The 72,089-nt window shown below is 39.9% G+C and overlaps 2 long non-coding RNA genes across 2 annotated transcripts; both read right to left on the bottom strand.

The window, feature by feature from the left end:
• Nucleotides 1-8,191: 8,191 nt before the first annotated feature.
• LOC113961179 lies at nt 8,192-10,398 on the bottom strand. The gene is made up of 3 exons (XR_003532229.1): nt 10,266-10,398; nt 8,891-10,173; nt 8,192-8,779 (listed from the first exon to the last, which is right to left on the bottom strand). It is a non-coding gene; the product is annotated as an uncharacterized LOC113961179 (long non-coding RNA).
• Nucleotides 10,399-48,465: 38,067 nt separating this feature from the next.
• LOC113961180 lies at nt 48,466-58,128 on the bottom strand. Its single transcript, XR_003532230.1, has 3 exons — nt 56,794-58,128; nt 56,153-56,287; nt 48,466-52,039 (listed from the first exon to the last, which is right to left on the bottom strand). It is a non-coding gene; the product is annotated as an uncharacterized LOC113961180 (long non-coding RNA).
• Nucleotides 58,129-72,089: the final 13,961 nt, after the last annotated feature.

Raw genomic sequence — 72,089 nt, 5'->3', positions numbered from 1 at the left:
AGCTCAGGCTGATGGCTACAGGTGGGTCTGACTCCCCAGATATGGCTTCACTTCAGCCCCTGCTCAGCAAGCTGGTATTACACTACTGGCTTGCTGCTCATAGATATCTTCTTGTGGCATAATGGAGCTAAATATGGAATAATTTCTTTCTTCATTGGGTTAATTAATCTGTGTTGTCCTCATTGGTGTCAAAGCCTGAGCTGGCATCTCTAAGTTTATTCAGGTTATCTCTGTTCTGCACCCACTGCCCTCACTCGCATGAGTTACTGGTCTCTTCTCCCATGGCTTCATCAGTGCTATACAAAGTGCAATCTGAGAGCAAAAACATCTCATTCTGATTGCAAAGCAAGTGACATTTACTCTACATGGAGGTAACTGTCAAAGAGAAATTATTGTTTCAGTGCTAAATTGCAATTATAAATGCAGTTGATTTCCCCTACTTTCCATTTCTGCTTAGGGCTTTGGGAGAAGAGAAAGGAGAGTTGGAAGATGATGCTTCATCAAATTCAATTTTTTCACAAGAGAGCACATGAAATCTAATGGTGTCAAAATCTCAAAGGAAGCCTCAGTTGGGTTAACTCTGCTACACAAAGGTATAAAGAAAGTATAGGAGCTGGCACATGTCAGAGAAGTGCAAATTGACAAAACCCGAGAGAATGAAGGACCAGAAAGAGAAAACTGATAAATAGTAAGAATACATTGGATAGGTTCATGGACAGTAGGTTCAGCACAGACTGATGGAGATTATTTCTCACAGTCAGTACTTTGCTATGGAACTTCATACTGAGTAGGATTGTGTAAGTTAAAAATACCTTTCAATTATGGAGAAAATTCATTGGGGAGGAAAAAAAAATCTCCCCCGGCTCTATTATATGCAAAGATGTAACCTTTTGTTCAGGATGTTCCTCAACCACAAGATGCTGATAAACAATTAGTACACATTTGTCCATTTCTTATTCTGTTTTCTATATGCTGCCATTGACCTTGGTTGGAGATAAGATAAAAGGCCAGATAGACCTTTGATATGACACATAAGAAGCTCTTGTCATGTTCTTAAGGCACAAAGTGTATTCAGAAGTCACCAGGGACACCACATGTCTGGAAAGTCTTCTGTAAGTACAGTAGTAGTGAGGCAGAAAGAAAAGGGAAGGTTTGATTCACAGCTCAGGGAGTAAAAACATACCTTAATGACTCTCCAGCAAAAGAGTTTAGTTTATTTTTCAGTCATTAGTTGGCTGAAAGCAGTTGTCATGGTTATTCTAGCTACTGTGGGGAAAGAGCAGGTTAGGGAATATTTGAGTTAATTTACCTCTTGTATGAAAACAGTCTGAGAAGGCTGGGGTTGTTCAGCCTGGAGAAGAGAAGGCTTTGGCGAGACCTTAGAGCCCCTCCAGTATCTAAAGGGGCTACAAGAGAGCTGGAGAGGGACTTCTGACAAGGGTATGAAGTGATAGGACAAGAGGGAATGGAATCAAATTGATTTAGATTAGATATTGGGAAGAAATTCTTTACTGTCTTAACTGTTAGGGTTGTGAGGCACTTGCACAGATTGCCCAGAGAAGCTACGGATGTCCCATCTCTGGGAGTGTTCAAGGCCAGGTTGGATGGGGCTTTGAGCAACCTTGTCTAGTTGAATGTGTCTCTGCCCACAGCATGGAGGTAGTAAGTAGATGATCTTTTAGGTCCCTTCTAACCCAAACCATTCTATGACTCTAATTGTTTTTAAGTCACCAAGGTTGATGAATTTCACCTTTGAGATAGTAGACAGCTGGCTGAAACAATTTATCTGTGATCTTGGAGGAATCAAGGAGGACAGGCATTGGTGACTTCTATCCAGTTCAGATATCAACATTTGCCATTTCTCGTTAACAAAACCTTTAAAGTAGAGCAGATGCTGTGATCTCACCACAGAATCCAGCAGGAGATAAAACTGGGTTCCACAGAGAGAACTTAAGCTTTCAAAACCCAAACAGAAATGTGGGGGGAGGGGAAGTGGACATCACAGAGGCTGCTTTTTTTAATAGTCCTTTTTAAAGTTTGTTCATGTTTCTGATTTCTTCCCTCTAATGAATTTGCCTCCCTCCATTACTCATCCTTCTGACTTTCTATGTTGAGTTCAATGTATAGCATCCATGCAGCACCATGAGAGATGTAGAAAAAAGTTTATATTTTTATCAGAGTGGTGACAAATGTAGAAGAATGTCAAGAAACAATTAAAGGATTGTATAAAACTGAGAATAACAACAGCAACAACAATAATAATAGAAAGGACTAGCATTTGTTTTTTATTTAAGATGTCTGATTGATACCAATTAATGGCAATAAGATTGACACAAAACCAAACTCTTTCCAGCAGCATAGTCTATTCCAATGTGATTAGATATCTATGATTTCTTTCTCTTTCAATAATAATTGGGCCAAAGATTGAATTCTGTATGTTGCATGCTGCGATTTAGGAGCTGAAATGAACATTGAACAGTGTTAGGCACTGAGTCTACGCATTGACATGCAAAGCCACTTAGACAACTTGCTTCTTTTAAATAAAATCAATATTGACAGTTGGAGTATTGGCATATTGGCAGTTTATAAGTAAACTATTCTACAGTTGCTGTCAGCAGGCAAAAATGTAAAGATGCAACTGATGTGAGACATGGTTAAACTACAGCTCTGTGCTGTTTAAACAAAACTTTTTCATCAATCTTAAGACTGGCTGCAGTTGTTTTAATATTAATAAGCAGATTCAAGTCTTACATTCTTAATGTTTAGGCTGAAGGAAGCACCATTTTTCTGAGCATTTTGCTATGCAAATTGCATAGGAATATTTTCATGATATTAAGTAATTCAGTATTAGATTTATTTCCAATTCCAAGTGGAATGGTGACATTTGAGCTGAATGCAATTCTGAAAATCAACACTAATGCTCTGCTGGGTTTATAGTTTCCTACATACTCTAAGCAATCAAACAGTTCTGCAAATGTACTCTTTAACGAGTACATCCAGAATGCCACTTCATTAAACATCTTCTTGGCGTTTGTTAATTTCCCACTTCAAATTGCTACATTTAGTTGTGAAATGACCTCTTGTAGCAGTGAAAATTTATTAACTCTTCAGTCCAATGTCACACAGATGAAAATAAAAGTCAAAAGGGAAATACAAGAATGCATGTGGTTTTTTTCTTTGCACATTTTTGGATATTAGTGGCACTGCCTTCATCCTCCTAGGATGACGATTAGTGTTGTAGGTCCATTTCTCTTCTGGCTTTCTGTTAAGTAACGTGGGACTAATTTTGCCCTCAAATACTGTATGCATACACTTAAGGTCCAAATTTTGTGCTTTTTGCCTTTTTACGTTCTATTGTGCAATATGCATTACAAATCTGAAGCCAGATTTACCTATCCCATGAATTATTCCCAAGTAAGAAGGTTTAAATGAGTTCCCATGTAAGAAGCTCTGAAGAGACTTGATGTATTAGAGTAACAGTTCAGTCCTTATTCTTCTCAATTCTAAAGTGGAAGCAAGATTTAGCAGCCCTTTAGCCAGCACAGTTGATTCCTTGCTCAGCGCTGTGTTCCCATTAGCTCAAGTGCTTAGAGGTTAGAGAAAAGACTCGTAGTTAATGGGGAGTAGGATGGTTGTCCATGGGCAGATTTTCCTCTTTTCCAGATGGTCACCTGCATTTTGTCTGATATCAACACTTCATTGTATGGAAATGTAACTGCACCTGTAGCTAAATGCACCTTGCCCAGTGCACCAACAATTAGTTCCACTCTATTAATTTAGGGGAAGAAAGCAAAGCTGTCAGGATGATATCCACTGGAAGTCTAAGCTACTGTACTCCTCTCTGATGGTCACTGAGCAGAGTTTAGCTCTGCCCTATCTGTAAAGAAGCAATGCCCCGGGTACCTTGTTTCCACTATTGCCACTATGCAGGTTTGAGCATTCTCTCCAGAACAGTTCAGAACACTGAAATAAATTCACAGCTCTCAAAGCCATTTATTCTATAAACAGTGATGAACGTGTTATGGTCATATGTTGTGTGGCCCAAACGTTTAAAAAAATTTTATTTAAAATTAAGTACTGCGTGCTATTTTAATTCTACTATCACTATAGGATGATGGTGCACAGACCTTTAGACTTTAGCCATCACCATAATAAACAGATTAAAATAGATCAAGATCAAAAAAAGAAGCCTCTTTGTCAGCTTAACTTTCTGAAAGGCCTTGAAATGGCAATTTAAAATAATTGAAATATTTTTATTAAAAGTCCAACCAAAGAGATATGTTTAAGCAACACGAACTCTTCATTTTAAAAAGATATAGATATTAATTATATCAAATATTAAGTTGTACTGGTGGAAAAAGTGTTCTGAACAGATAGGAGAACATGGTATGAAAAATAATCAGGCGCTGTTACACACACAAAGAGAACTAATCTCACAACTCCATTTTATAATCTTTGTTTCAAGCAATATCAACAAAGATTTTGTCTGCAAAGGATCTACAGGATTTCTAAAAGACTAAATTCTATATTTATAATATGAATACAAAACAGCAATAAAAGTACAGGTAAAATGAAATTGGCTTAAGATTTTTTTCACTGAATTTTTTCTTCTCTAATATATTGGTCAGAATAAGAAAAAAGGGGTAAATATTTTGAGAAAGCAATAATTTGATAGCCAAGGTGAAGATAGTTCTCTAAGAAACCTTTAAAGAATTAAATATACATAACCACGTTTCATAGAAACAAACTGTTTTTTAGGTTTAGGATATAATTTATAAATATTACAAAATAGAAAAGTCATGTTTTGGGTACTGATCATAGCTTTTCCCCATTGCTTTTCATTGCAAAATTATGACTTACTATAAATTGGCCTGTTTCTGAAATTTATATGCTTAGAATGAAAAAATGTCATTAACTTATTTGTCTGTTGTAGTCCATGGTGGCGAAAGCAAGTACAAAAGTGAGTAGAAATTTAATAGAAAATCTGCATTTCCAGTATATGATGCAATAAGGAAATAATGAAAGGGACCAGATAAAAATTACTGAGAGTCAGATTTTGGTGGTGCCTCCTCTCAAAGATTGTTCTTATCCTATGTGCTGTGCAAAAGCAGAACTGTCCCTGTCCCTGTCCGCAAAGCAGTGAAAACTGCACATCTCACTATATAGTTTTCCCACAATTTCTGTTTTCAGAATATTCTACAATGCAGATAAAGACAGTTTTCTTTTTGTTGCTAACATATGTTGTTTCCAAAGCACCCAGAATTGTAGATTCCCAAAAATCAGTAATTAATCTTAAATGCTTTTATGGAATGCAGCTAAAATACATCATCTGCAAAACAAAACAAAACAAACAAACATAAAAACAAGTTAGCATTAACTCTTTATTACAAAATAAATAACATAAGCTGCTTCTCTCCACAGAAGTCAAACAAAATAATCCATGATGTAAGTGTTACCTTTCTGAACTCACTTTCCACTTCAGATACTAAGAGAAGCAAAAGAAAAAGGATTAGTTCTAAGATGTGGAAAATATTATCTAATGGTTCTGATGTATGTACTCACTTATACAGATGTGTATATCTTTCGTATGTACTCACTTATATAGATACTTTAAAAAAAGATGTACAAAAGAAGGTGGGTGGAAGTGAACTACGTTTTCATTCCTTTTTTTTTTTTTTTTTAAGAGCAAAAAGAGGAGAATCCAGAATGGCAGACTTTGACCCTGGTGCCATTTCACTGAATTCTCCACTTAATTTTTTATTCAGAAATGAATTTAATTGAAATATATTTCTGAATGAGAAGTGTCTACGTGAAATTATATAGTAGCTTTTGCAGAATTAATGGCCTCTTTCATTGCAATTGTGGAACATCGTGCAATTCTCAGCACAGACCAAGTACATCAATTTGGGCTTTCTTAGCAACTATGTAGCAGGAGATAGCCAGTGGTCAGACCTGCAGGCGGCACAACTCATAGACCTAGCAGAATGTTTCTCTCACAGGCTGCTCCATGGAGCAGAGATACCTCAGTATCCATGGAACCTTCTTAATGATGTATCTGACACAGCCTGCTGAAAGTTCAAGGGCATAATTATGGTGCTCTTCAAGTCCAGTCAAAATTGAGTTCTTCTTGGAACTACTCTGAGACTATTCCATCTTCCTAACATGGGGGTCAGTCTTTGCTAGCTACCCAACATTGTACATCACACCCATCAAATCCTCAGGAAAAGGAGGCAAGAAGAACTTCCCTCTAATCCAGACCGTGAAAGTGAAACCTGTTTTCTCTTTGGTATAGGTTATAAATCTAAGAATGGAATTTTTCTTCCCCCTGCTCTACTCTAAGAAAAACAGAGTGAGTGGGGGAAGGGAGTCAATTAGCTTTACAAACGATCTGGCCAGCAACGCCGAATTCCTAGCAAACGGCCCATTGAAGGCTGGAGTGGGGGAGTGATTAGCTTTGCAAAGGAATCTAGCTGGCTGAACCGCATTCCTAATAGATGGCCATCAGAGGCTAGGGGAAGAGGGGAGGAGTTTTGGGGGGGGTAGCTGGTTCTTCTGGGAGGGGAGAGAGGCGGACTGCAGAGCTCGCTCTCTGGGACTGAGACGGGGATCTGCATGCGGGCATTTGGAGAGAAGGCCTGGAAGTCTGTCTTTCTGGCTTTTTGTCCTGGTGAGGCTGGACCACCGGACTCGGTTGGCTCGCATGCTGCCTCGTGACTCCAGCCGGGACCTACTGGGTTTTCATCGGAGAGGTCTGTGCTTGCTGGGAGAGAAGGGAAAAGCCTTGGAACACCGTCATCTGAGAACAACAGTGAGTCCCATAGGGGTGAACTGCTTTTCCTTCTGTCTTTCTCCCAATGGGGGAAGGGTCTCCGTTTTCCTTTCGGCTTCTCCCGTGATCCGAGACCACCCCCCAGATCCCCTTCCCGCGTGGTGACCACCAGAGCCCAACAGCGCCCCCTGCAGGTCACCACAGAGAACTGCAGGCTCTGCACCTCCAGTGACCCAACAGCGCCCCCTGCCAACCACGATTAGAACTGCGCTAGAAGACAGAGAAGTATTCAGACTTTTTCTTTTGTTTGAAGGGAACTTCTGGGTACAGGACTATTGTTTGTTTTTATGTTCTGTTACTGCTCTTGCCAATATACATATATCTTTTAATAAAGGGTTGTTATTTCTTTTTTTTTCCCCACACTTCCTTGATTAAAGCCCCTAATTTTTCTGAATTTACAATTGCTGAGAGAGAGGAGTTTAGCCTGTCTCATAACTCATCCTCTTTAGCAAACATTTCAGTCTCTTCAGACTGAGACAGATGTATATAGTCACTGCCCACGGGGTCCAGCGATGGGACTTGGTAGTTGCAGCTTCCATGTCTGTCAGTTGAAGTGGAGGCCTTGATCCATTGGGGGTGAAGGAGGGAAGCCCCCACACTCCAAGAAGTTATGAGTTACTATATCCATGGTTAGTGTCACAGGCCATGCCACGAGCCTCCAATGTCTCCTAGGTCTGTGTTGAGTTTCCGTGAGGAGGTCTGGCAAAAGGGTTTTTCCCGCCTTTCGAGATTGGCAGAGGGGGGAATGGGCTTTGATGGGCCATCAAAGGTATAATGCAAAAGTCCTGCAGAAGTCTGCAAAAGTCCCTTGGCAATCCTAGAATGCACAAATCACCTGATTTGTGTCTCTGACACCTCCCTCTTTTTTTTTCCAGCAAGGTTTGAGAACAGGAGGTCCCTACGTTGGCCTTGCTTATTTGAAGTTGAGGCCTGTAGCGACTGCTGTTGTCTGCTGCTGCGGGAGGGGAGAGTGCTGGGCAGCGGTTGGCTGTCCTGCTTTTCTCATGGAAAGTGGTGAGATTTTGCTAGTTCTTTATTTCGCTGGCTACCGGGTTTTTAGATTGTGCATACCTGTTTTGTTTCTGTCCCTTTTTGTCCCTTTTTTTTTTTTTAATCCTTTTTCCCTTCTCCCTTCCCCTCTTCCCTTTTAGGGAGCTATTTGGGGTTTCTGGGGTTATATGTACATAGCATTCTCACTGTATATATCTGTTTTTATATGTAAAATATATTTTTTTGCTATAGCTTTGGCTGTTCAGGTTTTTTTCTTCCTTCTCTGGGGAGTAGGCTCTTTCGCTGAGTCTTTGGAGACTTGGCGGGAAGCCAACTCAAAACTTGCACATTAAGTTTATCTTGATTCCAGAAGCCACAACCTTTTTGTGATTCTCATCTGAAATAAGAAATAAACGTTGGGTATCTAAAAATGTCAGTGAGTCCAGCCTAGGCCCCTTGCTCATTACAGAACATAAAACCAGCTAAGGCCTTATTGGTTTTGAGCTTAATTCTATGGCAAACTGACAACAATTTTCACTTTCTAATACTTGTCTCCTGTAAAATAACAGTTCTCATCCTTACACAGTGTATACTTACTTGCAAACATCATTTATACCAGGTTATGGAAAGTAAGCATTTAATTCCCAGCAGTTGTTAGAATGCCATTACACATCGTATTTGAATTTATACATTACACAAAGAGTAATTATGTTTATGTAAAATAATGATGATGATGATGATGGTGATAAGATCAAGCGGCAGATGTGTGAACAAAAATGCTTGCTCCTTTATTTTTAAATATCAGATGAGCTAAATGGAAGCTCTAGTATCTTTTGTGGATCATTTTGTTAACTCAATATAAATAATGCTTTATGTTTTATTGTCCATTTGGAGATACAGTATATCACAGTCAGGTGTTCTTCACAGTGCTGCTATTATAGCAGCACCGATATCACATGTCTTTCTCATATTGGCCTTTTTAGCCACCAACGTGCTTGCAAGAAACGTGGGTAGAGCCCTTCCCAAATCTTCGTTTGCGAAGCCTAGCCATGATGATGATGATGATATCACCACTTTATTGGTAACTAATTAAGAAACACATTAGGTAAGATGTCTTTTAAATGCAAAAGCAAGAGAATGTTTAAAAGTCAGTGGGTCTCATCAAGCCTTGTAGGTACTTACCTTGTCTGTTCTCAAGTCTACTGCAGCACAGTAGACTTCAATCTTTTAATACTTAAAGAGGGTGTGTAATACAGGTGATGACAGACTTTCTAGTAGGCCCTGTAGTGATAGGATGGGGGAAATGGTTTTAAGCTACAAAAGGATGGGTTGCAAACTAGACATAAGGAAGACGCTTTTTTTATGATGAGGGTGGTGAGGCCCTGGCATAGGTTGCCCAGAGAGGTGGTGGGTGACCCATCCCTGAAAACATTCAAGGTCAGGTTAGATGGACCTCTGAGCAACCTGATCAAATGTCAAATGTCCCAGGTCATTGTGGGGTAGTTGGACTAGATGACCTTTAAAGATCCAAACCATTCTATGATCTGCAGCCTCTTGGGCTTTCTCACCTTTGCCCATCTCATGAAATCTTCAAGAAGGCATAGGCTGCACTGGACGTGGCATTCCACAGTGCATGGACATGACACAAAAGCCAGCAGAGGAGTCAGAGGTGCCTCCTATCTGTTCTTTGCTGTATTCTCTTCGGTAATTCAATGGGAGCATAGTAAACACAGGCTTACGTCACACCTTTACCTTACTGAGCTTTATCCCTTCCTGCAGCCACTCGGGACATGCCTTAACCACCTGATCCCCCAGGGTGGAGATGCCCTCAAGCCCACAGCGTCTATCCTCTGTATAAAGTACTTCAGATTTTCTGGGCTGGGAAGGGAGAGGCTGTGGGTTGGGCAGTAGATGAAGAAGGAGGAAAGGCTCAGCAGTGAAATATGTGTCAGAGGTGAGGTCAAATCTCAGCTACTGTGACTCCTGCATATAAAACACCCAAATGTTATGAGAGAAGAGGAGGGAAGAGGTAGGGCACTACCAGGGCCTTTCTATATGTGATGTAGGAAGAAAATTCACGTTATTTGGCACCAGCTGTGCTAGGCATAGCCCAAGGTCAAGCTTTGTGTGCTGAGACCCAAAACCACTTTGGAGGTGTGGATTGATGGGATGGCTACATCAGAGTATGTCAGAGTAAGATATGGTAGCTGTTGCTTTAATAAAAAAGAACAGAGGAAATTGTAGAAACAGCAGGAACAGGGTCAGTAGGTCTTCTGTCATGAACCTTCCTCAACAGTTTGGCTCCATGATATGGAGGAAAAGCAGTGTTTCAGTCCAGACTGTGATGAATAGACCTAGTTGGAAGGAGTTACAATGGTTATAATACATTATAAAATCATTTGTAATTTATAAGAAGAAGAAAAGATCAAGGATTCATTCCACTAACCTCAAACAATTTATTGATATTAAATCATATTAAGTCCCTGTTATTTTCTTGTATTTGGCATTTTCTTCTGGACGTTGATTCTGATCTGCTTTGGCCTCCTGCCAAATGTACATCAAGTCAGTTCCAAACTCCATCTCCCCTACAAAATATGAAGTGAAATAATTATATTTCTGAGCAGTGTATAGAAAAAAATATGGGCAGGTGTGGGGTAAACCCATAGCTTTAAACAGATATATCACATGAAGTGTTTGATTAGACCATGTATAAATAATATGTTCATCTATATGATTCACACACATGGGACATAAAGATAGCTCAGGGACCTCAGTAACCTGCATGTTGTGAGTCTGAGAGACAAATTCTTATATATCTGCTTAGCCTAATATTTATTTTCAGACTAATGCAAATAACGTCTTCATATCATGTAACTATGTCAGAGGGAGGTAAATCAAGAAAAGCTCCACTGAACTTAGACCTAGTCACAGCTGTAAGAACAGGAGCATGCTTGCATATTTAGGTATATGTTGCATTCCGGATTAAGCTATAAAATTCCCAGAGTGGTTACATTTTTTATTTAAGATTTTTTAAAAGTCTTTTGGTTCGTTATAACCTCCAATCAGTGTCTCGAGAAAGAGTCACACACTCTTCTCTAAGAAAAATTCTTTTTGATTTGGTGAGAAAAATAAGATATTTTGGCAAAAGGTTCTTACAGGAGTAAAATACAACCAAGAAAAAGCATTTCACTATGCTTCACATTCAGCACGAAGACCCATTCCACAGGAAACGCACTAAAACCATCCATATATCAGCTTTAGTAAAACACAATTCATTAGTTTTAAGTTACCCACAAGAGAAGGAAAAGAGTAAAAGAATAAAAGAGATTAAAAGGGATAAAGAAAGAAAGAAGAAAGAGAGAAAGAGAGACAAAAAAGGAAAAAAAAATGGCTACCGACAAGATTCGATGATTCACATGGTGCCAGCTGGAGAGGGAGAAGAGAAGAGGGAGACCGCATGGAGTCTTGTGTATTTATAGAGTTCAATTTTCCCTCCCAGGCAGGATATCACACAGCACCTACAGGATGGACAAAGGATTAGACCCAGCCAACATGAGTTTAGGAAGGGCAGGTCCTGTCTGACCAATCTGATCTCCTTTTATGAGCAGGTGACCTGCCTGGTGGATGAGGGGAAGGCTGTGGATGTGGTCTATCTGGACTTCAGCAAAGCCTTTGACACCGTCTCCCACAGCATTCTTCTGAAAAAGCTGGCAGCCCGTGGCTTGGACAGGGGCACTCTGTGCTGGGTTAAGAACTGGACCCAGAGACTGATGGTGAACGGTGCTGCATCCAGTTGGCAACTGGTCACTAGTGGTGTCCCCCGGGGATCAGTGTTGGGTGCAGTTCTGTTTAATATCTTTATAGATGATTTAGATGAAAGGATTGAGTGTACCATTAGCAAATTTGCAGATGACACCATCTTGGGGGAGAGCATTGGTCTGCTGGAAGGCAGGAGGGCTCTGCAGAGGGACCTGGACAGACTGGAGAGTTGGTCTGATTCCAACGGGATGAGGTTCAACAAGGCCAAGTGCCGGGTCCTGCACTTTGGCCACAACAACCCCATGCAGTGCAACAGGCCGGGCACAGAGTGGCTGGAGACCATCCAGGCAGAAAGGGATCTGGGAGTTTGGATTGACAGGAAGCTGAACATGAGCCAGCAGTGTGCCCAGGTGGCCAAGAAGGCCAGTGGCATCCTGGCCTGGATCAGGAACAATGCGGCCAACAGGTCCAGAGAAGTGATTCTTCCCCTGTACTCAGCGCTGGTGAGGCCACACCTCGAGTACTGTGTCCAGGTCTGGGCCCCTCAGTTCAGGAAGGATATTGAGGTGCTGGAGCAGGTCCAGAGAAGAGCAACGAGGCTGATGAAGGGACTGGAGCACAAGTCCTATGAGGAGAGGCTGAGGGAGCTGGTGTTGTTTAACCTGGAGAAGAGGAGGCTCAGGGGAGACCTCATCACTCTCTACAACTCCGTGAAAGGAGGTTGTAGCCAGGTGGGGGTTGGTCTCTTCTCCCAGGCAGCTATCAGGAAGACAAGAGGGCATGGTCCTAAGCTCTGCCAGGGGAGGTTCAGATTAGATATTAGGAAGAAATTCTTTACAGAGAGGGTAATCAGGCATTGGAATGGGCTGCCCAGGGAAGTGGTGGATTCTCTGTCCCTGGAGGTTTTTAAGAGGAGACTGGATGTGTCACTTAGTGCCATGGTCTAGTAACTGAGGTAGTCTTGGATCAAGGGTTGGACTTGATGATTTCAGAGGTCTTTTCCAACCCTCTTTATTCTATGATTCTATGATTCTGTATCCAGTTAGTGCTTTCCAGGCCAGAGTGAGTTGTGCTGTAGCCAGTCCCAGGCTCCAGGGGCATAATGTGGGCGGGCTACCAGGCTGCTCTGCCTTGACCGACAGTCAAATGACAAAAGATTTTGATTTAATGTATCAGATGTCCTCCAAATATATATTGTTTTCCAGAAACACCAGTATTTAGGCTAATATCTAAAGTACAAGACTAATACATTACCTATATTCTGATTACAGGATGAAGTAAGTTTCTGGTTTAATATTAAGAGTGTTACATGCATCTGTCAGTTGATTCACTAAAATTAGAGGTGAAGTCCTGAAAAAATTAGTAACCCTTAGCTGAGACCAGCCCATCACTGTATATTAAAAAAATGGGGATCAGGTTGTGGCAGCTCTGGAAATTATACAGAAAATACCCCAATATCCAGTAGCTGGCTTTTCAGAATAACAGCAAAATAAAATAAGTTTGGAGTCTTTTTTTAAAAAAAAGGTAATAAATATGATGTGTTTTTTCTCATTTTCTATCCCATACTGAACACATTGTAACTGAACATCTCTGCGTAAAAAAACCCATATCTGTATAAACAAAATGGCTTTGTTAAATAGCTGTTTTGGGAGGTATTTGCTCCTAGATGGAAGAAACATACAAGTTTTGGTCTTCTGTTGGGTGATTTTGATCCTCATACTTTAGGGTAACGGGATTTCTTACACACCTGTTGTTCATCTGTGTTCATTTATGTACACACATAAATGAAGTTGTTAATTTGGAGGGAAGGGAGGGGATAAAAATGTTCTTTTTGCTGTTTGAGTCAGCATTTACTCAGTCTGCGAGGTCAGAAAGAGCCTTGTGATAATGGCATCCATCTAAGTGAAAATAGTTTGAATTTTCAGCACAAAAAGGAGTGGAAGACTGGATAAGTCTATTTTCAGGCTAACTTTACAGTGTTACATCTTTGTTATTAGAAAAAACAATATTTTTCAGGATTCTATCTTTGATGTTCATGCCAAACTTCTATCCATCTAGTGCAGAGACTCCTCTTTGCAATATTCTTCTCTTTTTTCAGGTCAGACTTTGTAGATCATCACTGTTCTGCCATCTTCAAAATAATTCTAAGAAGCTGTTGTACAGAAATGTCAGAGAAAACTCCTAAAAAAAAAAAGGAAAAATAAAAAAATAAAGACCCGGCCAAAGGAGAGAGCTCTGTGTCCTGGTTAGAACGGCTGGGACCAATTCATCCCTGGATGGGTGTAACCCAAAACTGTGTATTCTATAGCCTCCATGCCATTTCCCAAAAACTGCTGTCAGTAGAGGCCTGCAAGGTGGGAAGATGTTCCTGTACCCTTTTATGGAATTCCCCGCTCTGATATCCTTATATGGAATTCCCCGCTCTGATAAGAGGGACTGAGCATCCACATGCCCTTTTATGGAATTCCCTACTCTGAGGGAGGGACTGAGCACTCCCGCCTGAACTGGAGAGTATATAACTGGGAGTTTCAGAGCCTTGGCTCTCTCTCTCGTGGGACCCAGAGGAAGACAGCAGACCACCGCTGCTCCCAACCAGGCTGAGACCACCACCCTCGACTGGACTGCAATCACCACTTCTGACCAGACTGCAGCAGCTCTCCCACCAGCAGGTTTATCCCCTCTCCCTTTGCTTTGGACTCGGGGGGTGGGCCAAGGTACACCACTTTTGTTCATACCCCAGGGTGCTGGGTTTGTACATTTGGGTTTTGTGGATTAAAACCAATTGTCTGTCTGTATAATTGTACTTATTGCATTATTTTAATAAATTGTTATTCTGACTTATAAATCTCTCTTTTGAATTGAGTTCATTTTGCCTTGCTGGTTAACTTTTAAACCAGCACACTCTGCAATCCCCATAACACAAGGAGATAAAAATGGGATTGATCCCCTTTGGACAGTGTTGCTCACCCTCGTACTAATACCTAAGTATTTATACAATAGCATAAATTTCCAAGGCAGGTATTTTCATTAATCATTCATTTCTGATGATCCAACCCACTTAGTTTAAGAGCAACCTGGTAATACTATGGGGATATTTCCCTCCTTTATGCTGATTGACCAGAATTCAGACAGATGGAAGAGACTCAGAGAGATTTATTTACAGTTTTAGAGAATAGTGTGCCTTTTGGGGGAGGGGGACTGTAGGGAATAACTGTGGGAGACAATTGAGCTGTGGATAGCTTGGGCCCTGTATTTGAGCCATTGCAGCTGCGAAGTTGTGAAAGAATAGAAACATTGAAGATAAGAGGGTGGACAGGGAGGACGGAGTTGCAGGGCACCTGTGATAGCCAGAGAGCCTGAACTGTTTGCTGAGTCACCCTGAGTTTGCAGAAGCTACAGAGCAGCCAATCTTGACATGCGTATGTAGTAGAGACACCAATAGTAATGAAACACGCTGGCTAGAAAAAGACTATAAATTGGACATGTTTGTATGAAATAAAGGCTTTTCTGCGTGAAATCCCAGTGTGGTGCCCGTGCCAACAACGACAAATAACACTATACCTGTTGCCACTTAGGGGCAGGTAAGGAATATTACAGCCTGCAAGGGATCTAGTTGAAGACCATAGCAATTTGTCTCACTTGACACTTTAGTAAGGTCCTCTACTGGAGTTTGTTCGGACTGTGTAAAATGTTGATTAATCCTCTGAGCACATGTGTCATGGTTTTCCTGGCTCTGCATGCAAAGATCCTTTAAAGCATTCAGGAATGGCCAAAATAGGTTGGCCATGGTGATCATCAACCCTTGGAGGGTTTGTTTCTAAGGGTAATAGAAAAATTAGATATTTTTATATCCAATCTGAGAAAACCTGTCTTTTGGGTGCATAGAGTTTTGGATTCTGGTTAAACAAAATTTTAAGATTATTTTTCAGGTTATAGTGAAGACAGATGAACAATGCAGAGCTTGTTAACAAAACCAGCAGCAGCTTTACAAAAAGTAGCTATGATGATATCTGCTTTCCTAGTTTTGTTTTCACTTTAATAGGCATGTATGTACCTTTTCTTATTTGGTACAGAGTGTGCAGCGCACCTGAAGTTCAAGGCCAGGTTGGACAGTGCCTAGTCTAGTGGAAAGTGTCCCCGCTCATGGCAGGAGGGTTGGAGCCAGATGATTTTTTGTGCCACTTCCAACACAAACCATTCCACGACTCTATGATTAGCATTTGGGGAAATTGTTTCTTTCCTATAGCTGAGCTATTTCAAAATCTGTCATATTATACATGAATTACCCAGAACTTTTTGGCACATGCTGCAGGTATATTTTCAGTGATTTTTTCTAAAAATACTTAATTTATTAGCAAGTTCAGCTGCAAGAATTGGTGATTTTATTAGCTATATTTATGCACCCAGAAGTCAGATATCTTTAGTGTAGTTGCACAATGACAGAAAATGATAGTTTGTAAATATTTTTATGCAACAGTAGATTAAAATGCAGGCAGTAAACCCACCAGAAAGCAGGCAGCAAATTAAGACAGGGTGAAATAAGTCACCAACTAAAATTTAAACTAGACATCTCAAAAATACTTGAAAATTATACATATTTTAAGAAAAAGTAAGTAAGAAGACATCTCTATTTGTAACTTATTTCCACATGTAGGCACACAGAAAGATAGAGTAGCTTCAGGAATTATAATCAAAATGCAGGAATAGGAAAAAGTTCAGCTCTTCTGTACATAGAATACTGTAAATTTTTTCTTTGTATTGTCTAAAAGTGAGGAAGGGCAGTGGGAGTGACAAAGATAGAGAATTGGGTGATAAACCTTAATTTTTGATTAGTAATGTGAACAAAGTTCAGAAAATAATAATTATGGAAAACCTGTAGCATGGCCTAGAGTTCTCGTCAAAATATTTTTACTGCTTGTTCCCTCAGGATGCCAGTCACCAGGGTGTTTCACAAACAAAAGTCACAAAATCATTGAATATGCTAAGTTAGAAGAGACCCACAAAGTTCATCAAAAGTCCAGCTCCTGGCCCTGAACAGGACATCCCAGGAATCACACCATGTGCCTGAGAGTGTTGTCCAAACACTTCTTGAACTCTGTCAGGCTTGGTGTTATGACCACTTCCCTGGGGAGCCTGTTCCAGTGCCCAACCACACCCTGGGTGAAAAACCTTTTCCTAATATCCAACCTAAACCTCCCTTGACTCAGCTTCATGCCGTTTCCTTGAGTCCTGTCACTGGTCATCAGAGAGAAGAGATCAGTACCTGCCTCTCATATTCTCCTGATGAGGAAGCTCAAGACCACAATGAGATCTCCCCTCAGTCTTTTCTTCTCCAGGCTGAAGAGACCAAATGATCTCAGCCACTCCTCATACAGCTTCCCCTCCAGTCCCTTCACCATCCTTGTGGCCCTGCTTTGGATGCTCTGTAATAGCTTAATGGCATTCTCATATTGTGGTGCCCAAAACTGCAAACAGCAGTTAAAGTGAGGCCACCCCAGTGCAGAGCAGGACAATCTCCTCCCTTGACCAGCTGGCAATGCTGTGCCTGATGCCCCCCAGGACACGGTTGGCCCTCCTGGCTGCCAGGGCACTGCTGACTCATATTCAACTGGCCATTGGCCAGGACTCTCAGGTCCTTTCCATGGCACTGCTTTCCAGCTTCTAATTTCCCAGTCCATATGTACATTTGGGGTTGCCCCGTCCCAGGTGTAGAATCCAGCACTTGCCCTTGTTGAAATTCATATGGTTGGTGATACATCAGTCCTCTAAATTGTCAAGGTCTCTCTGCAGGGCATCCCTCCCTTTGAGGGAGTTAACAGTTTTTTCTTATAACATTTTCCAAAATTTCTGCTCTGTTCATATTCTCTTTTTGATCATATTATACACAGAATTTCATCAAGAGGACAATTTTTAAATTTGTAACTAATTTTTTCCTTTTTTTAACAGATATTTTTGTTATACTAAGGTTACATTTTGTAGGGACAGATATAGAAAAAATTTCAAGGTGCTTCGCTATGTTTTTAATTTGTCTGATGGTATTTACAGAAGTTTTCAGTGCAAAAGGATAAGGATGTGACTCAGTCAATTAGGATATTGGAGATTTTAGTTAATTTGCACATATTAATCATATTACTTACAAGTGATAGGATAAAATGTTTTAATTTAGTTGCTTAAAATTAGGAAGCTAAAACCATCTCAGACCATTTTTCACCAGTCTAATTTTAAAATCATCAGATTCCTGCCTTCTGCCATTTCCTGTGCGTTTGTAGAACATATTAATCAATTGATATTGATAGTATTGATATTGCTGGATGATGTGACCTATTTTCTATGGTCTCATAAAAAAATTAAGTTGACTTGGCTCTCTTATGAGATTGCATGTGTTCTTAATTTGTTTAATTAGTAGTACTTTCACCAATAAGCCAACTCTAAAGCTTTAAATGCTGTAACACCTTTCAAGATAAAAATTACAGCATGATCCAATTTAATATCCTCTAAAACAGATATTCTTAACAATTGAGGCTTGACGCTGACAAACTCCAGGATGAACTGCAAAGTTTTCTCTTTCTGTGTAAGTTCCCCACTCAGCACTATTTACAATCAATGGAGGAAACTAATGAAAACATTGAAATAGCACAGATATATTACCATGAACAAATATCATAAACTCCATGTTTTATCTTTTGAAAAGCTTCTGCTATTTAATAAGATTTAGCCTCTTACTTTTAATCTCATATTGCAGGAGCAAGAAAAGACCCCGTCCTGCTCTTGCATGTTGAAGTGTTGTCAGGGATACACAAGGGTGGTCCATCACTTCCACCACTAAATAAACAAGATTCTCAGAGTGCATGACAGGATTTACTAGCTCTGTCACATTGTTAGCTGCACAGGGCTTCACATAAGCAAATGGCTTGTAGATTTAGAATAATATCCAGGGCAGCATGGGGCATACACACGATATCACAGAATATTTAGAGTTGGAAGGGACATATCTTCCTTTAGAAAAATCAAAGGGCAAATATTATGCTGCATAACTTTACTCCCCTCACTTTTTAAATCAGTTAATCTTTTCCTTTTCTTTTTCAGAAGACATTTGTAGATTAGACAAAGGATCATTCTCTAATGGGATAGGCAACTTGGGATAGTCACCTGCTAAATGCTTAAACAAATGAGTGACATCTTTACATATATGAATAAAATACTGTTTGTTCCTCTTTTAGAAGAAAGGTCGTTTTAATGTGTCACCTTGCTGTTTGGTGGTATTGCCATAGTCTTTACTGTAACAAAGTCCTCTCTCAAACCAGAGAATGCAAAAATGAGTTCAGTCTTACCAGTAAACCTGTCAACAGTTACAACAGGCTTGACTTGATTCTAACAAATCAGCATCTTATGTTGATGAAGAAATGTAGATTAAATGCCCTAATCTTCTGTTTCAAGAAGTAAAAGCACAGATAGTTAAGAATGCTATCTTTAGCATGTTTGGTTTTTTTCCCTGCTCTGTGACTTCTTTACTTACAAAACTTAAACTGAACTCATCAGTTGCCTTAGCTGGAGAAAGTGCTCTATCTGTTCTTTTATTTTTGGCTCAAAGGTGGTTGGTTTCAGGGTTAGGGAATAATCCTCGTGGATCTGAGCCAAATCGCTTTACCTTCAAGCACACATATGTTTCTGCTGAGCTCAGGAGTGTCCAACATCTCCACCAAGAGTGGGTACCAAGTTTCTAGGAAACAGAATTCTTCACAGCATATGAAATTTACTTTCAACAAATATTTTGCCATTGGCATTCAACTGCTACAGTACTTACTGAAAGAAACCACGGGGAAGAAAAGAGCCCAGGGAAAACAGATTGATATGGTGAATGGACATTTGTGGTTCTGGCTCTTTGCTTGTATGAGTTGCCCTTTGCTACTTAAGAGACGGCATTGCAAATTCCATGTGTCTTGTGTTTAACAGCCACATGGGCTCCTTGGGGCACAGATATCTCTCCTCTGCTTGGCAAGCACATGGCACACTGGGACACTCAAGGAAATAAACAAAAAATCATAACAATTAGTGCAATCTTTTATCTCTTACCACTCCAAGTACAGGCTAGGGGATCACATTCAGCTCTTTCAGTCCACGTGGATCTGGAAAATACAAGTATCTTGGGTTGCTAATCTATGTGTTTAAACACTCAAAGCCCCATCTAAAGCAAAAGAAAAAAAAAACAAACTGGTTAAGGCAGCCACAGTGCTTCCAGGAGAAACATCAGCAAATATTGATTTGTTAATTTATTCCAAAATTAAAGCTGAAATCATTACCTTTTTTTCTTTTTTTTTTTTCTTTTTTTCTTTTTTTTTTTTCAGCGAAAAAAAAGAACAGGAGAAAACAGACCAGTGTGTCTTCCAAGAGAGAAAAAAGCATAAAGATATCCCTTAGAAATCTACCTTCTTAGATTACTGCTTTTCAGGTCCAAATACAGAAAATATTTCCATTCTTTGCAAAAGAACACTACAGTCAGTGAGCAGGCACCACTCCTCCTCTCTCAGACAGCACATACAATCTACAAAGCTGCATTTCAAACTACATACTCAGTGTTAAGAGAGTTAATTTAAATTTGATAACAAATGGCTCTGCTTTTGAAATGAATGTAGCCTGGCAACTTCAACTGAGAACCCTTCATAGGGCCTCAATTATGTATGCAGCTTCTTTGAGAAATAGTTTCACACATCTGACCCAAGGCCCACGATACTGTTGCCATGAAATAAGACTCTATATAGGAAATGGTTCATTTCTGTACAATCTCCTCATTTCTCTACTCCCCCCATCCCAGGTGCACACATTAAAAGACCAAACAAAAGTACTTATTTTGGACTGGTTTTTTGCATTTCTTTTATTGTCTCATCCACTACCATCTGAATACAAATTTAACACAGTTTTGTATCAGCATTTAACCTGCATGCTTGGTTTTGGTTTTTTTAGGAATTTCCAGTCACTCTGCCTGGCTACGCTGATTAAAACTCCCATGTGAAACTGAGAGACAAACAATGGGTTAAATACCCACACCATTTTATTTTATTTTTTCCCTCTCCCCCCTCAAAATGGCTGCTTTGTCTGTGTGCACACAGCAATAGCAAATGTTCCTCTGTTATTGTACAACCAATTTGATGTGTCAAGTATTCATATGCTAATGGAGGTACAATTTCTCATTTTTTAACAGATAAATTGCAAGGATTGTTACACACAATGAAACACAAGAATAAACAGCTTTTATTTCAGATGTGATAAGTTACTTTCCATTCAAAAAACATGCAACACATGCAACTGACCATTATTGGTTTTATTCATTGCCAGTTTGTCTTCTGTTTTTCTCTTTTAGAATGGTTAGAAAATATTTAGCAGATACAGCCAAACTTGATAAAAATAATTTAATTTATTTTGCTTTGCACTTTCATGATGTGAAGTTAATTTTTTCTCAGTTATCACCAGTAATGCAAGTCGTGCAATGGGCACAGTCATTGTTCCCTCTGGAGCATTTGTAATTTTTTAAAGCTTGCAATAGATGAGATTTGGAGATTGGGATATTTCTGTTCATGTGTTAACAAAATATGCCATCATATGCATGCCCAGAACCCATCGTTTAGGAATATTACTGGTAAAAGATTCCCTACATATCACACAAAGCATGAACAGAAGAAAATAATAGCCAATACCTTTTTGCTCTGTTGAAAGATCAATATCTATTCAAAACCCAAAAATATTAGGAGTTAAGGATGATAATTTGTGGTTTGTACCTGAAGTAAAATAGGACTGTTTTCAGAGGCCATATTTTATAAATATCGAAAAAATATTTGGCACAGGTAAAATAAACTCATTTATTAAGCAAAAACTGTTTTTTAAAAGCATGAAAGTGGGTTTACATTTCTAGTAACTGAAGATGTGTGGGTTTATGTAACATAGTCAAGGATATATCTGTGTCCTTAATTTAGATATGACGACAGATAGAGCCCTTAATTTAATTAGCCATTGGCAGATATCTGTGCCACCCCATTGAAGTCCATTTTACGTCAGTGCAGCCAGCCCAGGGAGGAGAGTGATATAAGCTGCAAATAATTGCCGTGTCTGGGAGCTGTGTATGTTGGGACTTTTCCTTGCCTTTGTGGAGGTAGAAGGTAAAATACTGATGCCAGCTAAATGCTCACAACATCAGGTCACTGCAGACATACAGTAAGAAATTAGACAGTGCAGAAAATAAGATTCTCCCACTGTAGTATCAGCTCATCTGCAACATGTCATCCTGCATATTTATGGCATACATTTAGCCAAAGACTGATTCTACATTAGATAATTTATTTGAAATACAAAACAGTTTAAATGCTATCCATACATAACATGTACAAGCAACCACTTGCTGTGAGTTTGTGCTGTAAAGCTTAAACTATAAAATACATGAGCTTTCTTGTTTTAAATGTACCCCATTAGGATTGCACTGATCTTGGGGATCAGGTACTTCATGAAGGAAGTTGGAGGTTGGGGGTGTAGTTGGTTGGTATGGTAATTGAGAAAGGATGTTGTATGTAATACTTCAGGAGAAAATATTATATTCACAATCTTGAAAGCTAAAAAGTTGCAAGAGAAATTAGGATGAAAGCCTTTGCTGACCAGTTGACAGGTAAGGCACTCCTCTTCTGCTTCATAGCTAAGTGAGCATCTTCCTAACAAAAGATCAGTGCCCAGTTAGCATCCTCAAAAATAAAATGTATGCCTGTGGAAAGATGCACAGGCACATTCAGTTCTCCAAAAGTACAGACTATCGGAGTTAGCTCTCCTGCTCTGTGTGCCCACACTGTCCATTTTATAAAGGCTCTGATGTTGCTGATGTCCTCCAGGTGTTATCCAAAAAGAGCCATTTTTTGAGACTTCCTTTTACAAAGCAATTGTGTTGATGCACCAGGATGTCAAACAGAAAAACTAATTAACCAGACCACACATAATCTCCTCTGAGAAATTCTACAGATGTCTGAAAACACAATGATCAGAGAACAAAAGAAATGTCGCAGTGTCAGGGCCCCACTTCTTCTGAGAGGAAGAGGGAGGAAACTGAAGAGAAAAGGACGTGCAATTTTGGTGTCTGGCCATGTTCCACAGTAGCAGCCATGGAGCTGATCTACACTGCCCTCAGAGGGCTGATGACTCATTATTCATCCCATGCTCTTGCAGTCAAGTGTATAGCTGCTTATTAAAGAGCCTGATTCTGCAAACACTTCTGCACTTGCTTGACTTTAAGTGTGCAAGTAATCCTATTGGGGTGAACTGTCAGCAGCTAATTCTGGGAGCAATGACATTGACAATATCTGAAGACTAATGTGAAAACAAGAATCAAAATCCCAAAGCCTTGAAAACCAGTTTTCACCATATTTTTATCTAGTTTGTTCCCAGAAGTCTTCTTTCACAAATTAATTTATTTTTTTATGCAACTGATTTTGCAGCAAGAGCCAGGGTGGGCAGGATGGGTAACAAAAATTCATGTTAAAAAAAAGAGCAAAATGTAAAAATGTTCAACAAAAAAAGTTGATCTATTAAAAAAAAAAGAAAATTCTCAGAATACAGGATAGTCAAGAGTTTTTCCTCAAGTGTGGCATAGAAAAATTCAATTAAAATTACAAAATTACACAAACACGACAATTTTCATCTAAACCATGAGAAAAATACATTTTCTTTTTAATATCATACCTTCTTTCATACGTCAGCTAAAAAATAATGCTTGCAAAGGCAAGTAAATGTGCACAGTGAGAGTTGATCAGTCCTTTAAAAGGCAGATACAGCTAATAAGAATATGCATTTGGAAATGACAAAATCTACATTGCTGTGTTACAGCTGTGCAATGAGTTTCTATTGTTAGAATAGTTACAAAACAATCAGCAAAATATGCAACTCAGTTCTTCTAAAATGAGCAGAGAATTGGATGATACTGTAGTTCTAAGCATGTTGGAGGATGTTTTGGGGTTTCTGCACCCTTGTTAGGAAGGTAAGAAAAATGCAGTAGGGATAACAAGGGTGCAGACCTTCTCCTGCACCCCAGAGAAGATGCTTCAAGGAAGCAGAGGAATAAAATTGTGAATAACTCCACTGTGATTCAGTATCCTCTGCACAGCTTTGGCATAACTTCTCCCTAGAAAAGCCCCATTGAAGACTTTTTCTGTGTGTCTTGAAGCTACACGAGAAGTGCACTCAATTTCATAACAATGGTAATTATAAAAGGTTAATCTCCTCACAGTTGTTTTCAGGATACATGGAATCAAATTTACTTAGAAATGTTGAAGCTGATAGGTAGATAGATAGATAGGTAGAGAGAGAGAGAGAGACAGAGAGAGAGAGAGAAGATGCTAATAAGAAAAAAGGCAGCAAGCAGGTCAAGGAGAAGACGTACACAAGCTTACAAGGTTACTATAATTTACGTATTTGAGAAATTTTCATCTTGAACCTTACCACTTATGTTTACCACTGCTTATGTTTTATAAGCAGCCTTTTTTTTTTTTTTAGATGAAATACCATAGTCAATTAAGTTGCAGACAAAGGACAGAAAGTCATGGACTCATATCTGCCCACTCGTTGAAGGATGCAGAAAGGTTGCACCTGCAGGTGCAAGTTCTGAGACTCCATGGAAATGGCATATTTGAGAGAAAACCAGCATAAGAGGCTCAATTCCAGGGACTATGGGAGAAGCACCACGCCATAAGATGTCAGGGAATCTTATGTGACAAAGTTACTTCTGAGCAACTGTCTCCTAAGCTGATACAGAAGCCATATCTCTCAAGGACCTTAGAAGAATATGTGGATAACTTTTGTGACCCAAAATCTTGTTTCTTTTTCCCATAGAATAACCCACTTTACTAGGCTCTGTCTCTCCATTAAATTTCACACATAACATAAAAGTAAAAATGCATATTACTATCTCAATTGCAATTGCAAATGTGTTTACAATTATGATTACTACTATTGACCCACAAATTCCCACAGCTTAAGTTTGGCTTGGCTCATCAGATCATGCCACTACAACTTTCCAAGAATCACAGGCCATACATTTCAATTGCTCTCTCCTGTGTGGAGCTCAAGGACCTCTGCTCTTTGCCTAAACACTTAGTTATGTTTAGCTGAAGCATATCTCCCAAAAGACACCTAGTCTTCATCTGAGAGATGGAGATCCTGCAGCCTACCTTTGTAATTTGTCTGATGATTGATCAGCCTCCCTGGCCAAAGATAGTGTCTAATTTCTCATATTAGTCTATTGTTTTCAGTTCGCAACAGGGTTCTTTTCTACTCCCATTTTGGCTTTGCAACTCTTTGAACGAACCCCACAACTAAACTAATATGGTGGTGGTTTAACTCTATATACTGCTATAGCTGCATGGACAACACGACCCTTTCCTTGCCACAGAAACACTGGAGTTCAGTATGACACTGAGATCTTTTTCTCAGTCCCTATTGGCTAGGCTCGAGTCCCATATTTTGCAGTCACTGCAACTTTCATATATCTGTATTAAAACATCAGAACAGACCCCTCTTGTTAAGTGTTATACTGAACACTTTATTTGATTGTCCTCATCAGTGTTTATTATGTCACCAGCAATTTTTGAGCTAGATTAAGCTCAATGAAAATGTTGACAAGCACACTTTCTCTTCTCTGCATGTCCCAGCAGAAAATCCTTATTTTCATAATCCTTTTTGTTTTAGAACCACCCATTAGCCATTTACCATTTATTCATTTGGGGTTGTTAGAGGAGAGGAGAAAAGATTTTTTACATGACATGATAGTAGTATTTTTATTCAGAAGTTAGGTCTGTTTGTCAAAATTCATTTCCCTAATCACCTGTGAGATGTCCTTCAAATCCCTATCAGCTGGTTCCCAAAGGATTTATTTTTCTTACTTACTCAAGTTACTTGGGTAGAATCACTTGCCCTTTCTGAATATCGGCGCAGCAGTGTTCTCCCAGTCTTCTGCTATTTCAAGGTTTATTAAAAGTTAACATCAGTGATAGAGTGCTCTCTCCTGTCAGGTCTTTTAGGACTCTTGGGTCAAAATTATTCAGACCCACTGAATTTTTGTGTACATAGCTGAAAAGTTTAAGACACTGGAAAGAGATTGATGGTTTCTTTACAGAAGTAAAGGGAGAGATAAAAGGATTTGAAAGACTGACGCAGATCCTACAAACTCTGGAATTCTATTAGCCAAGAGTTGTATTAAGCCTATTAGTAGACAGGCATCCCAGCAGCAGCCAAAATAATTTCTATTCTCCATTTGGAAACAATAAGGAAGTTCTTATTACATAAGAATATTCTTTAATAAGGTTAATGAGTACTTTCCAGTCAATTAATAGATGTTAAACTACATAAAAATATGGTGAAAACTGGTTTTCAAGGCTTTGGGATTTTGATTCTTGTTTTCACATTAGTCTTCAGATGTTGTCTTCTTATTGCAATTAATTTTCTTTGCTATCCCATTTTTAAATTCTTTTTTTGGGGGGGTATGGTGCTGTCACTTCTCTGCTTAGCATCCAAAACAAAGTGTTGCCTGTTTTTCTTGTGTAATCACATTTTTTTTTCTGTTTTACAGATTCTATGTACATGTAGAACCCTTAATTTTCATTCACATCTTTAATTCTAAACATTCCTCTCAAACATATCCTTACAGTTCTCTCTGACCATGAGAGTTTCAATTTGAAAGCATGATGTATATGCTGTATTTTTACTTGAACTTTTCCTCCTTTTACTCACACTGAATGCAAACAAGTCTAAATCACTGATTCTTTGGCAGCAACCAACTTTAAATCTTTCTTTCGCTTATCACACTGAGATCTAAAGTAGGGCTATTTCTGCCTTATCTTTGGAGACTGGCCCATGGCAAGTAGTAAAGGCATCTACGTACTTTCACTTTTACAAGTGATTTTTAAACTCTCAATGAAACTTTTAATTTTTTTATTAAGACAAAAGCATTAACAGTAATGCTTTCTGTAAAAGTAGTAACTAGTGACTGGAATGCCATGGATAATAATTGTTTTCTGCAGCTGCTCAGGAATCAGCTCTAATTGTTAGATAACAATTAAATAAGGTAGAACATGCAAGAAAATATTTTAAAATAATTAAATTTTAGCTCTAACTTCTAATAGCCAGTACATAAAAACATAGAATGACATAAATTCTTTTTTTTTCCTTTAATCGAGTAAGATGGAATTAATAGCTTCCATTTTTCTTCACTTTTTTTTTTTCCTTTTAGTTTCATGTTATCTATTGAAATACAATTACACACTGTCCATAGTTCTGAGCTTTCAATTCTGGGCTTTCAAATTCCTACTGCATTACAATTAGCACCTTATTTAAAAATATGCAAGTTATCTGCCTGAGTATGCACTTTATTTGCAAATACAGTAGTTAATCTCTATCTGAAATCTTTTTGTTACTTAACATTCAAGCACATTTTTGTTGCCTGTTGGGACTGCCTTTGAAAACAAGTTTAATATGCTATATTGAACCTGAATAGGTGTCTGAGGTTTCTTCAGGATCAATTCCCTATGTGTTAGCTCGGTGAGCTATTTATCTCCCACAATATGCTAATGTATAAGAAAACCAGGCAAACTGATCTATGTTCACGTACCAAGACTCTGTCCTCCGTGACAATACTTCCATTATATTTAAGGTCTCAACTAGAAGGAAATAAGTTGTGAGCAAAGTATATTGAGAAACTGTTAATGGACTGCAGCCATTGGGCCTATACTCTTCTTTCAGAAAAGTGCAGGTTCTGAGTGTTAATTACAAAACATGAGAAACTTACCTTTCTACTCAATGCAAAATACAAAAAAGTAAAAAGACAAGAAAGAGAGACACAGGTGTTGATGACCTGAGAGATTCTTTCGGCTGAATACAGATTTTATAACACAAACACCTCATTGAAAAAAAAATCAATGTTTTAGACTAACTAGTGTGAATGCCAAGTGTGACAGAAATGAAAAGAGGATGTTAGAATGAGAAATAAGAAATGGTTAATCTCTTTGTCTCCCCAGGAGAAATCATTCTCCTTGAAATGGGACCACTGTTAACATCTTCCCCATTGCCTTGTAGCATCTAAAGATGCTACCTGAACGATAGCTAAGCTCTGTTAGGTTACTTGTGTTTGCCTTTAATTTTGTAAGCTAAGATTTTTGTCATACTTTCAAATTAAAAAAAAAAAAGGACAAATTGCATTGCATTCATGAAGGTCAGATAAGAAAGGAGCAAACACATGATCCTAGACACCTAATACTATTTTTTCCCTCGCTAAACTCTCCTTGTCAGTATTTCACTAGCAGAATATGAAACCATCCATTTAATATTTACAAATTACTGGCAAAATGAGTGGCTTGGTGTTTCCTAGTGAAAATATAAACAATCTTAAGTCACTTCCCTTCATTTCTTCTCAAGAATATTCATACATTTTTGGCTTTAGGCATTTAATTTAGATGCTTTAAATCAACTCCAAAGACATCTAACTCTTTCCATTGGCTGCAGAACCAAGATACTGTCATGGTAGATGTGCTGATTTACATCTGAACCTCACGCTGAATATGGCTTTTTCTCCAGAATCTACCAGCAATGGACCCCAAAAGTTCTTTTTTTTTTTTTTCACCCAATACCTGGATTTCCCTTACAGTCTTATTATTCTGTGTGTATGTGTGTGCTGCCTGGGTTTGGTACCCGTGACTCAGTCTTCATTATCAACTCCTGATTTTATTGCAATCGCTGCACTAAGGGGATATAGAGAAGGATTAATTCCTCCTGGTCTGGGAAAAAATCCCAGTTAGATCTAATCAGATTACAATTGAGTTCAACTGCCAGGGCTGAAACCAGAAAGAAAAGAATGCAGTTAAGGATGTTTCCTTTCTTTTTTTTATTTTAAATTTAGATCTACAGTTCAGATGAGGATGGCAACCAGGACACATGGCACCTAGCTGAGATACAGAGCTCAAGGAGGATCTGGGCCCTAATCCTAAGAGGTGGATCTAGTCTGCTATAACTATTCAGGTCGATTTGGGACCTATCACAGGCCACAGGCCACTGTGGTTTTTTTGTACTCTAGGCTTCTCAAGCTTGGGTCTGCTGGAAGGGCTTGTGGTCTGCAGATGCTGTAGCCCACCATGATGATGTTGTCTCCAAGGGAACCATTTCGTGACACTCAAAATATTTAGAGTTTCTTCATCTGTTTGCACTTGCACTGCAGCTTCTGGAGTAATGATAGCACAGACTTAGTTACCAAAGATTGAGAGTGGCTATTGGCTCCTTCTTGGAAAGTGCTCTTACTATAAATATTGATAGATGCTTTTCAACCAATTATTAGAGTTTTTGTTAGTAGTGATGAACTAATAAAAATGTGTAGGTAGCATATTCATATGGGAAGCTTAATATTCTTTTTTTTAGTTACTACAGGTGAAACAGTACTATATTTTGAAATTTGCTTAACTTAGCTCATTGATTATTCTTATAATGTGCTTTACTGTGTTACTTCTTAAAAAAGAAAAACAACCTCCCCCTTGATGACTTCCAATTTTATCTTCTTTTGCTTAGCAGCTGTTGCTGCTGTTGAAGAACACATCTGTCTCAGGAAGAGACTGTTTGAGATCATCCTCAAATAAATGGAACATGGAACTCTGCAAAACGCATCTTGCAACAGCAGATGTATCTGCCAGGTCACTGCTCAGCAAAGTCCTTACTTATTTGTATTTACTCAATCCAGATAACATTTTTGTATAAGATGTCTCAATATTTGCTGTTTATAACATGAAAAGCTTTTGACAAACACATCTGTCCTGTCACATCATCAAGTTGCTCTCCCCATAGCCAAAAACAGTTATGATATTTCTAGTTTAAATGTCACATAGCTGATAGTTTCATTCTGGGAGGAAGCAGACACTGCAACATGCAATTAATACTGTTGACATGAAAAGGGCCATAATAAAGCAAAAAAGTCAGCATTCCTTTGAAGTAATTTTAGAACCTCATTCTTTTTATAGTGGTGTTGCAAGAACTCTGGTATAGAAAATACATCCAAGATAACATGACTATGTCATTTTACATTGTAAAATTTAAAATGTAAAATTTTGAGGAAGAAAAACAAAGCATTTTTTCCCCAAGTCTTCTCTTTATGAAGCCTAAGCTTATTTCCTGCATTCTATTCATAACTGATTTTTATCGTTTCTGTGTTTAGATCCATTTCTCTGTTCTTGTTCATGTTTACAAGCAGAGTCAATGTACAACAGGCTGCAAAAAACCCATGTAAGAATAGTTAGTATAATGTAATCTCTGAGTGTGATACCATAACTATGGGTATTAAAACATTTATGAAGTGGAGGTCATTGTTTATCTGTCTATAATTTTCTGACCCAAATGGTTTGCAGGCACTAGAGTGCTGTAGAGGAAGGGGAAGGAAGGGAAGAAGGAAAATAATGTAATTTTGCTATATTTGTCTTGATCTGCTCTTATTTTTCTTATAGGTACAGTATGCATGCTTTCCTAATTATAGAATATACAACTCAGCTCAAATTCTGGATGGAAAAATAATTTCTTATTTTTGTATAGTTGTATTTCCTAGTGCTCATATAATGGCATTTAATATAACAGGTCTGGAGCCGAGACCAAAACGTTAAGGAACTGTGGAGGGACCAGAATAATAATAATGGCCCATCTTCGCGAACGAAGATTTGGGGAAAGGTCTTTTACCTTTCCAGCCTGCGCAATGGATTTTTTAGGTGAGACACAGCCTGCGCTGAACTGAGCCCACCCTTTAATCCTAAGGTTCATCTGCCGGGGCCAAGCAAGCTTGGACAATGGCAGTGAGGTCCTCAGGACGTAGGTTTGTTTAGAGTGTCCTTCTCATAGATGGATGGCCTCACAGGGCTAACGACCTCCATCAGGCCAGGAGACCGGGATTTGAACCCGTGGTCACAGCAGTGAAAGTCCTGCACGCTAACCACTAGGCCACCAGGGGTCTCAGAGGGACCAGAAAGGTAGATGGAAAAAAAAAAAAAAAAAAATCCTTTCCAAGTACATGCCTCATTCCCACTATGAATAGTTTTCAGCCTCTGAAAAAGGAAAATGATCACATACAGTGCAAGGAAATCACACTGGACACATGGAGAAAAAATAAAGAGGAGACTTCAAGCACTTTCATCCTTATTAAGACCCACTTCCATGATAAAGGAATCAGGACAACGAGCAAAAAAGGGAATTAAGAAGTTTCACAGAGGGTGTATATATCTTTTCAGTCTTATTTCTTCAACATTTAAAGTGTTTTTGGAAAACCATATAATTTTAGTTCCTCATGTATCTGTAAAATTACATGTTTTTCTTTAAAAAAATCCTTGCGAAGTTGAATCTTCCTTTTCATTGGAAATCTCAGTTCTGCTGGTCACTATGCAATTGTCATGATTAACTGACAGAAGGAATTATCTGGAAAAACTGAGTGATTCCTTCTGCTGGCAGCACACCTGTGCTATAGGCAATCTAGATTTTATCTTTCTGAAAAATATCACATTTTCCCACTACAGACAATCTAGAAATGAAGCTGCTGTGTCTGCCCTGGCCATATGCCTGTATCATACAGACACAGGTCAGATCTGATGTGCTAAACTTCTCTGCAGTTACATTTTATTTGCCTTTTAAACCCTTCCTTATCCACCTGGTAGATGTATGATATCAAATTAATATGGAAACTTAAGTTGCTATCTCTGCTATTTAGTATATCTATGCCCCCCCCCCCCAAAAAAGTAATTCATCACAAGTCTAACGAGAGACCTGTCCCCAAAAAAGCTGCTTCTCCAGTAAAGCTCTGCTGATCCCTGGCGTTTTGTGGGAATGCACTACTCCTTTCAGTTGGTATTGGACAAAGGTATTAAAAGTACATTTTATACTTTTGTGGGGCAAAAGAGATAATTATTTCCTTCCAAGAAAATTCATAATTACTGCAGATTTCCTCTGTTTCATACTTCACTTTATTCTCTGGCCAATATACCCCTCATCTTGCTGGATTGCGTTTCAGAGATTTCTTTCCTTCCCTGTGTAGCAATATCACTTTGCTCTGTGAGTTCAGTGGTAATGGAAAAGCTGCTTCCTGAAGTGAGAGGAGAGATGCAGGCATGCTGGGGATGAGGATGACACACATTCCCCAGAAATTCTGGACTGCATCTGGAGCTAAATGGACCTTATTGTTTTCTTCAGCATGGCCAGCTGTTATTAACAGTCTCCAGCAACCTGACACTACTGTAAGTGCGATTATCCCATGGGAGTAGGATTTATCCCCTGGTCTATGTGTGGCCAGGGAACGCAAGGTGATCTCTGTGCAGCACTTGATCTGTGGTTTAGCCAGAGTTTAAAATATGTAATCTGTCCATATTGATCATATCCATACAGATTTTAACTAAGAGCCTAATTTGTGTTGTATCTGACTTCATGATTTGGCTGATGTTGGACAATATTTCAGGGACTATTAAGAAAAGTTCAGTTATGGAAACCAATCTATTATGTGAAAAGAAGAAATTTGGAAAAGACCAGAAAAGACATTTCTGTTTTCATCAATAAAAAAAATATTGAGAGTTTCTAATCTTTATGGTTGCAAGGAAAAGTTAGATAGTGTGATCTGGATACAGTCTAATGACTGAATTTTGGACAAATCAAATTACTTTTTTAGTTGTAAAGTAATCTTTAAAATAAGATCTGATATCAAGAATTTAGGAGGGAGACAATTTCTGAATTTCAAGGTGTCCACTAGCATTACGCTTTCTGCACTCCCCACTTTCTCAGAGACTACTGGAGGATTTTCAGAATCTGCTGTAAACTTTGAAGAAAAACTTCTCCAGTCAGTGGGGAAAGATGACATAGTTTTAAAAGTGTGTCCTTGTTTTGAGGAACCTTCCACCTCCAGGGGACAACAGACATCACAAAAACTCACCAAACCAGAACAAAAAACGCCCTCAGCAAACAAAAAATCAAAACACACAAGTCCCCCACCCCCGAAGTTGCCAGTCTGAAACCTTCATTCTAATTCCTTCAGGAACCCTTCAAAATTAAGTTTAGAGACAAAGGAGGGGGAAACCCCAACACTTCAAACTGGATTTACTTGTTTTAAAGCAGTTTTATGCACACACCGCCATGGATAAAGCAGCTGAAGACAAAAACATCTTTATGGCCTCCAGGGACAGCATGAGTGTTAAGAATTCAGCATTAAGTCTCATAGGACTGAACCCTCTCTGCCTGATGGCCTGGTCTGACCCACAGATTTGCAGCAGGCTTACCATGGTCATGCTGTTGGTGAAGAGAGCTAGCCAGGACTGACCATGAGCAGACTCCACGACACAAAATTAGGTCTAGGTTTCTCAGTCTTTAAGGCAAAACTGAACTTCATCACCCAGTGACAGTCCCAGATCAAAGGAAAGTCATGGCTTAGCTCATCAGAGAGCTGAGATGACGCTTCACAGAAGGTAAGATGGATCATGTTTTTTCTCTCCTTGGTCTCAATACCGATAGTCCTCAGAGACCAGATCAGAGTAGCGAACATCCTGGCTAAAGCAAAGCAAGAAGAGGCTGACTGCTATTTACTGCTCCATCAGCCTCCTGCCCCATTTCTCCTGTAGTTAGTGCTGGCTGATTACATCGGTGGTGTTCTCAAGAGATCTTCAGGATATTTTCAGACACTTCAGAGCAGCAGACAATCTTTGGTAGGCAACCAGAAACTTCTCAGATTTTCATGTTTAGAAACAACTCAGCCTTCTAGGAAATTAGTATCTCCTGTCTCCAGACAGCATTCTGCCTGGATATTGCATAAGTATAAATGCTTTTATGAATATTTTCCTTTCCTCTGCTGATGGTAGATCTGATCTGAAGGCTGAGATTGACAGTGTGTAGATCAAAGGAGTCTGACCATTCATTCCGCTGCACAATCTGTGAAGCTTATGAAAGCAGAGCTACAAAGACTTTAAGCTAACAAGAAGGGACAATGAAAAAGAAACTAAAAAATTAAATGTACTGGTTGTGAAGGAAAACATGGTCCTTATGGTGCCCTAGAGAGGCTGTCTACCGAACAGGTTTGAAACTTAATGAAATCAAGTGAAAATAGTTTCATTGATTCTGGTGGGATTGGGTTCATTGCAAAATGGTTTAAGGTAGCTTGAAGAGAAGATGGAATAATGTATGTACATAACACATATAACTGACTAACATAGTTGCAGCACATAAGATACATACAATATAGAATGCATACATACACTGGAATTTTATCACTATCTGGGAGCACAATTATAATAATGTGACCTTATCTTGCTTGAAAAACTGTTGAAGAAAAACATCTTGATTTAACAATGTTTATGACACTCTGTAACAGAAAGGAATAAAAGAAAACACACAACAAAACCACACTTGTACCTTGAGAGTAGCATGTGAACACAAGTGTTGCTACATCATTAGTATCATTTACCTTCAGATTTCTTGCTATAATACAACAAAAAAAGACACTCTAATTCCTTCTTGACTGATATAATTCAGACTGAGTGCCACAAAGCCAATTTTTACATACATAAGTCTATATAAAACCATGTTCAAGTTTTCATAAAATTCTGCTCATTGACTACAGCAATACTGTACAAAGTAATGGAGGGTAAAGCGATATGTAAGGGCTTAGGACTGAACTGACTGATTGTATTGGGTTTGCGTGGCTGGATTTTGGTAGCAGAGGAGACTACAGGGGTGGTTTCTGTGAGAAGCTGCCGGAAACTTTCTCCTTATCTGATGGAGCCAATGCCAGCCAGCTCCAGGATGGACCCACTGCTGGCCAAGGCCAAGCCAATCAGAGATGGTAGTAGTGCCTCTTTGATAACATATTTAAGAAGGAAAAACAAAAAAGAAAAAATTATTGTGCAGGTATAATTGCGCTCAGAGAACAGTAGAGTGAAAATATCTGAGAGGAACAATGCTGCAGACACCAAGATCAGTGAAGGAGGAGGGGAAGGAGGTGCTCCAGGCACCAGAGGTGAGGTTCTCTTACAGCCCATGGTGCAGCCCATGGTGAGGGAGCTGTGCCTCTGCAGCCCATTGAGGTCAACAGGGACGCAGAGATCCACTTGCATCCTCATGGGGAAGACCATCAGTGGAGCAGGTGGATGCCTGAAAGAAGTCTGTGAAAGCCTGGGAAGCATGGGCTGGAACAGGGTCCTGGCAGGGACTTGCAGACCTGTGGAGAGAGGAGCTCACACTGGAGCAGGTTTGCTGGCAGGACTTGTGACCCTATGGTGGGCCCACATTGGAGCAGCCTGTTCTTTAAGAACTGCATGCCATGGAAAGGCACCCACCCTGGAGCAGTTCATGAACTGTAGCCTGTGGGAAAGACTCACAGTGGAGAAATTTGTGGAGCAATGTCTCCCATAGAAGGTACCCCACACTGGAGCAGGAGGACTCCTCTCTGTGAGCAGCAGCAGAAACAACCTGTGATGAACTGACTGTAACCCCCATTCCCATCTCTTTGTGCTGCTGAGTGGGAGGAGGTAGAGCCTGAGAAGGAAGGAAGGGTGGGGTGAAGCTGGTTTTAAGATTTGTTTTACTTCTCATTATCCTGTTCTGATTTTTATTAGTAATAAATTTAATTAACATCACCAAGTCAAGTTTGTTTTACTCATGATGGTAATCTGTGATCTTTCCCTGTTCTTATCTCAACCCATGAACCCTTCGTTATGTTTTCTGTCCTCTGTCCAGTTGTGGAGAGGAGTGATAGAATGGCTTTGGCAAGTAACTGGCATCTGGCCAGGGAACACCGACTACACCAATGCAATTATACCCTCACAAAATAAAATCCCCACTTTTGATTTCTACCTCGCATTGGATTTCAGAAGGTCCAAATTTCAGTGAAAGATATTAAACCTGAAACTAGCTCCAGATTTAGCTAAATTCCTTTGTGGGGAGTTAGATATCTCAAAAACATGCACCCAGATTACTTTCTCAGTTCATAATTCAAGGTGATGCCTTTCCTTTGACCTTGCTTTATCTGTGCTTTAAAAAGGAGCTTTTCACTGAAACACCGAGTATCAAATATTTTAGTTAAGCATCTGGTTACATTCTTAACAATAAAGAGTATTGAAGCTAGTTCTCAACACAGACATGGTCTAATCACCTTCCCCTCCTTCCCTTTATAAAAATCTAAAGAACAGTACACATTTGGAAAAATGAAGAACAGTAGACAAAATGAGGAGAAGGAGAGGAAGCAACAAAAGAAATATATTTCATGCAATTAACAAAGTTACCCTCCTGAGAGGCTTTTAACTAGCTAAATTTTTTCTCTGTTGAATATCACTACATTTTTGACAGAATAGTAATTCTCTTTCAGTTCAAAAGAAAATTGTACTGAATCTCAGTCACTTGAAAATGTTATCTGACCAGAAAGTTTAGAAAATAAGTTGCTTTTTCATGTGCATGATCACTCATAACACCCCTAAGCGAAATACTTTTTCAATTCATATGAACTGTGACAAGTGGAAAAAAACATAAAGTACTTATAAAGTTATAAGAATCACAAAGACTAGGCCATTCACATGAACTTTGATTTAAAGCTGATTTGAATAGAAAGGAAAATTGTAGTTTCAGTGTATTTTACATCATGGAGAACTGCTATTATATCAAGAAACAAAAGTTGCATTTCATATCAAATAAACAGTTAACTTTATTTTTCAAAGTTTAACACTCCAGCAAAAGAGAAACAAATCTTTCAATTTTGAAACTAAAAACTTCACACTGAAGCAATTCTGTTATACAAGCTACAGACCTCTTACTTGTATGCCCTGGCATGTATAGATTAGCTTGCAGCAAAACAGCAAAATGTGTTGTCTATGATTTAGGTGATACTTCAACTGCTTTCTCTTTATTTTAACAACTACTTCGATGATGGAGAAGAAAAAGTTAAAAATACTCTGTTCTACATGGCTCAAAGATTATTGCAAGTTAAATATTATTTGAAGAAGGTATCTTACCAAAAGCACGAAAAAGATTTCAAGATTTTTCTGGTTTTCACTTTGCTGTACTTCCGTGGGGTAACACAAACCAATGGAGGAAATGTCAAAATGTAGGCAATTTTATGAGATTTAAGAATAGCATCAGGTACAGTTTTATTGCATTCATTGGTGTAAGTTTACCAGGACTTCTGATGAAAGTTCGTCTTTTCAAAGATTCTTGGTTCAGAAAAAACTAGTGGGTTTATAACATACTGTCTTGGGCATGATGCATTAGACCACCTTCATAGCTTGTAGTAATATTACCTACATATTGAAAGTTTGATTTCTTTTTGATAGCTTGACACTGATACTCTGTTTTTATATTATTCTCAGTGTTTCACAGAATTTGTTTCCTGGAGCCGCCAAACAATAAGCGACTAGAATCACTGCATCAGAGCACAAGCTTTTCACACCAAACAGCTAAGATGGCTCAGGCGTGTCTTCAAGATTTATTTTCCAATTAAAAATGCACACAAAATAAGCACAGAAACTCTGCAGGAAACGTTTCAATTTCATAACCCTTTGTCCAATCCCATCCCAATTTAGATTGCTGTGTTGGTTCATGTCTTGAATCTTATCCACAAACTAACACTTAACAGATTTGAGCAAGTTTTGTTTGTCATTCTTAAAAGATTTATGCTCTGCTTTCTACAGGTTTGTTTCATCTCCCTATCACACCATTCTGTGTATTTCAAGTTCATACCTTGCTCACTGAGACAAATGGTAGAGGTCAGTTACATGGTGGCTGTTGCACAGTAGTTCCCTTATTTCTCTCACTGTTCGATCTAGGCTGGCTCAAAGAGAGGCTCACCTCAGCTTTTCAGAAAAAGGGAAGTTGCAGTTCGTCTGAATTTTTTAATATAACCAGACCCCCTCCTTGCTTTTCACTTTAGTCCATCTTAAAAAAGGCACTAACTGTGCAATTTCCACAAGAGAAGATGAAAATAATCATCTTCCCTCATGCCAAATTTATTCCTATTTTTGTGTTATTTTCCATGACAGTATGCTATGATTTTATTGTTATTGGTACCAGTTAATAGAAAGGATTTTTTTGTGTGCATTGTAAATCAATAAGCATGCTGTCAGTTCTAAGTGAGCGAAAAAAATTACATAAGTCTTCATGGACCTCTTGTTCCCTAAACTAAATTCCCCCTTGAGGCAAAGCACTCCTCATCCAAGTGACTGGTAGTTTTTCATTGAACGAGATCTTGTAAAACATCCTGTACAAATAAGGAGCACTTACATCCTCCTTATTTTCTTCAGTGACACATTTATTTATGTTTTATATTTGTCATGATGTAAGTTTCTTTAATCACTTTTCCAGGTGAGATTCTTTGTGGTATTTTGTGGCTGGATCACTGAAACCTTTTGAGTCAAGGACTGCTCCAGTCCAATCTGAACTGTGAATGAGTGTTGTTATCCTCAAGAGTCTGGATAAATACAACCATTTTTTTACCTACTTTTTTCCTTACATTTCACAATTTCTTTTTCCCTTCTCAAAGAGAAAGATACCTGATAGGCCAGCATCTTCTGTTCTTTCTCCTCTTCCTTGTGTGAAAAAGCCTTAATTCCCAGGTGATTCCTGAACTGGATCTATGATTTTTTGACAGGTATACTTTCTGTCCTCAGCACCTGCCAGAGTTGACTGATGTGAAAAAGCTGAGGCTCCTCCAGAAAACCCGAGTTACACATGCATCTTTGTTCTGGTGGGATACTGAAAGTGTGAGGACATGTTCTTGTTAATTGCATTTATGGCAATGTGGTCATAACTGAGCAAAAATATTACTCAACGAGTCTTGTCCACAAATCTGGCTACAGTGCTTTTGTGTGCCACACCACCATTTGCCGTTTCTTGTTCGTGGGAGTGGTTGGCTAGGGAGGGATCATGACCAGACAGGTAAGGCAGGGCAAAATATGTAGTTATTGCCCTCATCTTAACCCAGTGCACTGGTTCCTATGGGACAGATAGAGGTCATTGAGATCATTTTCAGGCTGATCTAAGTTATATCAAAAGCTATTGGAGCCCCCAGACAGTTTGTAACTGAAGGTGTGCCAGATTGCCTCATCTTTCATTCTAAATTTGCACTTGCTCTAGTTGTGGAGATCAGACACAATTGTTTTGTTTGAAGAAAAGCTGAAATAGGAAGTGCCATTCAAAAGGATGCATTTGAAAGAATCACTGTGCTGGTGGTAAACCAGCACTACTCAATGAATTAGGAAAAGGGGTTGGAGGCATTAAAGCCTACTCCAGGACAGGGAGAGCCAGACCATTAGCATTTGGATGTCTTTTAAGTCTTCTTTCTTTTCTTCTTCATTTTTTCTTGAGCTTGCCAGAGATGTTCATCCTAGAGAGAGTCAAGGGGATTAGGTGTTGAAGTGCTCTGTACTAAAGTGAGAATCCTGTCCAGGAAAGGAGCATGAGAAGTTGTCCCCAACAGCTCAGACAGTCCTCCAGAAGCTCCATGCATCTTCTCCAATGACTGCTGCCCAGCCTCTTCTCCATTGAGGGTACATCATGTGCCTGAAGATGAGAGAAGGAATAGGGCGCAAAACCATGAGGTTTTAATACAGCAAAGAGTTTACTAAAGGAGACAAGAGCATAGAAATAGGGAAGAACATGACTGGACATGATGGAAAAAGAAGGGAGAATCTCCAAGGCGGTGGAGTTGGAACTAGGTCTTTAAGGTCCTTTCATATCCATACCATTCTATGATTCTATGATTTTATGATTCTAATAGTGTTGAGTACTCCAGTGAAGTCAAACAACAGAAAGAAACAAAGCTACAGAACAATCAAGAAAGACTGTAAAATCAGCACTTGAACAGAGAACAGAAGCACAGTTATTCCACTAATACAAGAAACACAACATTTGAAGATATGCAGAAGAGGGAAATCACTTGGTATTTGGCCTTCTTAAGTCCATGGCAAAAAGAACAGAAGAACATGAGACTTCAGAGATGGAGGATACTGTTTGTGGTCTTATAGGAGGCAAATACTAATGATGAAAAGAAAGATCAAGAGTCTACATTATATAAAAAACCTATAACTGTAGACAAGAATCCCGATAGTAGTAACATTGTCAGAATTAAAGAGCAGATGCACTACAGAATTGAGTGACACTGTCAAATTGTATGTCTTGGAAAGGGCACAAGCTAGGGGTAGAGGTCAACAGAGAAAAGGGATTTGGTGTGCAAGATCTTAGAGAAAGATTAGTTCCAAGTAGAGGCAAGGTTGAAAGCACATCACTTCATTAACATGTGAGAACTGATGCACTATTTTAGGACAAATGATAATATAAGGACTAGGAAATAAGAGGCAGCAAAATGGAAATGCTATCTGATTTGACTATTAAAACTAACAAGGAGAGATTACAATTAAAGGGGTGTGAGAGGGGGGGAGTTAGAATCAGTGTCGAGGTACAGTAAAAGACATGTAGTGACACCAGTCACAGTGGAATACAATCAGAACAATTAAAATTCAGTTTTTACAAAATTATATTTTCTGATTGCTTCTGCAATAAACATTTTAATCAAAGTCACTTATTTATGTTAGCTGAAGTTCACAGTATCTTGTTCTTGATGGACAGATAGACAGTTGAGACAACCAAATTGTCAGAGCTACTTAGAAGGCAGAGAGATCTTGGGGTGAGAGTGGAGAATGGCTGGCTGAAGAACCAAGCACACTGTCCTGGAACCCTCATTTTTTTTTAAAAAATGCCAAACAGGTTACCCTTGTTAAATGAAGATAATTTAAAAATATATGGGTTTGTTTTGAAATTTAAAATATATGTTAATTTTTAACATAGCCTTTAAAATTAGCCTAATTCTAAGATTTTAACCCTATACTACACTAGGATCTAGTATGAGATGCAGAATAATAGAGAAGTCTAGGTTGGAAGAGACCTCTAGTCATCTGGTCCAACCTCCTAGGCTTTCTACTGGATTATCCAGGGCCTTGTTAAGTCAAGACATGAATATTTCCAGCAAAGTAGATTCTATCACTTCTCTGGGCACACTGCTCCAATATTTAAGAGTACTGTTAGTGAAGTTTTTCTTCTATCTAGACAGTATTTCCCTTGTAGCATCTTGTCCCCTTTACCTCTTGTCTGTCACCTGGAATCACTGTGAAGCAAGAACAGCTTCTACTCTATAAAAACTTTTTAGATACAAGATCCTTTGATCCTCTGAGCAGAGCAAACCCAGTTCCTTCAACCTTTCTCCACATGTCAAGTTCCCCAGCACTGTGATCACTTTGTTGCTCCCAAACTGGACCTGCTCCAATTTTCCAGTGCCTCTAAAAACTTTTAAAAATTCTTTTGAATGTGAAAACCTACTGTGAGTTGATGAAGGAAGGATGCCTTTGTATCCTAATCCTCCTAATTCTTTTTGATATATCCCGTAGCCATCTGCTTTATCTTTCTTTTTACCATCAGCTGTGACAATCCATAACTTCTCCATGTCCTTTCTGAGTCTTTTCCACCAGCACAATACACAGAGGTTTCCTGACATAGTAGGTCCCCTCAGTGTTTACTTACATCATCATACCCCATTCTTTAGTGAGCTTTATTTTGTATGATGTTCAGGCAAGAGGCAACATGTGCTGAGTCTAATGGGCAACGTGTTTGCTTTCCTATTTCCTAAAGGGTACAAAGCACTTCTTTTCTTTGCAGAAGACTGTTTGCTTTAGGAGTTTGGAGAAATACAATGTACTACACTTGAAAGCAGTTTCCTTTCTGAGAAGGACCTTTATTGGATAAGCATACAAAGGCTGGTGACCCATAAGAGTCAGAAAATAAAAGGTTAGAGGTGAAAGTTAAGGAAAACAGGAATAGCAGAATTCTAGGCATAAAGCAGCCTTGTGGCATACTTGGGCACAGATCCCAAGGAGTGTGGTATAATGGGATCATGGAATCATTTATTACAGTTTTTTCATGGTTTGTATACCTCATTATATCAGCAGTAAATTCTTGTTAGTAACTTTTCTCTATATCTACTTTTTAGTTAAGCATTCACTGTCCATGAGAAAATTACTCCCAATTAGTTTCCCACACACAAGCAGACATCTCACCACATCTGCATTTATCTTGCCAAACTCCCCTTCTAGGTTTCTCCCAGGGTCATATAATCTCAGTTTCTTACACACCCTTAAGAGCAACAAAGAGAAATTGTCAGCAATTTTCAGGGACCAAAAGAATAATTCAAGAAACATGATGTCACAGGATATCAGTGTCTATGATCTTAATGATACCTATGATTTATTGCTCTCCTTGACGACCTAAAGAATATGCAGAAACCAGGGCAAAAATAAAAATTGGAAAAATGGAAGATGAGGGCTTATCCTAGGGTAACCTTTAGCAAGACTTTTTTATCTTTCATGATTTTCAGAGCTGAGATTTAGAAGTAAACAAACTGTACTCTGGATACCTGATTAGACTTAGAACTGAAATAGGTTTTCTTTGCAGCTTTTGGGCTTCTTGGTTCAACAGAGGCTGTTGCAGCTGAAACCAAGCAAAAATGTAATGAAATGTAATGAAAATGCATTCACAGTGCTGTTTCCCAAGACAATTAAATGTATTTGTTCACCGGTTTTGGCAAAATTTTAATCCAGATATGTAATCTAGGTTCATCACAAGGTTAACAACCCACAGAGGAAACAAGTAGTGATCTGGAACTGGATAATAAAACAGACTAAGTTGGAAATGTGCAACTGCGTAGACTTGGAATGAGAAAATTTAACTTAAGATAGAAAGATCTGATCTATACAAAGTTCCTTCTTTCTTATAAATGTGTGTCCTTACAAGGAGAATTACAACACCTTAGTAGGCACATCAGGTCAGAAATCTTCAATGCACAGAGAGTATGACACTGTTACATAACACTACGATCTTATAAAAGTTGACTAAAGGCTGCTGAAATTGGCCAAGCTCATATACTGTCATCAAACTCAAAAAGAGACAATGAGCTGGAGTTCTGCTCCAAAGCCAAAGAGGGACTAAGATATGGACCTCTGATGTCCCTGAGGTCAGAACAAGAGAGTTTCCAAAGAGTGACAAATAAGGCAATGAAAGAGTCAAGGTGTCTGCCCAGGGAACTAGAATGAGGGGGGGTTTCTTCTGAATCTTAGGAAAAAAACATGAGGAAAGAGAAGAATCATGTGAGAGAAGATGTTCTCAGGGAGAACAACTCCCACAGCTTCTTTCAGCCTTGTGATGAACCTAGACAACATATCTGTATTAAAATTTTGCCAAAGCAGAAAAATTTAATAAGGCTGAATGTAGGAGTCGGGTTTTAGGAAGGATGCCAGAGGGGCATCCTGGGATGTGAAGTCCAAATGTACTCCAGCAGACATGGGCACTTGAGTACCTCTTGGTGATTGGTCAAGGGAGTCACATGTTGCTTTGAGGTGCATATAAAAGATGTTGTCTCATTTGAATAAAGGGATTTGGTTGCTGAACCCCCAACCAGCTGGGTCCGTGTGGGTTTATTTATTTATTATATTAATAAGCCATAGCTGAAGGTAGAAAGGGAGAAGAAATTAACCTAGTGTAAATGAGAGCGAAAAAAACCCCATAAAATTGTCTCTTTTTTGCCTTTCAAAAATCACAAAGTGGATTCTGATGGTTGCTTACTTACAGCAGGTTTTCCATTTAAGTGTAAAGTTACCATGCAATGTGAGTGAAGATGGCAAAATTAGACTTTTTTTGTCCCACTAAATGCAAGTATATGCACTTCAGTATTTTACTAGATTTATCCTGCAAACCTGCAACTGCTCTACTGGTCGTTTGAGTATTAATAGGACTGTGCTGGGGAAACCATGGAAAGATTTGGTGGATGTGAAAATATCTCAGAATTGTTGGTGGAAGGGGAATGACATTTTTCAAAGTGAGGGAAGATAGCTGAAGTCTGTGGCTTAGAAGTTCACAGTGTAGGAGAAAACAGAGTGTAATATTCACTGAGTATACAAGTCTGAGATTCAGAACTAGACTTCTGCAAGGACCAAGAATATTTGACTGTGCCCTTGAGTTAAATCCATCAAATATTTTCAGCAAACTATATCCTATGCCTACAAACCTGCTTGTGAAAGGGGTTTTCCCATCTAACACTGCAGTTACCTAAAGCTGGTCTTTGTGAAACTCCTACATAGGCAGCCCCAAAAAGTAGAACAAATGCTGTGAAACCCTAGTTGTGCTGGGACCCTGCTCTCCTCCAAAATATACTTTAGTATGCATGGACATGTTGACATGTTGAATATGCTCATGCTGACACATCCTGAAAAGGGTAGGTCATCTGAGATTTTAGCCTCCCATGCCAGTTTTTTGCATACCATTGTCTGAGGCTGTTGGGAGTGTGTATGATTCTACATATTTGCTGAAATAAACAACACATGTAGGGCTTCTCAGAAGCATAGTCAATGGGGAGTGTACAGACTACAAAAGGTTTTACGTTTTTTGCAGAAAATTCAGAGTTTCAAAGACAAAACACTGCTCAAAGGGACACTGGGCCAATTTGTGACATCATCTGAGGAACTTAGGACCCATAAACTAGTGAACGGACTGCCCTCATTCATATGCAGCTTTGGATTTCCAGGTACCTGGGAATATTTCCAGTGATAGTCCCTCTTAAATATCTGCAAAACAAGTGTTATTCAATACAATTCACTAATAGCTATTAGAACTTAAATTATTCTTAACTCTTTCAATTAAATGCCAAGTAATTACAATTAAATGTCAAAAGTGAAATTGTTTGCAGAAAACAATGCAAGTTTTTCTTCAAAGCAGTATATCATTTAGTTAAGGGGAGAGAATCTCACACACTGATAGAGCAAAAGAATCCAAGTTTTGAAATGCAACCTTTACTTCCCCGAGCATTAATAACACCTGACAAAAATCCTATGAGCCTGAATCAAGTTCTGGGTCATGTGTATTAAATCATGCAAAATTCTGCTAACTTACACCAGGGTAAAAATCTGTGAAACATACAGAAGGAGCAAACATGACAGGCTTGCAAAGGGCTGCAACATAAAGAAATTGAGTAGAAATTTGATCTCTTGAGAGACTTTGATAAGCAGTGTTATTTCCTAAGTAATCTTAAGAAAATTTTGATGAAAATCATAAACCCAATCTGCCATGCCATTCATCTCACTAATGACTTTCATCCCTGACACAAAACAAATAAAAAATTTCTGTGAATAAAAAACAATTGAAAATATTCACAGATATTTTTCATTCTTTCAAAATAATATATTGTGAGCAAAGTTAAGATGAACATTTTAAATTCTTCTGGACAATAAACTCACCAAATTTATGGACAACTTGACCACAGTGGTCTCTTAAAGTGAAAGTAAAAGAAAATTGGAGATGGATATATTTACTTCTCCATCTCACATGTTATATGAAAGGATTTTAGCAAACACTACTTATTCCTAGACAACATGCTACTTTCAAAGTCAGTTCTTGTCTACATTATATCTAATATGCAAATGGAGGGAAAGGAATACTTTTCTGGATTGGACAGATCAAATCATCAGTTCAGGAGTGGAACACTAATAATGTGCAAAGTCTGATATTAACAGTGTATTTGTTACATATGTAGAGATATAGAATTTTAATTTCCTCCAGAGAGGCAACAAAACTAACCTTCTATGTAAATTTCAGCTTTCTAATACTGGTACAAATTTTTTCTTTCTCTTTAAAACTGTTTTTCCTAATAAAAATTGAAATTGCATCTTGTCAATCTGCCCTATGCTTATTCTGGTGTAAATCAAGCATTACTGCCTCCAAATGTAGGTGTATCACACTAGAAGTGATGAAAGGAACACTGAAACAGTCCTAAAAATATTTTTTCTCTCTCAACATGGAAAAGATATTTGTGTAAAAAAGAATAAATTCACATCAGTGAATAAACATTTAAATAAAAATAAACTATTTCTAGGTATTTCTAAATAAATCTCATAAAATGCTTCTATTTAAAGTTGTCTTATCATTGAAATAATTTTACAAGGAAAAATGAATTTATTCCAGTTTCAGCTGTAAGTTTCTCATGGGAATGGGAATTGATACAAAAAATTGAGACAGCTTATTGTTTTTGCTCTCCAGTCTTTGACTTATGCAACTAGAGCTCTTTCTCTGAGCTCATCCCTCAGTGCATGTGGTTAATAAGCTTTCAATGAAGAGAAAGTTAAGGCTTCCTATTCAGTTCTGTGTGTCTTTTTAATGTGCATTATCTCAACTAACTGAGAAATGTCTCAAAATATATTTTGGAGAGAAAAACAAAGCAAAGCCAGTTATTACTGAAATTATTTCCTCTCTCCACCCAGCAAAAAGAAAAGTCTCAGACTCAGTGAAAGACTAAAAAATGCACATGAATCAATTATGAAAAAGAGAAAGTTTCCTTGAATGAGAAAAGCTGATTGGAATTAAGGTAGGCTTTGTTCATATCTGCAACGTACAAGGAGACTACTTTTCAGTGGAACAGAAAAGGGGGATTTGGGAGTGTTTTGCTTAACGCTACAGTGCTTCAGAGCCCATGTGAAAATTTGCTGCTAGCTATTAATCATCATTGTGTCTCTGCAAAGAAGCTGTTACAATGATGACTATATATCATTATATTCCCACTGTAAGTAATGAATCAGAGAGCTGGGAAAGTTGGATAAGAGCGGCTGGCAAACTTTTAAGCTGTGGAATTTATTTAAATAAATTTACATCACATTTGGTACTTTTGATAGTATGGGAATCATACTTTAAAATGAAACAATATGCTGTGTTCATGGGTCCTGGTCTTTGATTCTTCTGTCTCTGAGCTTACTTTCCAGGTCAGCTTTTGCCTGTGCTGACAGCATGCTTTTCTCATAGCCTCTCCTTCTCATAGCCTTTGGTTGCTTTCAAGTTCAATTTAGCACAATGAAGTTGTTATGCATGACAGTTTGGAGAGCAGAATAGGTGGTGTCTGAGCCTGCTGTGTTGCTACAAAGTGGCCTCATTCTCCGCAAGCCAGCTCAGTTACTGAAGCCTTGCTGGTGGGACACTGCTGTGGACTTCCAGACATTCCCATCCTGACGAAAACAATTAGCTTCAAACTGCAAGAAGCTGCAGGGTTGCCCTTTCTCTCAGAGAGACCTCGCAATTTAATATGCTGCAGTGGATTTCAAATTTGTGTTGATTTATCCTGTTGTGTTCTTCTTTTATGGTCTTTATTTACAGATGTGTAAAGGAACTGGGAAAGTTTGAGTCTCATATGGTTCAAGAGTTTTACTAGAAATCTAAACCATTGTTTTATATTTATTTTACAAAATAGTAGAGTTGAAACATGTCAGGCTTAATTCTGTTAGGCTTAACTGCCTAAAAGAGAGCCTGAGGTTCCTCAAACAGAACCTGAAAGTGTCTCTTCTGCTAACCATCAGCAACAAGCCAACAATAAACAACCCCAAAACCTTCAAGATGCCAGCACAGTTTTCTGCTACAGTTTTCAGGAATACTGAAAAGAACTAAAACCCATTTACAAATGGCAAATTATGCAACTGTTAAAAATAAGTTCATTTTGAGCCTGTGTTGAGGTACTGCAAGCTGCCTGTTCTTACCAGGCTGAGCTGGTTGTGTTCATTGCTAAGAACATCATAGGCCACTTAATTTGTTACTTCTAGAGGATAAATATTACTTTATTTTTACATCAACTTAGCTATTAACACAAGCTTTCTTATTTTTCCTTATTAGGCACTTCTAAAAATGTTAAGACAAAGCAAGTCAGTTGCACACTACTTGACTATATACTGTTAAGAGATGCTCTTGGATTCCTAGATTTCACAATAAATAAGAATCTGTTGTCTTGATTATATATTTTGCTAATTTCTAGGTAAATCCATCAGCTAATTCTCATTCTAGATTAAAAATTACATCAAAGAGTATTTAGAATAGCAAGTTGCTCCTCCCCCCTTCGTCTCTTCCCTCTCTCTTCCTTCACCTCCCAGTTTCTTTCTTTTTATTTCTTTTTTAATCTGCAAGAACAAAACATTATCAAAATTTCTCCTTTGTAAACTGCTTGGTTAGGCTCTATGTTTTTGAAAGGTAAAATTAAATTATTCCAGCAAGCCTTTTATGTCTTAAAATTATTTCTATTTATCTAAAGAATCAGATAATGTAATTAAAATGTCTCCTTTTGAACAAAAAATGCATTTACTACAACTGCAAAATATGTTATAACCTGGACTAATTGCAGTTTGAGTTTCAGAAGGTTGATTTTTATTACTGTTAATTAATTAACCTTCCTCCAAGAATGCATAAGTATGATTTGGTGTACTTAGCAGGCTATAACAAAAATTAAAATAATCAGTACTACATTTAAGGTGAGTTGTAGAGTTTTTGGTAAAAAAATGGAAAGGGAATTAGAATACTTGACTTCTGATATAACTTATACCACTGTGTCAGACCACCAGAACTGTACTTAACTACTGGATAAAGAAATTTTCCCTGTCATTCATTCACAGAAGGCTAAACATTATTTTTATGATAATGCCACAGTTAAACACTTCCTTTATTCATGAGTGACCTCATGTGAAGAATTTGTGATACATTATGGTGTTTATTCCTTATTTAAGAAGTACAGGAGTGCAAACGAGTTGCATTGTGAGGAGGCAAGTCAATCTGTTAAAGCAAATGATGCATCAACCAGCCTTTAAAACCAGCCTCTTCACAAGAAGAACCTTTGCTTGGTGTATTTTATCCAAGAAATATGGCTTTGTTGTACTTCTTCAACCACCGGTGGTGTAGGTCTTGCTGATTTTATCAGTAGAAGATTTAGGTCTACAAAATGGAAAAAAGCCATTGAAATTCAAGGTTTTTCAGGACAAAATGGCATACAAAAAGAATAGAAAATAGGAAGAAACAGAAGAGCAACACAGCCTTGAAACCAGTTTAATCCCAATACACAACCACTATAAATCCTAAATGCCCTAAACAAAAATGTACATGGTCACGTTGATCAAGTCAGTCAAGAAATGCAGAGCCTAATTTTAAGCCCATAAAAATAAAGTGGTGAAATTCTCCAAGTCAGTTTTATAATAATTTTGTTGTGGCCATCATTCTCTCAGTACAACAGACAAAGTTTACAGGAAGAGTTCATATGACTTATGAGGCTGGAATGTCAAGAAATGTTCACAAACTTGAAAACTTCTCTTTTTTTAATCATCTCAATTGAGTCAATAAAAGATTTTACTTCTCCCATAAAGCTGTTCAGGGGTTTCAGAAAATTTTACTCCTAACTAAACTGATTTTATAAAAATTGATTATTGCAACTCCTGGTGATGCCAATAGGGTTTGCTGGTTTCACAACACATCCAAATCAGCAAAATCAGACTCAGAAGTCTACTTGTAGGGTTTTGTTTTTTAGTAGCATGGCCTTGTAATTCGTTCAGAAATACAGATGCTGACACTAGAATAACATCTACACCTACTCTAGTTAAGTAAGGTTTCAATGTCTTTATTATATTTGTATTTGTACACACATGCATACAAAGTGGTGGAAAATTTGTTATGCAAATAACCTCACAGTACTACACTAAAATGCTGTTTGCTGTTGTGCTGCTATTTCATAGCCATTTAGCATTGCTTTCTTTTGTCTTAATTTCCCAGCAAACACAGCACAAAGAGTAGTGGGACCAGATTTATCTGGGTCCACTCCCTTTGCTCTCTGCAGAGTTTCTTGGACAGAGTCACAGTCCTGCCTAAACCTTCTCTTGCAGGCAAAACCAAATGCACAACGCAGCTGGTGTTTCCATCTTCTTGGGACTCAGAGGGATGTTCCTTGTGATGAAATTGCTATTTTTTTCCTGTTGGCTATTTCAGAGTGAATTTGGGAGTGGATGAAGGATGAAACATCACTTCAGCAATGTATTAGCATCCTACAAGAATATGCTATTTTTTAATGATCCATGTTGTACTGCAACTCATAAAGCTGGGACCTACCCAGAAAACACACATCAGATTAAACTCAAATGTCTGACAAGGCTGAGTTGAAAAAGTTGACTAACTAATTCTGGAGGGATGAGAACTCAGTCAGTGCCTAAATTCAAACATTGACTTTCTTCCAAGCTCCAGGACATCATTGGTTTCACCTGTACACCAAGATGCTCTGGTTTAAAAAGAACTGGAAGAAGTGGAGAAAAGCTTCAGTTAAATCTTTCCAGCTGCACTGGTGTAGTGTAATGTGAAGTCAAGTGCTTATGCACTTGTAAGTACGTGGTAATGAACTTGGGAGCCTTTGGATGTATGTTTATGATTGATTACAATAACTGCTTCACTGCCTTGGATGTACAGGGGAAGAATCATGCAAACTCAGTGGGATTAAATAAACTCAATTTTGTTTATAAGCGTCGCAGAGGAGCCATCTACTACCAGATGCTGTACCCCTAAGGAACAGCTGTTTTATCTTTCAACTGTAAATTTTTTTGATAAGTTAAAGCTGGATCTCCATCTAAGCCATAACACTTACAAGAGTTAAGCCTCTGGTTACCAGGTCTGTCCTGTGATGGCTGTGAAGGAGACAAAAAGCCTGTCAGACAAAGCCAGATCTTTCTGGCCACCCCTCGAGTCTCTCCTGACCTGCTGCTAAAGCAGTTTATCAGGTGTTCAATCGGTGATTTTAAAACCTGCTAATTGACTCAGTGATAATGGAGAGATTGGGATTGTAGCTTTCCACTGGAGACCCAGATAAAATTATTAAAAACTGTATGAGATCTGGCTGATAAAGCGTAAAGCCAACTGGAGGTAGATGGGACTCTCACTGTAGGGTAGGTCAGTGGTGCCTCACCTGGAGACAACCATTGACCTCCAGAGCTCCCTCATATCATCACTTGATCATCTGTTGTTACCCCCATTACAATAAATACGTTTTCATGTGTGCTTCACCATTGCAAACGAGGCCTAATACACGTCCTTGTCAGGCTGGTTCAGATAGCTAGTAAGTAACTAAAGACCGTTGTTAGCTGGTGCCTATTCATTGGTTTCTGTCAAATTAGTTTGGCAGTTTCAGGCTGGTTCCCAATGGACAAGTGAGATGAACGATGGCAGAGAACGATTGCAACAATTGACACTAACTTGGCACCCCTGTCAACTGCTTCAGCAACTTGCAGCCTCTAGAGGTGGTCCCTCTCCATCAGATAAGCCGTGCTGGTGGTAAGTTTACACTGCTGCAACCTCTCCTGCACCAGCCCTGGGACAAAGCAGCTCAAGCTGGCAGGAAAAAAAACATAAGGAGATAGTTTTGTGTGGTAAACTCTGTGTTTCTGAGTAGAACATCTACCAACCAATAGCTTCTGATATATAACTTATGCAATGGCAAAGTTTACCGTGGTGTTGAGGTCTGGCTGTACACACTTCAAGTCCTTGACCAAGCATCAAGACAAATATCAAAATAAATATATCCAAAGCAAGTTCAAAAAAACCAAACTTTCTTCTGGCTTAATTATTAAAAGAGCATTAAAATGAGTTTTAAAATTTCCTGTAGCACATAACACCAGGATTCCCAAAAATTGAAGTTTTGAATCAAAGAACTGCTCTTACAGGTAAAGTATATTTTTCGAGTAAGCTATCATCAGTAATCTCAGTAGGGCTTGTGTAGGAAAGCAGTTAATAAAGAAGCACTTTTGCTGTTTTCTGTATAAACACACTTTGCTACCACGAGTCAGATGAGCACCACAACATAAGTTGTCTTCCAAAGTTTAGCAAGCTTCAGTATACTCATTAGTGGGTTTTTCTCTGGACCAATGAAGCTCAAAGAGTCCAAAACAATGGAGCTAATCACTGTCTCTTTCCCTGACCCAAGCTTACATTTTCCCCTTTTTTTCATTGCAGACTCTATTTCTTAGTAATTGGATTTCAAAGCAAATAAATATCTGGGTTTTTTTCCCTTCGTTACATCTCTTATGTATATTTTTATTCTCTGCAGATGGCTATATTTAAACCAATGTGGTAAATGATAGGGTTCTTCACATAATCTTTTATTGGACACAAATGACATGGCATTAAAATGTAGATAACATAACCTCAATTAAGGAATAACGTGCAAAACTTTAAACAAATATAGTTAAATATTTGGACCAAATAAGCAAACTCGCACTGTTAGGAGAAGAGTTGGCAAGCCACAATTTCAATGGCTCAGCTAATGAATAAACCTGAGACTGTATCAACAGTCCTGAACAAGTACCTGAGGAGAGTGCAATTATATCAGTTGACTAGCTCTTTGTGGTGCAGATAAAGTACCCTTGAATGTGTCAAAGAAGGGAAGGCATGCGGACAATGAAGCCGTGACAGCTGAATGTCAGTAGCGAACTTGAACTTCCCTCCATCCTGGTAACTCCAGTTGCAGCATGGACATGGCCGGACAGGCACACGGACTTTCAGCACCACCTGTCACTTCCTCTGCTCCAGTTCCCTGAGCTGAAATGACAATTTCACCATGAGGAGAGACTGCTAGTAATCGTTGGGAATTGTTCTTTTACTAGCAATATTGCTAATGATATGTTCAGCATCCTAATCAGACCCTCGTTGGCATTTTCACAGCAGAAAACAAGGCCAAAACAAAACCAGTCACCACTGATCAAATGTTGCCCATCAGCATCTGCAGATTAAGGAGGCACAAGATGCTCTGCTGCAAAACGAGGGTTTTTCTTCTTGATTTGAGTGTTGCATTTTGGAGAGCACTTGTTTATTGATGTTAACAACACATGATTGGTTCAAATACTGCAAAGAAGGAACAATTGGCATCTGGCATGCAGTATTTTCCAACAGAAAACAACAGAATTCTCCTGAAGATCAGCCTTGTGGATTACAGTCAGTAGCATGCTGTTTTTAAGACACACACAAGGACACAGTAAAGACCTGCAAATCTCTTTGTGACAAAGTACATCAGCACAGACCAGCAATGGCATCCCTTTGCTATAGGCAAAGTGGCCTCCTCTATGGAGAATATTGCTTGGACCATTCCTATCTTTCTCTCTTTTCCAGGAGACATGTCAGAACAAATGTCCACACTGAGGAAGGCAAAGTCCTCAAATGGCTTCTCATTCCCATCTCATGTAGTTATGCTGACGACATGGCAAGCTATTTTTTAGGCTGGGTTAACATACAAACAATAAGGCGTTTCTGTTTGAGCTGTTAGTTTGTTGATAAAAAACTGTTATCAAGAAGAAATGTTCATGGCATAGAACAAAGACATTTCCCCTTTCTCAAGCACCTGGCCCGCCATATTAAGTCCACTGAGCATACTCACAGCATGTTTGTAAGTTTCTCATTTAAGATTACTTGAAAACTTAGTCTGGTTTTGGCTGTCAATGCTGTACCAATTTGATCTCATCCTTTACATATGGCAGGCAGCAAAGTGAGATAGTCTTTAGATATAAATAAACACAGCCCAAGGTAAAACACAGGTCATAAACAACTTCTGGCTGAGACCAGGTCCTCCAGAAAGTAGGAACTAGTGGGGGAATTTTTGTTGACCCTATGGGGAATAATCCAATCTCCTTTTTGGCTCTGGATGTGGAGGGGGAAAAAAATAGAGAAAATATACTACCTAAAAATTTCAGACTTGTTTGAAAAAAAGGCCTTTTCAGCATTTGTACATTTTCCCTTTGTTTCCAACCTTAGTTTCCCATGGAATTTTTTATTCTTCCAATGAAGCATCAAAACAAAAACGAAAGATCTATGTAGTTAGTTTGTTGGTTTTTTCCTGTGTCCTGGTTAGAACGGCTGGGACCAATTCATCACTGGATGGGTGTAACACAAAACTGTGTATTCTATGGCCCTCCATGCCATTTCCCAAAAACTTTTGTCAGTAGAGGCCTATGTTCCTGTCCTCATACCCTTTTATGGAATTCCCCGCTCTGATATCCTTTTATGGAATTCCCCTCTCTGAGGGAGGGACTGAGCATGCTCATGCCCTTTTATGGAATTCTCTGCTCTGAGGGAGGGTCTGGGCACTCCCACCTGAACTAGAGAATATATAAACTGGGATCTTTGGAACCTTGCCACCTCTCGTGGGATCCAGAGGAAGACTCCAGACCACTGCCTTCAAGTAGACTGCAGACCACCGCCTTCAACCAGACTGAGACCACCACCCTCAACTGGACTGCAATCACCACTTCTGACCAGACTGCAGCAGCTCTCCCACCAGCAGGTTTATCCCCTCTCCCTTTGCTTTGGACTCGGGGGTGGGCCAAGGTACACCATTTTGTTCATACCCCAGGGTGCTGGGTTATACATTTGGGTTTTGCGGGTTAAAACCAATTATCTGTCTGTATAATTGTACTTATTGTACTATTTTAATAAATTGTTATTCTGACTTATAAATCTCTCTTTTGAATTGAGTTCATTTTCCCCTGCTGGTTAACTTTCAAACCAGCACATCCTGGCAACAGTTTTTGCATTAAAAATGAAAAAACTGACTCTGTTGACAAGGATTGTTGATCTTCATTCTCAGTGACGCACTCTGGGAAAATGGAATAATAAGTTTCTAAGGATTTTTATTTTAAAAATACATAGAGTGTTTACAAAAAGTATTTTAATGTAACGTTATAATAAATCTTAAAGCTGGCCTACGAGAAATCTGAAGAGGAACTACTTTCAAGAGTATGTAGCAATAGGACATAGGGAGAATGGCTTCAAACTAAAGAAAGTAGGTTTAGATTGGATACTAGGAAGAAATTATTTCCTGTGAGGGTGATGAGGCATTGGACCAGACTGTCCAGAGATGTTGTGGTGGACGTCTCATGCAACCAGGTCTAGTGAGAAGTGTCCCTGCACATGGCAGGGCATTGAAACAAGATGATCTTTAATGATCCCTCCAACTCAAACCATTCTATGATTCTATAATCATATAATATTTGTGAATTGACAGAAATGTTTGTGAGAAGATAAAAAAATTAAATTCTGATCTTCCTTTCCTGATCATAAACAACACAAGTTTGCTGCTATTTGTCTGCAATGTCACACTGCAATCAGAACAGACATTTAGGTGTAATGAAATCAAAGTATAATGAGCTATTGCATTTCTAAGTACATGAATCAGATCAGTACAGATCAGTCTGGTGCTTTTCTCCCTTCCATAAACACCAAAACCTATGATGGTAGTGAATATGATCAGAAGAATTCCCCCTAAAAGGCATTAGAGCAGCATGGAAACAAGGAAGGCCTTGAACTGGGAAATGACACAAGCCTCCACAGCACACTTTCCTTGAGGTTGTCCAGTGAATTCTGCAAGGAATTGCCAATTCATCAGTACTAGCTTCCATCCTCAGCTTCTGTGCTGCTTTTCAGAGGACCCTGTGTGCTGCTCATCACAATACCTGGAGAAGCTTCACCAGCATGGCTTCTAAGTCACCTGTGCTGCTGTTCATCTGCAGAACTCTTATCCAGAGCACTTTTTACCTGTCACTTACTTGAAGGATCTCCTGGATCCATAGCCCTGATCCCCTTCCTTTGGCATGGGCTAGTTTGCTCCCTTAGAGAGGAAAATGGAGAACTTTATGGCATTCTCAAGGTTTTTCTTCCTTCTACATAAATTTCTTTATGAACACAATCTTGTAGCTTCATACTTTTACCTGATAATAATTGCAGGTGCAGTTTTGGCACAAAAGTAAAATCTGAAAATTGTTTTATCATCTAGTGAGAAATATAAGATTTCACTTGGCTTTATCTACCAACAGAAAGTCTGGAAAATATTAATAATAAACATTGGTTGTGGTTTACTGCATATCATCTAGAGTAGTTTTCAACTGCCATGTGCAATCATCTTGCACCCCTTTAGCAGATACAGCATGAGCCAAACACAGGGGATGAATGACATCTCCAAGCTCTCAGCAGGCACAGGGACGCAGAGATTAAGGAATAATTTATTACTGGAAGAGGTCACCTACAGGTTAATATTCTCAGGGGAAAGAGGTGAGCAAAATAAGAAATACTGATTTTCTGAAAGTCTCTCTGACATGAATCATTGCAGACTACTTACTGCTCAGTCAAGCAGTTGAGCCCAAAAAGAAGTGGATACCACTGTAAAAGAAATGCTCGTTTGCATTCCCCTATGAAATTAGTAACTTGGTGAGCTAGTCAGTGGCTTTTCCTGAACCGATACTGTAGCAGGATCTTTATTCTTTTCAAGGGGTGCTAGTGTTTTTAATAAAAAGAGGCGACGTTATTAGAACACAATAATGAGAACACTTAGGAGTACAGGTAACTTTCTTCAGTCCCACAGAAGTCAACAAAGCTTTGTGTGCTTCACTATTTGCATTTCTGGGCACTTGGTGCTATCTCTTTTTATTTTGAATCATTGAGTTTTATGTGAAATATGTTCACTCTAGAAATATATTACCTAAAGAATTTTTTTGTATTTATATTGACACCTACAATATAGAGTTATGGTGTAAATTTTACGCCAGAGATGAAAACATCTTTTACAAATACATTGACATTTATCATGAACTAACATCTCTATAAACTTCTTGTTTCTCACATTCACACTTATTGTGTCTGGGCTTAGTCCTGCAAACAATTATTTACCTCACTAACTTTTTCTACAGAAGATTTCCACAGCAGTCTGAGGGCCTATCCTTGCCAAAACTTGTATGTTTGATCACTTCCTTGAGCTTTCTGAGTAATAATTTCCACTTGTCGTGGGTTGACCTTGGCTGGAATCTAACCATCCACGAAAATCGCTAAGAGCTGGGAGAGGTCACACAGGCAAGATGGACTCAACATGGGGATAATACTAAAATTTATTACTAACAGGATAGGAGCTAAAGAATGAGAGATAAAACAATTTTAAACACACTTTTCAACCATCCCTCCTCCCTCTGCATCAGTGCAGGAAGAGAAGTTCACCTATAAAGCAACAGGACTTCCATATCTGCTGCACTTCTGAGTCACCCTTCCATGGGCTGCAGAGGACAGTCTGTTCCAGCATGGTCCCTCACCACAGGCTACAGGGGGGCCAAAGCTCTGAGTCCTTCCCCTGTCTTGTGGGTCCCTCCAATGGGAAACTGTCCTTGGCGGACCCTTCTAACATGGGTCCACCCCTCCCCCAGGCCGCAGGTCCCGGGGTGCAGGGGGTCTCTGTACCCTGATGGTTTTTCATAGAATGCAGTCCTTGACGGAGGGTCTTGTCCCAGTGTGGGTTCCCCACAGGGGCCACAGAGTCCTACCCAGAAAAAATTGCTCCAGCATGGGCTTCCCTCTCCACAAGCCACAGATCTTCCGAAGGACCCCACTAACTCCTGGGACTCCCACGAGGGTAGCAGTCCTCCTTCATTTTCATGCATCCATTTGTTCCATCATGGGCTCAGCTGCAATGTGGCGGGACTGCCCCCAGACCGTCCCGGCTCGGTTGGGATGAGCAGGGGTGAGGGGGGCAGTGCCCACCGGTGGGGCTGGCCTGACTCGGCTTCAGTGCTGTGCCTGCCTCCGGCCAGCTGCCACGCAGCCCCGGGCCATGGCCGCCACCCCCACCGCAGCAGGGGATGCAGCAGGGGACCGCCCCAGCCCGGCCACAGCCCCCAGGACGGGGCTGCGGGGCCTGGCCCCGGGCCTGGCGGCTTCCCTCTGCAACCCTTCTGGCTCCAATTTCTTCTGTGCAACAACTTTTTTTCTTAAATATGTTATCACAAAGGCACAACAATTGGCTCTCCCTTGGCCAAACAGCAAGAAGTCCCTCCTGTAGCCAACTGTCATTGGCTCCACTAGGGGGGAACTTCCAGCAGCTTCTAGCAGAAATCACCCTATATAGACCCCCCACTGAAAAAAAAAAAAAACAGCCAGAGAAACCCACGACACCACTTGAGGGACTTTCATATGACACTTAAAACTAAGAATAAACTCCTTCATTAAAATGGGTCACTTAATGTTTCATTTGGAAAATATTGAGAAAATAAGAAAATAAATAAAATAAGAACTAATTGGCAGAGAGTGCAAGTAACAAAATTAATTTTTAAATACAGAAAGATTTAGGAATGAAATTTAGTCTAATAGGTCCCTGCAGTGCCTACAGCTGGAGCATTCATTTTTGTTAGCCCACATACAGACACACTCAGCAAATTTGATTTAATACAGATGTGTGTGGTCATGTCTGAAAATACACCAGCTTCCATGAAATAGTAAAGAAGAATTTTTCATGCACTGGTAAGGCAGGTTACCTTGAAAAACCTTGTATGCCTGCAAAATGTTTCACTCAGATTAAGAACACCTTGTGGGGCAATGTAGGGTATCACAAAGAAGCAGCTGAGGGTGAACCTCACATTTACCCCCATGCAGAGTAAGTAAGGTTTGGGTTAGGAGCAAGTGCCTGGGCATGGTCAGTGTGTTGGGCATTCTGGCCACTGTATCCATATTGATAGGAGCAAAACAACTCTAAACTAATTCGCATTGCTCTGTGGTTACATGGGAAAAGCACTGAGAAGAACACAACCCAGCATCTGGGGTGTGCAGCAACCTTTGTTTCACATCTGTTTTGTACACTCAGAAGTGCTGGGATTTTTCTATTCAAGCTCAGGGATCCTTGCAGGGGATTTTTCACGTAACACAACTCATTGGATTTAATAATTGCACATGGTGCAAGTCAACTCAGAATTTGGGCCATGTCATGCTGCTAAAAGACAGATACAGCATGTCTGTACTTTTATAAACCACAAGCATTGAAATAAGAGAGGCTGAAGAGTTGAAAGCAGGAAGAAATATGGTTACTGCTCATGATATTAAACTTTACACTTGTAATAAAATACACTTGCAATAATTACACTTGCAGTAAATATTTCAGGTATGTTTTAAAATTAGCATATGGGTGATAATTTTAAATCCACTCTGAAACAGACTTTGTGACAAAGCTGGACTGGGTAATTTGATGGTGGTTAAATTCCTCAGGTGGCACACAGGACTGGTACCTTCTCTCCACCCTCAACAGTTGCAGTGCTTAATACGTGAAGACAGTGCTTTTGTAAGGCAGACTATGATTCAACAGCACCATCTACCAAAAGGAGTGGTGGCCTAAGCTCTTCTGATAAAGAGTTTTCTTTGGCCCTCTTGTATCTGAAAGAGCAGCCACATGCATCCATGACACTTCTCTGGATAGAAAAGTGCCGCCCAATTAGGCTTCAAAATCCTAGAGATCTGCACTATCCAGCCAAGTGCTTTATTGTGTCCAGCAGAAGGCCTGGCTGTGCACAAGTGATCAAGGGGTTGCTGTGAAGTGAATGCCAAAGACCTGATGAGAGCATTGTGGTCTGCAGAGGCAGAACAACTGAGCACGGCTATGTAAGTAGGGAAAACTGGAAGGTGTGACCACACAAAATGAGAGTCAGAACAGTGAAGGGTGGTGGATGAACAGTAGGGATGTGGGAGAAAATGCAATGAGAGGAAAAGAAAAGGGTAAAGGAGACAAAATGAAGAAACAAAAGGCAGGGAATGACAGAAATGCCTCTGAAGGTAAAGACTGAAAAAACAACCCAGCAACGGTGAGCTAGGAGGAAAAAATAAAGTAATGGGAAATAGTAAATTACATCTATGAAAACCAATAGAAACTTAAAGAGCAGAAAGCTGAATGATACACACAAAGCTGAGGGGATGGACATGTCTGTGGCACAGCTCATTATTCAGCACTAATATTTTTGTAGGAAAGTTGAACAGGAAAGCTGAAGTTGTTGCTAGAAAACAGTAGGTCTAGAGGCACACCACACTGATATGCCAAATTTGAAGGGGGCTGGAAAGATATTGTGGCCTCCAGTATTTCATGTCCCTCTCTATAAATTTCCAAACCAACTTTGACAAGGTTGACTTTTATTCTTAGCTCATAAAAAGTGATTGTTTTGCCTGAGGAATACACTAAAAAGCAGCTATTTCCAAAATATCCCCCACAGGCAGAAACACTGAATTTCTTCAAGAAACTGCAAAACAACTGTACTTTGGACATCAGTTAATATATTCTTTGCTCTGTAAAACACATCGCTGATGTGTTTTGAGTTTGCCACTCTGTCTTGCATTGCCTGAGCAGAGCTCATTGGAAGTGGATAAATGCAACTGAGAGTAGTTTTAGACTGTATATTAGGAAGAAATTCTTCACTAAGAGGATAGCGAGGCACTGGTAGAGGTTCCCCAGAGAAGTTGTGGACCCTTCCATCCCTGGAAGGGTTCAAGGCCTGCTGGACTGGGCTTGGAGCAACCTGTTCTTGTGGAAGGTGTCCATGCCCACAGCAGGTGAGTTGGAACTAGATAAGCCTTAAGGTCCCTTCCAACCCAAACCATTCTGTGATTCTATAATGCTAAGTCCAACCTGTCCAGTGCCTTTTCCCCCTCTATCTAGTGCTTCACCTACCCTGTGCAGCCAGTTGGACTGGTGAACTCCTCTGGATAATATCAGTATCACTCTGTTCAGAGTCCACCCACAATATCCTCCCAATCACCATCTGGTGCTCACCAACTCTATGCTCTTACTTACATGAGGTCTTTAACACAGTGCCCAAGTGCTGACAAATTGAACACTTCTACAGTTGTGCAAGACAAGAAATAATTTTTACTCTTTGTATTTATTTCACTGGGGATGAATCTAATCGATCAGATTGAATTTGACATCATGAGACAGACCTTCCTCATGAAGAAATCTCTGGCACGGCTGAGAACAAAATCTAAGTGATTTTCCTTATTCTAAGGAATGATTCTCAACACAGAAAAATATTGCTCAAAAAGCCTCAAAAAAACAGAGCAACAAAGTTCTGTTCATTGTCTCTTCCACTCAGCAAAGCAGTTAAACCTGTGTATATCTCTTAACTTTTAGAAAACACTCTAAGTTCATCCTGCCCATGAGTTCATGTCAGATTAGCTTAAAAGTACTCAGTATCTTGCAGAGTTGCTCTGGTGATTTTGTTAGTATTTTTAATATTCCTTTCAAAGTCTAATTCTGCAATTTTCACTTGCATTATGTGTCATTGACTAAATAAGTAGTTCTGGTGAAGGCTATTCACACGAATACTACAGAATTAAGTAAAAAATGGCATATTCAGAACTTTATTAAATGATTAATTGTAAACAACATAGCAATATCTTACTAGCTTTTTATTCTGCTTAATTTATTATCTTTCCTAGTAAGGAAGGAGAAATGAAAACACAAACTTTATAAACTGTTGCTGGGTGTGTTTTTCCTTAAGCTTTGTAAGAATGAGTCTGTAGTTTTACATTATACTTGGTATTTTATATTATACTTTACATATTCTTTTTTTATAGTAACAGTGCAGTAATACATAAAAAACATGAAAAATTACTTAGATAAAAGGTTTGAGGATGCTGAATGTACTTATATGTATATTTAAATATAATAAGTGTGTATACAGAAATAGACATGTATGTATATACATCTATACATGTATTTTTATATATTTATATTTAAATTTTAATATAATATGAAACAGTGTATAATATGTATATTATATATTATCCAATATGTGTATGTATATTCTACATGTTGTTCTACATGTACATATTGGATACTGCAAGCATGTGTATATAGAGGTATGTATATTTGTGTTTATACATAAATATGCACTTTCTGATTTTTTAAACATTTTGAAACATATCTTTTTGTCTGCAAATAAAATAGTGCTAGTAGGGAGGCATTATCACAACATTTATTTTGAAAATGTTTCAATAATCTCCTCAAAGGACTTTGCATATGTAGTCTAATTTTTCTCAAAAGCTATTCAAAGCGTAATTTGGGCTAATTATCCCTGGAGTCTGAAGACTGCAGTACTGCTGACTGGCCAGCAACAGACTTTTTCAAAAAAGTGGTTATCTTAATATTCTCTGTATTGATCTGGCACCAACAATCACATATCTAAATGAAATAAATAAAACATAGCACTATATACAGGCATCACATGGATATTTAAATACTATATGATACTGATGTATGTTAGGACTTTATGACATACCTGTAGTAGTTAGCATAAGCTAAACAGTGCTTTCAGGTGCTGTTTTTTATTTATATTATAATTGCATATGTAACCACAAACCCTTAAAGGGACTAATAATCACCTACGAAACAGTGTAGCTATACTTTGCATAATTCTCACATATACATTTTTACATTAGCTATGCTTCTAAGAATCTATTTAACTCTTCTGTAATTGATAACAAACTTAGATTCTGCTATTTCAAAATTCACTTATTTGTGTAAAGAAAAATATGCTCTTGTAGTTGCGAACTGCACTAATATTGGCTTTATGCCACTGCACTTCTAGAAATATTACTTAATTTTTTTGCCCTTCCTTGAAAATAACTGGAGGGCTCCTGCTCAGTTTAACAACTACCACCACAACAAAATCATACATTTTTGGTACTGAATGAGCAGCCTCACAAAAAATAGCACAAAATCACAACAGTGGGCTTCTGATTAGTAAACACTTTGCCAAATAATATAATGAGGATTATTAATAAAAGTAGGACTTTTTTGCCTGAGGTGTCACTGAATCTGCAGAAGCATTTCACAAAGAAAGACATTTTATTTCATAAAACAACTGACAAAACACTAGACCATTATGTCTTGAAAAGGTAATGCTAAGCCTCATAATAGAAAGGTACTTCTTAATTTTTGGGAAATAAAATTAAATTAATGATGTGTGATAATGACACTGAACATTGCAAAAATGAAATAAGGCTTATATTAACTGAGATCCCAGAGGGTGAAGACTGTGTGAAATAGGTCTTGCTTTGCAATTCAAGTGCATCATAAACACTTTTTCTTCTTGCCACCTAGTCAGAAGTGAGTCAGAATATGGAAACATACTGAAGTTGAAGTTTTGGTTAATGTAACATGCAAACAGTATTTCAGTCTGTTGGGGACTTGGTGTTATGTGTCAGCATTCATAAAATGTATGTTTTATATACTTCAGATATTTATGCATTTTGATTCTGGAGTAGAGCATACTTTGAGAGGAACTGAACTTTGCAAACAATTCTCAGTTCATCCTTCCACAAAATTTGGCTGCACAAACCAGAAAATATAAAGGATTTTTGGTTTTGAAAAGTCCCTGTTTAACAATCAGATACTTCCTCACATGAAATGCTGTGTACGTCCTTCTGCATTCTTGTTTTATAGCAAGAGTCTACCTTCATCAAACATGCACCCAGGGTTTAGGAATAGGGATTTATTATGGATCTCTCTTGTACAGGTTCTGTGCATGCCTTGCAGCTTGGCAAACAGATCATTCAATTAAGATTCCCTTGTCTTCTTTAGAATATTAACATTTAAAACAGACTAGGAGCATCCTGTGGTTGACAGACAGCTAAATGCAGCATAAAAAAAGTGAAACATTGCATTGGGTCTGTGAAGAGCACACCTTCTGCAGATTACTGATTACTTACAATAACAATAATTGTAGTATCATGCCTGTCAAACTTCCTGGCCACTTTCAGGTAAATAGGTACATGTATCTGTGCAAGAAACACTTGAGAACTGTTTCCAGTGTTTGGCTTCCTTTTACACATGCCCAACTATGAAAATACAAAATAGAAATAGAAATATTTTTTATGTACATGCATAGTTATCTGTATGTTAATACCTTATAAATATAAACATTTAAATTACCTCCAGCCTCCAAATTATCTAGTAATATTAATTCAACAAAAAGCTGTATGTATGTTTTCCCTCAGTTAATTTTTCTGGTAATATACATTCAAGCACACAAATTCTCACAGGTTTAGGTGTGCCTTTACATTTAAGGTTGCCTGATAGAGGGCCAAATCCCAAGTCCTTGCTGAGGATATAATTCTACAAGCCATCTTACACAGATTTCCATTATTTAATACCAGCCTTTCCAGCAGTGTAGTTTAGAGACTTGCAGACTAGGGCTTTAATTCTTCAAGCTGCAAGCACAACAATTCTGTTGGCTCCTCCACAAATAGGATATGCAAAAGGTTTTTGGGTCGGGATCCTTATTAAGACTGCCTTGCTCTGAACACAGAAGGACAAAGTGGGACTGGAGAACTCGAATCACAGAAGGTCCTGCACTGGAAGGACCCACAAGACTGAGTCTAACTCCTTATTACTTTTTGACTCATGTGCTCATGGCGTGAAGCCTTTGGCCCCAAAAGAAGCACTGATGGGATTGATGGAGTGGCTTATGGAAGAGAGCATCATTCAGGGAGAAGAGCTTGGAACCTGGTCTAGGAGTAACTTGGGGCCATTACTTGCTGATATTGATCCTGAAGAGTGGATTGAGTTTAGCAACACACAAAGATGCACACAATTTTCATCCAAAAGTATACAGTCATGTTAGTAGAGTGTGTAAGGGAACACTTTGGATGGGAGTGGTGCAGTATTGACAATATCAGTGTTTTGAAAGCACAGGCTCATGGATTCTATGGCTACTGAACAGAGTATTTGCAAATGCAATTTTAGTCAATTGCAATTTTCCAGGTTACCACTGTGTGGTCATGACATGATGTCTCAAAAAAAACAGGCAACACCACCTCACCCATGTTGTGCTCTCTCGCTAAAAAAAAACCAACCAACCAACCAAACAACAAAAAACAACACACACAAAAAAACCCAAAACCAAATCAACAAAACAAAAACAAAAAACAAAACAAACAAAAAAACCCCCAGACCAAAACAAAAACCAAAACACAAAAAAACCCAGAAATGAAACATTCTGTGGCGAGATCTCATGGGGGGCAAACAAACGTGTATGTGTGTAAGAGCCCTAGGCTTCCCTTCTGTGTTTGTTTCTTCATTAGGCTCTAACTGCACTTCTGCCCCCACACTGAAGGTTTGATGAGAAGATGGTATGACATGTTTGGCTTCTCCCCATGCAGCTGGCACCACCGATGCCAAAAGCTGAAGCCTGCTGCAGCAGGATCAGGAGAGGCTCCTATGGAGCACGGTCTGACTGTCAGTTTCCCACCCTCCTCCCTACACTCAGCTCCCTCTCCAAAGCCCCTTAATGAGAAGTGGAGGACAATGCCAGTATTGTTGTTTCTATTAGGAATCTGGTGGAAAGAACAATAGGTGTTTATCCAAGCATCCATGCTGCCCAAACCCTGCCAATAATTACTTCTAGAGGCTCTGATTAACTCTGCTCTCCACTTTCAGCATAAAAGGTTATTGAGCAGAGGCAGGACAACCTTTCTGTCTATCCTGGTCTTTTTACAGTTTGCTTGGGCCTCATCGTAGGTGCAGAAGTGAGGATGCACTTGAATCTGCAACAGGTTCACCTGGGTCAGGTGAACAGGTGCTGGAAGCGCAACCCTTCTACCCCCCACAAAAAAAGGCAATTTTGAAAAAACACTCCTCTGGTTTCTCATTCCCAATTTTCTTTCCAATATCAGTAATAAAAAGGGATAATCCTAAGTAGAATGAGTGTCCCTCAGCAACTTCTCCTTGCTAAATTTTTTTGGCTAAGTATGGTGCACAAAACCGCCAGCATAATGGAAGCATCACAAGAGTGGTGCAAGGCACACTGTTTTGGTTTTGTAAACCAAGGGAAACAGAACTGTTGCTGAGTCTATTTCTAGGTTACTTGTAACAATTTTAGTCCTTGTCATGGCTTGAGATTAGCCCCCCCTCGAGAGAGGGGGGCTCAGAGGTGATTGGATGCCAGGGCAGTGTTCCCTGAAGAGCCAATCACCACTCATGTTGTTTGCTTCTGCTCAAAAATCATATATTCACAGCAGTGGAAGTGGTTGGCAAGTTCTGTGTTGGCACTTGGGCTGTTGGTGTCTGCTGTGTGTAGGTGTGGAAGGCCGGGGGGTGGCTGGGCTCCTTCTTCCCCACCCCCCTCCGGGGGGAGAGGGGAGCCCTGTGGCCCCCCCAGCTCTGCCTAAGCCAGAGTAGAGTTAGAGGCAGCATTTTTGAGTGTGTGCAGTGAGGGAAGAGACTCACAACACCTGACTTGAGGTAAGAGGAGAGAGGTAGGCTTTTGCAGCCAAGCCTTCTCCCCCCTCCTTTTCTACAGCTAAGCTGTGGAGGGGGGCTTTCCTTTCCCTCTGCTGGAAAGTGGAGGAGAGGCTCAGCATTGAAGCTGAGCCAAGTGGACGGGCCTTGGAGGTAGGCCCAGCGCTCGGGAGAAGAGTCCCAAGCGAAATTGGAGACGGACCCCCCAGAGAGAGAGAAAGGGGCCCGGAGGGTGTCTCTGCCACGCAGGACAACCGAAAACCCGAGGAGAAATCCACATGCCAGGACGTGGACGCTTGATAAGCAGAACCACACTACAGCAGCCTACAAATCGAGGTATGAGAGAGAGAGAGATCACACAGCAGCAGGAGAGCAAGGACTCAAAGCTATCTTCTCAGACTTCATGAGGAGGAGAGACTACAACAAAACAACTGGAACTTGGTGAGGGGGGAGCGTTCAGGCCCAGAACACTCCCACAGAGGGACTGGTTACTTTCCAGCCTTGAAAAGGCTCTTTCCTGGACTAAACTTAAAGGAGGGGCTTGAAAGGACTGGTTGATAGAAATGTAATATATATATAGTTGTCTTTAGCTTGTATAGTATTTATTTGTGTAAATAAATGTATATACTTCCCCTTCTCCTATAGAAGCCTCTGGCCTGAAAGTTTCTCTTTGGTGTTGGCGTAAATTGTGGGAGGGGTGGAGAACCCTGAAAATTGAATTTTTTTGATTTCTAACGTGGCTCAAACTGCCACAGTCCTCTAGATCATGCAGTCTTTAATCACCCACCTCCCTTCTTAGACCCCGTCCTGCAAATTGCTGTTAGTGTTATGCAAAACACTGCCATGAATATGTATAATTATGAAAATTCACGGTAATTTTTCAGGATTATCTAATGTGATGTTAATAGGAAGGGAGCATACATCAATTTAAATGAGTGACAAATATATTATTCTTTTTATTTCTGTAGTATTATTAATATTTCCTTGGACTCTCCTGAGAGCAGTGTGAACTGGTAGGAATTTGAACAAAATATTTTAAAAATCAAATATTTTAAAAATCAAAATTTTACTAGCACATTACTTTTTAAAGCTTCAGGTTTTTAATGCATATCTCATATACGTGCATACATGTAAGACCTTAATGCAAATTATTTATGTCAAAGGAATAAAAGTCTTTCTGTAGATATTTTACACGTTATTTTTCCATTCCCTACAGATAACAATTGAGATTAAAATGTCTCAAGTATTGGGCTGCTTTCTGCAAATGAGTTTGATCTGTCTAATTACTTCAATAATCTAATCAGCCAACTGATAGAGCAATTTAGCAAGCTTTTCTCCTCATTTTTATTTTAATCCCAGTGAAAATAACATTAAATGATCTGCTGTTAACTATGGCGAACTGCAATTATGTTCCAGATCTGTTGTCTCTCATAGAGGTTTGGATATGCTGTTTATTAGAGAAATGTAATTAACAGAAATGTAGTCTAAAAACTTACTGTTTGTAATGATTACTTACTGTGAGCATTTTTGTATTTGGTATTTTGAGTGGCTAGCACACCAGCTAGACTTTCAAATTCATGACATGGTTTCATTTAAGATCAGTAAAGCTACTTGTTGTAGGGAACATGTCCCGAGGTGCAACAGGTAGACACCGAAGCTAGGGGACATGCGCAGAAACAAACACTCCTATTGGTTAAGAGTCACGTGGGAACAGGGTATAAAGGACCGCGCGTTGTTTGAATAAACCTCTTTGTTTACCATCTCACAGAGACCGTGACATGATTTCTTTATTATATAAAGGCAGCATGCCACGTGCATGCTACATATGGCGCCCATCCGTGGGGCCCGAACCCTAAATTAGGGATACTATACACCCTGAATCAGGTAATAGAGCGGTACGTTCTGGTATCGTCTCAATTCTAGGAGATGGGAACGTTTTACCCGAAAAACTTAGACGTCTGTAAAACCGTTGTCTCAGTTGCATATGAGAAACGGAAAGCTAGTTTAGTGAGCTCGAAAAACTATAGGAAAGTGCACGGAAAATAGGAAGAAAGAAGAAAGAAGTCGCCGAGAAATCGGACCGGGCGGGCACCGGAGAGAGTGCGGAGAGGACCAAAACAACATCGCAGCAATGAGTGAGCTGAGAGGCAGCCCGGGAGGCTAGAACTGCTCCCTGAGCGGCAGCGCGACCGCAGCCGGAGACCCGAGCCGCGAGACGCGCTGAAACCGCGGGGAAGCCCCTGCCCCCCCCACCGCCACCGCTGCGGCTCAAACAGCCACGCGGATCGGCGCTGCAGCTGCCCGATACCACCCCAGCCACCCCGCCCGGACCCCCGCATTGGCCGTCCGCCTAGCGGAAAGCGCCGCAGCTCCGTGCCGCCTGCCGCCCGCACGCAGTCGCCCACCGCTTCCACCAGCCCCGCGCCCGCCTAGAAGCCGCGCGAGACCGGGGGAACCCTGCGCAACCGCGTCCCCGCAACACCCCGACCCTACCTCGCCTAGCGAACCGCGGGACCCCCGGAGCCACTCCCCACCGACCCCCGGCCATCTGTAAGGACCGCGCCGACCCTTAGAATCGGGAAAAAACGCCGAAAGCCGCCGCGAACCCACGGAGAACCGGTTGCCGCTACAGCCGCCGCTTGAGCACGCTGCGCGCCAAGCTGCCGAGCCCCGCTGCCGCTGTTTGCAGCCACCGCCACTGAGCCGGGAAACCAGCCGACCAGAACCAGCAGCCAGTAACTACACAAAGAACTTCCGCCCGCGCACATCCAAACCGCCGCGAAAAGGTAAAATAAGGAATTTTTTCCCCACCGCAATTTCAAAAGACACAAATACACTACACACAGCCCACGAATGGACAACGCAAGAGCATAACACCCACAAGCACCCCCTCAATAACACTGCCAGCAGTAGCCGCCCAACTTTAGGCATAGGGACATAAACGCCCAAAGTCTGGCGGGGGGGAAATGGGAGATGTTTGTGAATTGAGCACTGAGTCAGAAGCCCAGAGCCAGAGGCACACGGGCCGTTGGGAGGGGTCGGAGCCTGTGATGAGAGATCCCCGTTCATGGGATAGCCGCAGAGGGTTCCGTCACGGCGACCGGGGGGGCAAGCCAGCAGAATTACCTCCCCGTCCCGTGAATGACTGCCGGCCACGTGGTACCTAATGGGCGTCGCCATCTTGCCCATTAAGTGGCCCGGGTACTGAACTGTCTCCTCCGGTCCCTGAGCCGCCCCGCCCCACCCATAGCGCGAGGAGGGAGGTAGCCCCGCCCCCTCGCCGCCTCCGACACCCGCCCACACCCCCCCACCGGGAACCGAGGCTGCCGCAGCCACGGGGAGGGGGGCATGGGGGGAAAAGGAGGAGGGACTCTCAGTAGTTCTATCGGGAAGGAGCAAAAAGGCAGACAGGGGAAAGTCAGACAACAGGTGGGAACAAAAAAGGGATAAAGCGATTCGACTGGGTGGCCTGAAGGATAATCAGGCATACTCAAATGAATTTAGCCAAAGCCACGCCCCTCCGCCTGAGCTCCTGCACGGAGCTACTCAGAGGCTGAGGCATTTGGTAAGAGATTGTGGCATATCCCTAAATAATGCCTGCGGGCATCCGAAAGCATTGAATTCCATCCATTTTTCCACCTCACATGACACAGAACATGTGCACTGCTTATCTGACTTTCGGGAGAATAGTGCCAAAAACACAGCAAACACCCCAACTGGTATAACAGTAAATCCATTGACTGGAGAAGGGAGATATAGCACAGCAGGTGCCCAATTAAATCCTTCCCGAGAAAAATACAAAGTAACAATCAAACAGGCGCTGAGAGCCATGAGAAGGCTTCTCACCACAGGCCAAAACAGCAACCTGCCCAGCACAAGAGTGTTACAAAGTTGTGCTGAACCAAACCCACAACATCTAAATCGGCTGCGGACTGCTTTGCACAAGTAAATTGAATACAATGAGGCCAGAGAGATGCTGTATAAGCAGTTGGCTTCTGATAAGGTGAACACAAGCTGTGATAAGGCTTTGCAAACCCTCTCTGGAGGGGTTGAATACGGCACCGCTGAGCTGGTTCGACCTTACCGAGGAATTGGCTCTGAGGAGCACCAGTCTGCCTCTCTAGCTGTGGCCCTAAAAGCCCAGCTAGAAATACGAAAAGAGGCCAGAATTAGAGCAAGTGGTGTCAGGTGCAGTAGCACTGACCGCTTTCAAGGAGATTATATCTGGAGACCCCTTTGCAGCAATGCCCCAAAATACTCTAATAGCAAGGAATGGGCTGAGTTACACCCAGGGTGCTGAGGGCGAAACAGGTGCCTTGCTGCCAGCATCGCCCTGCTTGTTGCCGCGCTGTTTGCCACCCTCTGTGCCACCGGCTTTCATGCGCCAGAGAGGAAGCAGCTTGAAGCAGGCCCCGAAGTGGCAACAAACAGCCCAGACAATGCCCCTATATACTGCACACCCGAGAAAGGTGACAGGTGGAGAATGCTGCCAGACTCTAGAGCAGTAAGCGCAGTCATAAAGCATGTAGGAGCACAGCAGCATGGACTGCCTTACCCATTGTGCTCCCAATGAGTTGGCCGCTATTGGTAACTGATTCAAAGACTTGTTCCTCTACCACCTTCCTACACCCTGAGAACGTTCCAAGGCTTGCCTGTCCCATCATGGCCTTGTGCACGGCCCATGCAAGTATATTGCTGGGCTGTCTGTCCTCAGGGGATGCAAATACCCCAGCAAGATATCAGACAACCACGATACATCCTTATACAGGTAGTATACCAATGAGCATGGCCACAGGAAATGAACTGCCACTTACTCTTACTGCTCTAATCCAAAATGTCCAAGATGCAGGGTTACAGCTTGCAGTGGAGAAAATGCAGCAACCGTTACCCTGGACTTTCCTTGGACAGGAATTCATGCAGTAAAAAGATTCTCCACAGCTGCTGCAGCTCAAGGTAAAAAACACTTTGTATTTACACGAGTTGCAAGAGCTTCAAGGGGCCATAAACTGGTTAAGGCCTATTTTAGGCTTGACCACAGAGGAGCTACACCCTCTGCTTCAGCTGCCAAAGGGAGACTCCAGTCCAATGTCTAACAGGCTTCTGATACCAGAAGCCGAAAGAGAGTTAGGCATTCGTACCAAGGCAATAGAGAGAGGGATAGGCAGAAGGAGAAATCCTGAACTGCAAATCTGCCTAGCCCTCATTCCCAGCAGGTATCAACTATTAGCAGCCTTGTCACTGTGGGATCAGACTGAAAAAGACCCACTGCAACTTCTAAAGTGGCTAATTTTGCCCCATGTACCCTCTAACACTGTGTGGACTGTTAATGAGATGTATGCAAAGCTTGTCATTCAAGGCAGAGGAGGACTGCAGCAACTGGAAGGAGGGGACCCTGCCTTTACCACCATCTACATGCCAGCTACGAAGGACAATTTGGATAGGATGCCAGCTGAGGACGCAAGGTTCCGAGCTGCCTTAGCAAGCTTTCATGGTAAAACTTTAATGCATCTCTCAAAACACAGGTTGTGGGCAAAGATCACTAATGTACCTTCAAAAGCCACGACCAGATGCAAACACGGACCAGTGAAAGGCTTCAGGGCCTTCACACCTGCATCTGAGAACAGCATAAAAGACTGTAATAACTCAGGTAAAATCCTGCTACGAAACAAGGGAAAGACAGACGCAGACCACGAACCAAAGCTGTGCAGGTTCTGGAAATGACCTCGTCTGTATTGTCTTGGGAAAATTTATTAAGCGATCTTTGAATGTTATAACTGATTTCTGTTATGTTGCAAGTTGATGCCCCATCTTGAAGGTTTGTTTATTTGAGATATCCTAGTGTTTACTTGTTAATTGAAATGCGTTCTGTTTGGTTTCTTGTGAATTACAGAAGGTTTGGATTTTCATACAATGCATACAAGGTAACACAATGACAGGTAAGGGCCAACAACTGATAAAGAACTTAGTGACTGGCAAATTAACAATGTTTAACATCATATCTAAGGTCTTGAAGCAAGCGAAATTGTCTAGTTAATTTGTCCATCAGAACGCAAGTTCCTTAAACAGACAATTCAAATAACATTCAATTAGCTCAAGACTCCATCATGTCACACCCAAACTGTCAAAAAATCACAACAATGCCATCTCAGAATGCGTTAACCCCACATGGTTAATTGCAAATGAGATTGAGCAAACAGGTATCACACACATCTCTGAAATGGACATATTATATATGCAGATGTAACAGTAGGTATATACCCGCACCACGCAACCTACACAACACCCACTGCAGAAAAGGCCAAAAGTGTGAGACACTTTGGCTTAGTTGCCCAGCAACTCTTGGTCCATAATATTCACATTAAAGCAGCTATATCTCCTATCAAATAGGAAAATTCTCATGCCACAAGTGTTCCACACTCACTCGTTACACAGGTAATTATGCAAAGAGCACACAACACAACAAAACAGTGTCAACTAAACAAAAAAGGGGGGAGAGAATCTGTATAGCTAAAAGAATATCTGTGAAAATTCATGTATGTATTAATTTTCAAATTGTGACAAGCTGGA

This window comes from Neopelma chrysocephalum, unplaced genomic scaffold (genome assembly GCF_003984885.1).
Source record: "Neopelma chrysocephalum unplaced genomic scaffold, ASM398488v2 Primary Assembly neopelma1_97065, whole genome shotgun sequence".
NCBI lineage: Eukaryota > Metazoa > Chordata > Aves > Passeriformes > Pipridae > Neopelma > Neopelma chrysocephalum.
Note: the sequence above shows the minus strand (reverse complement) of the source record. Positions and strands in the feature narration are given on the sequence as shown.